The 72,089-nt window shown below is 40.6% G+C and overlaps 1 long non-coding RNA gene across 1 annotated transcript; it reads left to right on the forward strand.

Annotated features, from left to right (window-relative positions):
• Nucleotides 1–30,058: 30,058 nt before the first annotated feature.
• LOC122438075 lies at nucleotides 30,059–45,051 on the forward strand. Its single transcript, XR_006268442.1, has 3 exons — nucleotides 30,059–30,069; nucleotides 44,013–44,021; nucleotides 44,937–45,051. It is a non-coding gene; the product is annotated as an uncharacterized LOC122438075 (long non-coding RNA).
• Nucleotides 45,052–72,089: the final 27,038 nt, after the last annotated feature.

Raw genomic sequence — 72,089 nt, forward strand, 5'->3', positions numbered from 1 at the left:
GACTGTGTTTGTCAGCCCCTGATGCCCAGCCTCGCCCTTGCTCAGGCCTCAGAGAGGGAGCAGGTGTGAGGCGGGCACCCTGCCCCTCAGGGCATATTTGGATGGAGGGAAGGAAGGTGGGCACACGCCCTGAGTGCCCGCCCTCAGCAGAAGTGCTGGGTGTGGGCTCCTCGGGTGCAAAGGAGAGAAGGTGTGGATGCTCACATTTCTTCCATCCACAGCCCTGATTGCGTTCTAGGGCTCAGAGGGCTTCGTCTCTGTCCCACAGGCCGTGACACCTGCAGCAGCCAGGCGGCTGTTTATTGGAAGGAAGGAAGCAAGACTGTTCAGTCAGGAGGAGAAAAGACTTGAGGACAGCTTGTGAGATGGAGGAGGCATGTGAGAGTCATCTTCAAGAGACTAGGTTTATTCTCCACAGTTCCAGGAGAGAACTCCAGGGTGGACCTGTGCCCAAGCCACCATGGCCCCCAGTCCATGTGGCAGAGGCCTTTCCATCAGAGCTGTTTCGAGAAGGAAAGAGCTGCCAGTCCCCGGAAGGCTTTAGCCGGAGACTGGGGGCCCACCTCGTGGAGAAGTTGGGGAGGTATTTTGAAAACCAATTGGGTGACTGGGCAAGAAATGCACAGAGATTCCTTTCTCCCTCAAAAATCTAAGAGAACACAACCTGAATCTGAGAGCATGTTGGAGAGGAAAAAGAATTAGTTCTCTTTTTCTTAAAGTGGGTTTTGTGGGGGTTTCATGAATGTATTAAGGATGATCATAAACCAAAGAAACCCCTCTAAACCAAAAGCATGCCCATTGCCCAAGTCAGCTGGCAGGAGTCTGGAGACAGAATCCCAGAATCGCAGAACAGCCGATACATAGCATGGGAACCTGGCTTTATTCACCCTTCTGAGTTGCCCGCTGTACACAGGTGTAGGTCTTGGGACAGTGTCAGGATGTTGATGGCCCAAGGAAAGAATGATGTATTTGGAAAAGGCATCTTTACCAACCCCAAACTCAGGATTAACACTGAGAAAATGTCAGAAATATTCAAATGTAAAAGAAGAGAGAGTGATTGAAGGGATTCCAGCTGTAACTCAGAGGGCTGGCATTCCCCAGGTCTGTGTCACACCCAGGTGCAAGTGTTCCACAGGGCAGACCTATACTGTGACCACCCACATCTGCTCAGCATCCCGCGGCCCCCTCAGGGTGGGAGGTGGGGTGGAAGGAGGAGGCACTCTGTTCTTGGTGGAGACTTTAACTTTCACTCAACAGTATTTGAGTTGTTGAAAGCAGCTCCTGTAAACTCTTGGTTTCCCTTCCCTGCTCTCTTTTTCTTCTTTTTATTTCCATGGTGCTTTATTGATCCTTTGTCACCACTTCCCCATGGGGTGAGGGCAGTCATGGAGCAGGCAGCAAAAGTGAATGAGTAATATTTCATTGTATATGTACCACAACTTCTTTATCCATTCATCTGTCAGTGGAGACACAGACTTAGAGAACAGACTTGTGGACACTGTGGGAGAAGGAGAGGATGGGAGGAATTAAGGAAGTAGCATGGAAACATATAAACTATCATGTGTGAAATACATAGCCAGTGGGAATTTGCTGTATGATGCAGGGAGCTCACACCTGGTGCTCTGTGACAACCTAGAGGGGTGGGATGGGATGGGAGATGGGAGGGAGGTCCAAGAGGGAGGGGACAGATGTATACCTGTGGCTGATTCATGCTGATATATGGTGGAAGCCAACACAATACTGTAAAGCAATTATCCTCCAGTTAAAAATAAATAATTTTTTTAAAAAGTGAGTGAGGGGAGAGAGAAGAAGTGAAAACAGTTTCTGCCTCCCCTCTTCTGTCTGTACCACTGAATCCTACTGTCCCGGTGATGGTAAGCCTCACAACGCCACATGAAGCCAGAGACGTGCCCTCATGATGCAAACATTGCAAGCTGCCTCCAGACCCAATGAGCTTCTGCTTGATTGTGTTAAGCAGGCACACACACACACACACACACACAGAGCTTTTATTCAGGTTAGAAAGAATGACACCATTCTCATTTGAACCAAATACTGGAAGACATATTTCTGGCTCGAAAATTACTGCTTAATTTTGTAGGCTTTGTGATTAGAAAAACACCAGGTCTAGAGGGCTTAGATGCCAGAGAAGGGCATGAGAAGGAAGGAAGGTGTAAGCCAGGAGGAACCCTTGACAAACAATTTCAATGGAGCTTTGTATTTTCAAAGCAGTTTTAAATCATGAAGTGGCCCACCCAGTGATCCCGGGAAAGTAGGTCAGCACAATATTTTCACAGGTGAGGAAACTGAGATACAGTGATTGGGGGTTCGCCCCACACGTACGACTCGGGTAGGAACACAAATTTCCGGATTTCCATCCGGACACACTCAAGTAGGCTGCCTTCTTCCCAGAAAGAAAATACAGGCAGTTAGCGGCTTCTATTTTATATTTTTATATGCTAACTAGGGTAACGCTTGGTTGCTGCAGACCGAGAAGTCTTACGAAGGAACACCGAATGGTAGAGTTGGAAGCTTGCAGGTCTTTCCCAACCTAACCAGCAGTTCAGACGCTCTGTTCTGGGCATACGGTAGCCAGAGACACTGCTGCAGAATCAAACTGGGAGGCCTGGGTTCGAAGAGTGAGTGGCCTGACTTTGCAAGAATCATTTAAAATCTGAGCCTTGCTTTTTCATCCTCAAAATGAAGACAACATTTTTGGAAAGTTTTGCATGTGAAAATGCAGAAAGACAGAAAATGGTTAAATCGCCCATATTTTGTGCTTTCTGAAAGTGAAAATGTTAGTCACTCAGTCATATCCAACTCTTTGGGACCCCATGGACTGCAGCCTGCCAGGCTCCTCTGTCCATGTAGTTCTCCAGGCCAGAGTACTGGAGTGGGTTGCCATGCCCTTCTCCGGGGGATCTTCCTGACCCAGGGATCAAACCCAGTCCCTACATCGGCAGGTGGGTCACTTACCATCTGAGCCATGAAGGAAGGCCTGTGCTTTTCTGAAGAGCAAATGGCAGTGTCTCCTTCTCCTCCCCTTCAGGATCACCCCAGAGCTTGAGGCACAGTTTCTAGGCCCATACCCAGACATAATACGTATTTACTTAAATGTATGTAAAAGCCACACATTACAGTTTTTAATGAAAATGGAATCATGCTGTACATGTTGTTCTGTAATTGATTCCTTTACTCAAAAGTGTGCCATCATCCCACTTCATAGCGATCCTATTTTAATGGTTGCAAAATGCTCCATTGGCTGGATGTTACAAATTTGTTTAGCGATTCCTTTTTCTATAGTCTTTTGTAAAACGCAAGGGAAATAATACATGAGAAGTGCTTTGTAAGGCTTGGTTTAAATATAGTGGATTCTTTTCATTATTGACCAAATATAAATTACCTAACTATACTGGTTTTAACCTCTAAACTCTCAATGTATTTAACACTCGGTAGATATACAGAGAAAGAAGTATTATGCCTCCTGCAAGGCAGTCACCATTATCATTTGAAAACTGATTTATTGCATGGATTTAGAAGGAACTGTTGATAGCTGAATATACAAGGCAACATATAATGGGTTCTCTCAAAGGGGAAAACTCATTTTTATCCAATGAGTAACCTCTAATTATGCAGCTGATAATTTATATTCTAAGGTAGATTATTTAAATCCCATATCTTGTTCTTATAAGTAAATCAGCATTGAAGGTTAAAAACTATAAAGTCAAGTGTGGGGAAAAAAGGTGTATTGATGTAATCTGATACACAGAATAAAGATGAGCTTCTGTTTCTTTGTTTTGTATATGTGTCTATTATGTTTGTCTTAAATTGTCCCTGAACTAGCAGTGGAGTAATAGCAGGTCTTTTTTGTCAAAGGACAGAATTGGAATTTTTACTAAGAAAGCAGAAACTGAATATTCTATCTCTGATATGCTATCCACAAATTAAAAATAAAATGGAGCAGTAATATTCTTAAAAGCAAGCCTGCTTTTAAGAGGAACATGTGAGTCTTGGCTTTAATTTTCCAAGTTCCTTATATGTGTTAATTAACGTAGATTAACTGGACCATTCTCCACTTCACTTTGTCTGTGCAACACAAGAGATGGTACAAAACAGAACTGCCTTACTTTCATGTCTTAGGCACTCCCCTGGTGGCTCAGATGGTAAAGAAACCTGCCTGCAATGTGGGACACCTGGGTTTGATCCCTGGGTTGGAAGGATCCCCTGGAGAAGGGAGTGGCACCCCACTCCAGAATCCTTGTCTGGAGAATCCCCATGGACAGAGGAGCTTGGTGGGCTACAGTCCATGGGATTGCAAAGAATCAGACATGACTGATAGGCTAACACACTTTCATGTCTGAGGGTAAGCAGTGACATTTAATGGGACCTTCTCCAAAAGACAGAGTTGGGATATACGGCTTGTAATCCCCCTCAAAACCAATGCAATCGTTTTTCTTGTCCAAGGACAGAGGTTCAAGGGCAAGTAGTCCTGGCTACTTGCCACTCCAGTAAAAGTTCAAAACCACAGGCTGCCCCTTAGATCTCTGAGGCCACACTCCCCAAGTACTTGGAAGGGGTGTTACTAACACTGCAGCTGAGCCTTGACCCTGACCAGTAGGCCAGTGGGTGTGAGACAGCCATCAGCTCAGGGTGACTATCTTCTCAACCTTTATTCCTCCATGTCTTCATGGCAGATATTGTTCACAAGCACAGCCCACAGTCACAGAGACACACAGACTGCGGGAAATGGCACCTTTGCTCTGTCACCCAGGGAAGAAAACACATCAGAATGCAATTGAGGGAACATGACATTAACCTGGAAATAATCCTTAATCCTTCTGATGCAAAACTCTGACACTTTGTTCACAAGTGATTGTGACCCACCAGTGTAGGCCAATGGGACATCTCAGGACCACTGGACAAGGTCAGCGTACACTGGTCTCTTTCACGTCTGAATTCTCTGACTCTGTGAAAGAGACAAAGATCCCAGTCACAACCAGGCAGCAATCCCTCATGGGCTTTTGATCGGTCAGAGTGATTTTGTACAGAAACACCCAGAAAGCTGGCAGGGGACCAGTCTTTCTCACATGTAAGAGACAACATTTCCTAACATGTGACCTGGAGAGAATTCTCCTCTGTCCCTTCACCCATTTCACAAACGCTGAAAGACTTCTGCCTCAAGCTGCATGTGAATGAGATGGTTACAGATAACAGGTAGAAACCCAGTTCCACATCACATAAGAATGCATCTGCAGAAAGGTCCACAGAGGACGAGACCCAGGGAAGCCAAGAAAGCCAAATATCACATATTTAACTATCAAGTGATAGTTAAATATCTGATATCTCCTGATATCTCCCCCATCCCGTCTCTTATTTTAGTTCTAAGTCACTGATTAAAGGTTGTTTACAGATAGCCTCTTCTATTTAAATCCATCCAGAGAAGGTGGTATGGCACATGGAACTCTGCTCAATATTACATGGCAGCCTGGATGGGAGGGGGTTTGGGGAAGAGTGGGTACATGTATATGATGTATATGTATGGCTGAGTCCCTTTTGCTTCACTGTGAAACTATCGACACATGGTTTGTGTATCGGCTATACTCTCATACAGGGGCCTCCCGGGTGGCTCACAGTGAAGGATCTGCCTGCAATACAGAAGACACAGGTTCAACCCCTGGGTTGGGAAGATCCCCTGGAGGAGAAAATGGCAATCCACTCCAGTATTATGGCTTGGAAAATTCCATGGACGGAGGAGTCTGGTGGGCTACAGTCCATGAGGCTGCAAGGAGTCGGACATGACCAAAGTGACTAACACGTCACTTTCTTTTGCCCCAAAACAAAATAAAAAGTAAAAATAAATAAATATATATATATGGGGGGGGGGAGTGTATCTCTGAAGGTTCTCAGGCTGCTCTCACCCTGGGGAAAGGGAAGAGGGGGTCTCTTTGCACAGAACTCCCCCCTTGCCTGTGGGCATGCATGCTCAGTCACTTCAGCCATGTCCGACTCTTTATGACTCCATGGACTGTAGCCTACCAGGTTCCCCTGTCCATGGGATTCTCCCGGCAAGAATACTGGAAGTGGGTTGCTGTGCCCTCCTTCAGGGGATCTTTCTGACCCAGGGATCAAACCCAGGTCTCCTGCATTGCAAACAGATTCTTGACCACTGAGCCACAGGGGAAGCCCCAGGCTCCTGTCACCCAACCTCAAATCTGTCTTTTCAGGATTGGTAAACGTTTCCATGTCTCCTGCTGGATGCTGATCTCACGTGCACTCAAGTGTTCAGAGGCGGAAGGGACATGTCACTAAACGCTGCTGCCTGCTGAGCTCTTGATTTGCTCAGATAGGAGCCCCACGCAATGGCCTGCTGAGCTAATCTCCACAGCGGAGAAACTTACCTTCACCTTCGTTACTCTCATTCTGGAAGGCGCTCTCTATTCAGCCTTGTGTTTGTGAAACATGAAAGTACATGCTGTAAAAATGTTCTGCATATAAATGAAATAATGCAAAGCAATTATTATGCTTGTTAAGAAGGCAACAATATGATTATGACATGAAAAGTGCTAATAGTGAGGAAAATATGTTTTGACTTGTTCAAAATGACTTGCCTCTTTCTTAAATGCGCTGTGTGCAACTAAAACGCGGGAAGATGCCGCGTTGAAGGAGCATATAAGAAGCAGAAAGCGAAACACAATTGAGACAAAAGCCAGACCCCCAAAAGTCAAGTTTACTGTGTTATCTATGCTGACTGACTGTCAATACTGTTCAAATTAGCAGGTTAATTGCCAGATCTCCAGTTTACTTCAGGCTGTGAAGATGGAGTGTGTGTGTCAAAATTAGATGCTTCATAAATGGCTCTTTTGATAGTATCTTCAACTTCATTGCCTTTCCTAAGTAGGGCTATTAAAGTAGCTTCTACAGGGACAGCAATCTTTCCAACTAAAGGAAAATAGCTTAAATGCTTAATGGGTCCAATTCTCTGGAGAAGCCCCAGGGCAAGGATGCTGGGTGTGAGTATTCAGCAAGTAGTCCCTACAGGAACCTGGGGTGGGGTAGAGCAGGGGGTCAGTGAGTAGACTGAGCTCCTCTGCTCCCAACCTCAGGGTGCTCTGGAAGAGTAATGGAGACCATGAATAGTCAGCCTCAGCCATAAAGAGCTCTCAGCCCAGCAGGCCAATTCAAGATCTTCCTCTTCTCGTATCTCCATTCTATTCAATCTCCAGGCTGTCTCCCTGCCACACACCTCCCCCTCTCAGCCCCTGTCTTTCCATCCCACTCCCAGAGAAACATTGAGGGAATCACCCAGGAGGCCTTCCTCTTCTCCCTCCGTGCTTACATACCACTGCCCATCCGCACACATTCTCTCTACCTTCCACTGTCTAGGGTCCACCCCTATACCTGGCCTTCAGATCCCATCCCTTCATGATCCTCAGGGGCTTCAGACCACTCTCCAGTGCAGCTTCCCTTCTCTCCTTTATAGTCAACTGGCCTCTTTTAACCAGAGAGTCTCCACTGACATTAAACATTGAAAATGTCATCTGACCAGAGTGGGCTTGCTGGGTTAAATACAGGGTGAACAAATGGGCCTCCCATTTGTTAGTGGTAAAGAATCTGCCTGCCAATGCAGGAGACTAAGAGACGTGGGTTCAGTCCCTGGGTCAGGAAGATCCCCTGGAGGAGGAAATGGCAACCCACTCCAGTGCTCTTGCCTGGAGAATCCCATGGACAGAGGAGCCTGGCGGGCTACAGTCCATGGGGTCACTAAGAGTCAAACACGACTGAAGCAACTTAGCACGAACAACAAGTAATCTTTTAGTATAAGTATGTCCCCAATATTGCACTGGAAATACTTGTATTGAAAAGTATTTGTTGCTTATCTGCAGTTCAAATTTGGCTGGGCATCCTTCATCTGTGTGTGTTTGTGTGTGTGTGATATCTAGCAGCCATGCAGCAGAGAGGTCTTTCTTGATCATTCATTGTATAAAATAATATTCCCCCTATGGATAGTTTTGATCCCCTTTCTTCACTTTTTTTGTCTTCACACACCATCATCACTGGGCATGTTATGCATTTATATGTTTAGTGATTGTCTCTGTCCCTTCTCACTAGAAAGTAGATTCCACTGGAACAAGGTTTCTTAAGTCTTTGCTATGTCCCTGTTGCCTACATAGGGCTGAGTACAAGGTAACTGATAGATATGTGTTGAACAAATATATGCTTGAGTCTCTCTCTTTTTAAAACAATGTCACACAACCCCATAGTCCTCCTAGATCTACTCCTCCATCTCCCCCCTCCACTTCAGAAACCGATTTTGTAACAGATCTTAACACTCATCGTCCCTGTGAGTTCATCCTAGTTCCGCTTCTTCCCACTCCAGCCTGGCTCCATGCTTACTATTCCATCAAAGCAGCTCGAAAGTCATGGGTTAATTTCACATTGTTAAATCACATGGATATCTTTTGCCCCCAGCTAATCTCTCAGCAAAAGTTGATGCTGTTGATCACTGCCTGCTTCATGAAATAAGCCCCTTATTTCACTGGCATTGCACCCTCTGGGTTTTCCTTCCACCTCCATAATCACTTCCACTGCCAGTTTTTCCTTCTCAACCCGGCTATTAAAGTTTGATGTTAGTCCTGGGCCCTCTTCTGTTTCCCGTTTATGTACTCTCCTCCAGGTAAACTCTCTGTGTCTTCAACCACCATTTATTTGCTGATGACTCCCAAATCTGGGCTTCCCTGATAGCTTAGCTGGTGAAGAGTCCGCCTGCAATGCAGGAGACCCAGGTTTGATTCCTGAGTTGGGAAGATCCCCTGGAGAAGGGATAGTCTACCCACTTCCGTATTCTTGGCCTTCCCTTGTGGCTCAGCTGGTGAAGAATCTGCCTGCAATGCGGGAGGCCTGGGTTCAACCCCTGTGTTGGGAAGATCCCCTGGAGAAGGAAAAGACTACCCACTCCAGTATTCTGGCCTGGAGAATTCCATGGACTTTATAGTCCATGGGTTGCAAAGAGTCAGATATGACTAAAATCTGTACATCCAGCCTGAAGCTGTCCTCTTAGGTCCAGACCTATATGCCTATTTGGTATGTCCACTGGATGTCTCAAAGTTATCTCAGGCTCAATTATTTAAGACTAATTTAATGCATCTTCTGCTTACCTAGGGCTTCCCAGGTGGCATTAAATTTAGGGCTGAAAGGTCCTTCACACACATTTGGTCTAATCTTTTCCTTCCAAATAAGGACGGGAAATAAAGTTCCAGAAAGGAGCATGGAATGACTAGAACCACACAGCTCTTTAACAGCAGAGCTAGAAGATAAATGCCTGAATCTGAAGTCATACCTATTGACCCAACTGAAGAGTGAATAACTGATGAGAAATAAAGTGACCTGAGAATTACCATAGCTCTAAAGACATGGAGGACGGATCAGAATGAGGCTGAGGCAAATGAAAGGAGTTGAACCAACCCACCAATTAACCAGCCAACATTCCCACAGGAGAACTAGTGAGCCTTCAGACACTAGAAGCAGGAACTTTGTCAATGAGCTTTTCAACTAGATTGAAATAACTTCTGGAAAAACAGTCAGTGCATGTGAATTGGACCAGGGTGGGGGTGGTGAACCAATTGCTCAGAATGTAACAAAACAAGTGGGTCCTGACCAAACTTACCAAGTGGGAATCCACCTTCTATTGAGTCAGCCATATAAGCCAACTGTTGTACGTGGTGAGTTGCTCAGTCGTGTTGACTCTTTGCGACCCCAGGGACTGTAGACCACCAGGCTTGTCTGTCCATGGGGATTCTCCAGGCAAGAATACTAGAGTGGATTGCCATGCCCTCCTCCAGGGGATCTTCCCAACCCAGGGATCGAACCTGAGTCTCCTGAATTGCAGGTGGGTTCTTTACCATCTGAGCCACCGGGGAAGCCCAAGCCAAATGTTACCACCTGAGATTTTCACAAAGAAGCCTTTCCAGCTGCTATGAGTCCCTGAAGAAATAAAAAATTTTCAACTTGATGTCCACTGAAAGTTACAAAGTTAGGGTCACAGATTCGAGGCACCACTGCTTCCTGACAAGTAGGTAAAGCAATCATCAGAAAGATCCTTGTCCACTGCCTTTCAAAGGAAATCCCAAACTACTGAGCACAATTCATACTCGGAAATTAAACTTACCATTCAATGGCCAAGGGAAGCTTTCTGGAGGACACTGCTACTGAGATCAAGAGAGGCTGAGTAAACACCCTGTGTGTGCTCACCACCACAGGCACTGAAGTGTAAATGAGTGTGAATGTTGCCTTTTGGTGTCCAAAGACCTGACAAGATTCTTTTCCAAATGGGATTGAAATTATTAGTAAATCTGTTGAGCTGAGAGACACTCTTTATCAGCTGTAAGTATTTTTAATTGGTTTCCAGGGAACACCTGTGTTAGGGTTATACGCATCAAAGGTGATAAACAACTTAATTATCCTCTTAGAACCATTAGGAAAAAGTATCACTGTTGGTGAGCTTCCTTTCATGCCTCCTTTTGAAATAGCATCTTGCTACTATTGTGGGGCTATTTGTAGTTTGTTTCTCAGAGCTTTGATCCTTCCTTCATAAAAAGAAAAGGCAGTTAGAAGTCGATTAATGAAGTTAATAACATTTATACTGTTCAGATAGATCTTAAGTTACCACTGGGCAGAGCTTCTTCTTGGAGAAGCAGCAAGTTAATCAGAAGACTTTGTGAGGAGGGATGAGGCATGAAAGCCTAAGGGGAGCTGGAAAGGCCTGGAGATGGGACCCATTCTTTATCATGATGGTTTCCATGAAAGAGGGAGTTGGCAACTGGGAGGTTTTTAAAAGGAGGGAAGGGAAGAGTTTCACATTTTGTATATTTCCAATCACTATTCTGGGGGCTTCCCTGGTGGCTCAGACTGTAAAGAATCTGCCTACAATGTAGGAAACCACGGTTCAATCCCTGGATCAGGAAGATCCCCTAGAGGAGGAAATAGCAACCCACTCCAGTATTCTTGTCTGGAGAATCCCATGGACAGAGGAGCCTGGTGGGCTACAGTGCATGGGGTTGCAAAGAGTTGGACACCACTGAGTGTCTAACACTTTCACTTTCACTGATCACTGCCTTTAAATTTTATTCATGAAGAAAAATGGAAACACAAAAGTAGAATACATAGTTGTTAGTAAACCGGACTCTATTCAATGTACTGTCTTCCCTCAGGTTCCATCTTTGGAGTAGGAAGTTTTTTTCACTTTCTAGACTCCACTCAAATACAATGTTCCTGGGAGGACTTCTTGTTTTTTTTAAATTTTGACTGTAACAGAGAACAATAACATTTCTGTAGAGAACAAAGAACAAGCAGGAAGTGGGATTTGAATAGAGGCCAAAGATGGATTTTCCCAAATTCAGTTTTGCTCAGGACTGAGTTGCTTAGCATTATGGTCTTGCCTCTTTTTTTTTTTTTTAATTTTTTTTTTTTGTTGAAGGATAATTGCTTTACAGAATTTTGTTCTTTTCTGTCAAACCTCAACATGAATCAGCCATAGCTATACATATATCTTCTTCTGAAACTCCCTCCCATCTCCCTCCCCATCCCACCCCTCTATGTTGATATAGAGCCCCTGTTTGAGTTTCCTGAGCCATATAACAAATTCCCGTTGATTATCTATTTTACATGTGGTAATGTAAGTTTCCATGTTACTCTTTCCATACATCGACCCTCTCCTCCCCTCTCCCCATATCTATGACTATTCTCTATGTCTGTTTCTCCATTGCTGTCCTGTAAATAAATTCTTCACTACCATTTTCCTAGAGTCCTTACATATGCATTAGAATACAATATTAATTTTTCTCTTTCTGACTTACTTCACTTTTGTATAATAGGTTCCAGGTTCATTCACCTCATTAGAACTGACTCAGATGTGTTCCTTTTTATGGCTGAGTAATATTCCATTGTGTATACATATCACTACTTCTTCATTCATTCATCTGTCGATGGACATCTAGGTTGCTTCCATGTTCTAGCTGTTGTAAATAGTGCTGCCATGAACAGTGGAATCCATGTGTCTTTTTCAATTTTGATTTCCTCGGGGTATATACCTAGGAGTGGGATTGCTGGGTCATATGGTGGTTTTATTCCTCTTTTTTTTTTTAAGGAATCTCCATACCATCTTCCATAGAGGCTGTATCAATTTACATTCTAACCAACAGCACAAGAGCATTATTTTTTCTCCACACCCTCTCCAGCATTTGTTGTTTGTAGACTTTTTGATGAGGGCCATTCTGACCGGTGTGAGGTGATATCTCATTGTAGTTTTTATTTGCATTTCTCTAATAATGAGCGATGTTGAGCATCTTTTCATGTGTTTATTAGCATATGTATGTCTTCATTGGAGAAATGTCTGTTTAGGTCCTTTTACCACTTTTTGATTGGGTTGTTTGTTTTTCTGGTATTGAGTTTTATGAACTGCTTATATATTTTGGAGACTAATCCTTTATCAGTTGTTTCATTTGCTATTAGTTTCCTTTGCTGTGCAAAAGCTTTCAAGTTTAATCAGGTCCCACTTGTCTACTCTTGTCTTTACTTCCATTACTCTAGGAGCTGGGTCATAGAGGATCTTGCTTTGATTTATGTCATTGAGTGTTTTCCTCTAAGAGTTTTATAGTTTCTGGTCTTACATTTAGGTCCTTGATCCATTTTGAGTTTATCTTTGTGTATGGTGTTAGGACGTGTTCTAATGTCATTCTTTTACATGTAGCTGTCCAGTTTTCCCAGTACCATTTATTGAAGAGGCTGTCCTTGCCCCATTGTATATTCTTTCTGCCTTTGTAAAAAATAAGGTACCCATAGGTGCATGGGTTTATTTCTGGGCTTTCTATCTTGTTCCATTGTTCTGTATTTCTGTTTTTGTGCCATTACCATACTGTCTTGATGACTGTAGCTTTGTAGTATAATCTGAAGTCAGGAAGGTTGATTTCTCTGACTCCAGTCATCTTTCTCAAGACTGTTTTGGCTATTCAGGGTCTTTTGTGTTTCCATATGAATTGTGAATTTTTTTTTATCTAGTTCTGTGAAAAATGTCATTGGTAATTTGATAGGGATCACGTTGAGTCTGTAGATTGCATTTGGTAGTATAGTCATTTTCACAATATTGATTCTTCCTACTCAGGAACAAGGAATATCTCTCCATCTGTTTATGATGCCTTTGATTTCTTTCATTAGTAAAGTCAAGTCACTCAGTCATGTTCGACTCTTTATGACCCCATGGACTATAGCCTACCAGGCTCCTCAGTCCATGGAATTTTCCAGGCAAGAGTACTGGAGTGGATCACCGTTTCCTTCTTTCATTAGTGTCTTATAATTTTCTGTGTACAGTTCTTTAGTCTCCTTAGGCAAGTTTACTTCTATATATTTAATTCTTTTTGTTGCAATGGTGAATGGGATTGATTCCTTAATTTCTCTTTTTGATCTTTCATTGTTACTATATAGAAATGCAAGTGATTTCTGTGTATTGATTTTGTATCCTGCAACTTTGTTAAATTCAGTGAGTAGGTCTAGTAATTTTCTGATACTATCATTAGGGTTTTCTATGTACAGTATCATGTCATCTGCAAACAGTGAGCACTTTACTTCTTCTTTTCCGATCTGGATTCCTTTTATTTATTTTTCTTCTCTGATTGCTGTAGCTAGAACTTCCAAAAAGAGTTGAATAATAGTGGTGAGAGTGGACACCCTTGTCTTGATCCTGATATTAGGGGGAATGCATTCAGATTTTCACCATTGAGAATAATGTTTGCTGTAGGCTTGCCATATATGCCTTTACCATGTTGAGGTAGGTTCATTCTATGCCCATTTTTTAAAAGAATTTTAATCATAAATGGGTGCTAAATTTTGTCAAAAGCTTTTTCTGCATCTATTGAGATGATCATATGTTTTTTAATCTTTCAATTTGTTGATATGGTGTATCACATTGATTGATTGATTTGCATATATTGAAGAATTCTTGCATTCCTGGAATAAACCCAACTTGATCATGGTGTATGAGCTTTTTGATGTGTTGCTGAATTCTGTTTGCTAAAATTTTGTTGAGGATTTTTGCACCTGTGTTAATCAGTGATTTTGGCCTGTAGTTTTCTTTTTTTGTGTTGTCTTTGGTTTTGGTATCAGGGTGATGGTGGCCTTGTAGAATAAGTTTGGAGGTGTTCCTTCCTCTGCAATTTTTTGAAAGAGTTTTAGAAGGATAGGCATTAGCTCTTCTCTAAATATTTGATAGAATTGTCCTGTGAAGCAATCTAATCCTGGGCTTCTGTTTTGGGGGAGATTTTTGATCACAGCTTCCATTTCAGTGCTTTTAATTGGGTTGTTCATAATTTCTACTTCTTCGTGGTTCAGTCATGGAAGATTGAACTTTTCTAAGAATCTCTGCCATTTCTTCCAGAGTATCCATTTTATTGCCGTATAGTTTTTCATAATAGTCTCTTATAATTCTTTGTATTTCTTCACTGTCTATTGTAACCTCTCCTTTTTCATTTCTAATTTTGTTGATTTGATTCTTCTCTCTTTTTTTCTTGATGAGTCTGACTAAAGGCTTGTCAATTTTGTTTGTCTTCTCAAAGAACTAGCCTTTAGCTTTATTAATCTTTACTATTGTTTGTTTCATTTCTTTTTCATTTGTTTCTTCTCAGATGTTTATGATTTCTTTCCTTATAGTAATTTTGGCCTTTTTTTTTTTTTAATCTTCTTTTTCCAGTTGTTTTAGGTGTAAATTTAGGCTGTCTATTTGATGTTTTTCTTGTTTCTTGAGGTAGGATTGTATTGCTATAAACTTCCCTTTTAGGACTGCTTTTGCTGCATCCCATAGGTTTTGAGTTGTTGTGTTTTCATTGTCACTTGTTTCTAGAAATTTTTTGATTTCCCTTTTGATTTCTTCAGTAACCTGTTGGTTATTTAGAAACATGTTGTTTAATCTCCATGTGTTTGTGTTTCTTACAGTTTTTTTCTGGTAATTGGTATCTAGTCTCATAGCATTGTGGTTGGAGAAGATGTTTGACATCACTTCAATTTTCTTAAATTTACTGAGGTTTGATTTGTGACCCAAGATGTGGTCTATCCTGGAGAATTCTCCATGTGCATTTGAGAAGGTGTATTCTTCTGTATTTAGGTGGAGTGTCCTGAAGATATCAATGAGATCCATCTCATCTGTATCATTTAAGACTTGTGTTTCCTTATTAATTTTCTGCTTTGATGATCTGTCAATTGGTTTGAGTAGGGTGTTAAAGTCTCCTACTATTGTGTTGCTGTCAATTTCTCCTTTTGTCTGTTAGTGTTTGTCTTATGTATTGAGGTGCTCCTATGTTGGTGCATAGATGTTTACAATTGTTATGTCTTCCTCTTGGATTGAGCCCTTGATCATTATGTAGTGTCCTTCCTTATCTCTTGTAATCTTTATTTTAAGGTCCATTTTGTCTGATATGAGGATTGCTACTCCAGCTTTCTTTTGCTTCCCATTTGCATGGAATATATTTTTCCACCCTGTCACTTTCAGTCTATATATGTCTTTAGGTCTGAAGTGGGTTTCTTATAGACAGCATATATATGGGTCATGCTTTTGTATCCATTCAGCCAGTCTGTGTCTTTTGGCTGGAGCATTTAATCCATTTACATTTGAAGTCATTATTGATATACATATTTGTATTGCCATTTTCTTAATTGTTTGAGGTTGATTTTGTTGCTCTTTTTTCTTCTCTTGTATTTCTTGACTATATAAGTCCCTTTAATGTTTGTCTCTTTTGGTGGTACTGAATTCTCTTAACTTTTGCTTGTCTGAAAAGATTTTTTCTGCCTCAGTTTGAGATCCTTACCAGGTACAGTAATCTTGGTTTTAGTTTTCTCCCTTTCAACTCTTAATATATCCAGCCATTCCCTTCTGGCCTGCAGAGTTTCTGCTGAAAGATCAGCATTAAGCATAAGGGGTTTCCCTTCTATGTAACTTGTTGCTTCTCCCTTGCTGCTTTTAATATTCTTTCTTTGTGTTTAGTCTTTGTTAGTTTGATAAATATGTATCTTGGTATATTTCTCCTTGGGTTTGTCCTGGGGAAATTTTCAACTATAATCTTTTCAAAAATTTTCTCATACCCTTTCTTTTTCTCTTCTTTTTCTGGGACCCCTATAATTCAAATGTTGGTCATTTGATATTGTCCCAGAGGTCTCTGAGACTATTTTCAGTTCTTTTCATTCTTTTTGCTTTATTCTGCTCTTCAGAAGTTATTTCCACCATTTTATATTCCAGCTCACCAATTCACTCTTCTGCTTCAGATATTCTGCTGTTGATTCATTCTAGAGCATTTTCAATTTCAGTAATTGTGTTGTTTGTCTCTGTATGTTTATCCTTTAATTCTTCTAGGTCTTTGTTAATTGAATCTTGCATTTTCTCCATTTTGTTTTCAAGGTTTTGATTATCTTTACTGTCATTATTCTGAATTCTTTTTCAGATAGTTTGCCTGAATGTGTTTCTAGTTAGCTCCTTCATTTGTGTAGTATTTCTCTGTCTTTTCATTATTTTTTTTAAAGTTATTGTGTTTGAGGTCTCCTTTTCCAGGCTTCAAGGTTGAATTATTTCTTCCTTTTGGTTTCTTCCCTCCTAAGGTTGGTCCAGTGGTTTGTATAAGCTTCATATAGGGTGAGATCTGTGCTGAGTTTTTGTTTGTTTGTTTTTTCTCTGATGGGCAAGGCTGAGTGAGGTGGTAATCCTGTCTGCTCATGATTGGGTTTGCATTTTTGTTTTGTTTGTTGTTTAGATGAGGCATTCTGCACAGGGTGCTACTGGTGGTTTGGGTGATGCTGGGTCTTGTATTCAAGTGACTTCCTTTGTGTGAGTTCTCACTATATGATACTCCCTAGGGTTAGTTCTCTGGTAGTCTAGGGTCTTGGAGTCAGTGCTCCCTTTCTAAAGGCTCAGAGCTTGATCTTTGGCCAGGAACAAAGATTCCACAAGTGGTTTTTCATGGCATTAAGTGAGATTAAAACAAATATCCAAAAATGAGAAACCAAGGAAGAACCCCAGGCAAATGGCAGTTATAAAATCTGGCAAATAATAATTAAAATAACAGAAAATGCACATATACATATACACCCATGAGCAAAGTCAAAACAGTCCAACCAAAATAAAGTACAGTAGATTGACCTAGCAAACAAAGGAAATCAAAAATTATATTTACCAGTTAAGAACAAAACTAACTAAAGGACAAACTAGAAAACACACTAAAGCAAGGTGCCAAGTGGGGAATAAAGCAATGAAAGCAAAACTAACAAATATGTTGAGAGGAAAGGAAGGAAAGAAAAGAAAGAATAGATATGCAAGGTTAGATAGAGGTAGATGAAGAAGATTTATATGCATTAAAGGTTAACTGCAAGGGGAAAAGAACAGTAGGAAAGGAAAACAAAGGAATAAACGTAGGAAAAATATAATAGTCTTAAAAAATTAAAAATTAAAATTATAAAAAAGAGAAAAGAAAAAAAAAGGAAGAAGGAAAAAAAAGTAAAAAAAAAAAAAAGAAAAGAAAACTCCACAGAACTGCAAAGCCCAATGTAGAGGCAGTGGTTTACAACAACAGTAAAAAGTGTGACTGAATATACACATATACATATACACCTATAGCAAAATCAAAACAGTCCAACAAAAATAAAGCAGAATAGATTGACCTGGCAAACAAAGGAGACCTTAAATGATATCTACCAGAACAAAACTAACTAAAACACAAGCTGGAAAACAAAACTAAAGCAAGGTGCCAATTGGGGACTAAAGCAATGAAAATAAAACTAACAAATATTTTGAGAGGAAAGGAAAGAAAGAAAATAAAGAAAAAATAGATATACAACGTTAAATAGAGGTAGACAAAGAAGATTTATATACATTAAAGATTAACTGCAAGGGGAAAGAAATGGTAGGAAAAGCAAAGGAATAAATATAGAAAAAGTAATAATAGGTTTAAAAAATTAAAATTAAAAGAAAGAAACGAAAATTCCACAGAACTACAAAAGCCCAACGTAGAGACAGAGGTTTATAAAAACAATAAAAAATGTGACTGAGAAAGGAAATGGGAAAAAAAGCTCAAAAGCTTAATTAGATTTCATAGTGCCAATAAAATTGACAATTACAACAGAAAGGGGAAAAGGAGAAAAAAAGAAAAGAAATCCAAAAGAATCTACAGAAGAAATCAAAACATCATAATAATAATGTTTTTCTTGAGTCTCTGCTGTCAGAGTCCTTTCCCTCGCTGGGAGTCACAGTCCTCCTCGCCCCCCTAGGATGCCCAGCGCTGTGCTGGTCTCTGGCCCTGCCGTGGGGGCAGCTCAGAGTCTGATCTGGTCCCACTCCTGTGTGTCCTCGCCCCACTAGGATGCCCAATGCTGTGCCGATCTCTGGCCCTACCGTGGGGGCAGCTCAGAGTCTGATCTGGTCCCACTCCTGTGTGTCCTCGCCTCCAAGTCCACAGCTGTCAGAGCTAGTGCGCTTTCTTCTGGGGGAGCCTCAGTGACCTTTCATATATCCCACAGACGCAGAGTCTGCCCAGTTGATCGCGTGGATTTAGTCTGCAGCTTGTGCAGCTGGTGGGGAGGTTTGGGGTCTTCTCCCTTAGTCACACCACCCCTGGGTTTCACTTGTGGTTTTATTCCCACCTCTGCATGCGGGCCGTCCCCTGGGGTTTGCCCCTGAGGCTGCCCTGGAGGACTTGGGTCTGCCCCTCTGAGGGCCCGGTGCGGAGGCGGGGCGGCTGCTTGGGTCGCAGGGGTTCCGGCAGCACAGGTCCTCAGGGGAGCCGGCGGCTGGGGCAGCAGGAAATATAGTGCTCTAGAAGGGCATGGCCACCAGTGCTGGCCAATAGGCTCCAGTGTTCTTGCCTGGAGAACCCCCCTCCTCCCTGACAGAAATAGTCTACAGGGTTGCAAAGCGCTGGACACTACAGATGCGACCCAGCGCTCATGGACGCAAGGCAGCCCTGCCCCCGTGCGAGTTGATCGTGGAGGTGGTGCAGCTGCTTGGCTTCCCGGGACCCTGGCGGCGCCACGTCTGCAGGGACACGGACTGCCTCTGCCGCAGGAGTTATGACGCTCTCAGAGCCTTTTCACAAGCCTCTTGTACCTGGTGATCAGAAGGCCTCTTTGGCCAGTCTTTCTCCATAGCTCTGCCCATTTAGGCACTTAGAGGGCTCCCTTGCCTGGGGTCCTTCTCTGTTGTTTGGCGTGTCAAGCACATAGAGTGGCCCCCTGGCTGTGGATAGGTGTGTCAGGCACTTAAAGGGGCGCACTGGTTGGGGTCCTACTCTGTAGTTCAGTGGTGAGGCGTTTGATGGGCCAGCCTCTCTATTGTTCAGCTGCTGATGCTGGCATGTGGGGAGAGAGAGGCTATGGGGATGACTCCACCCATTATGCATGACTCACTCACATTATTGCCTTGCTTCCATGGCTGCTGGGCTTTCCTCTACAGGCATTTCCCACCACAATCTCCTCTCTCACATCCCCTCGATCCATCTCTCTGCAGTCAACAGTAGCCCTCGCCCTGGGATTGCCCCACAATCCCTAAACTCCAGCTCCCAGCTGCTGTGCCTTCTAGGAAACCTGAGTCCCTGTCCAGGGTGTGTATGGCTGCAGCAAGGACTGTCTGATTCTCATTCCATTTAGGCTGCCACAGATCAGCTGTTTCACTGTCAGGATTAAATGTTTGTTCTCTGACTCAGACAATTGCCCCAGTGTGGGGATCGGACCCCTGTTTTATTTCCTCACCCACCAAGCGCATGTCCAGTCCCACTAACACTCCTGTTTTTCCCCCAATTCCTTCATTCTACTGAGTTTCGCGTGGTTCTATAATTCTTTTCTGCTGGTCAGGTCCTCCTATTCACTCTCGGCTGGTGTTCTGCATGCACGTCTGTGTCTGAAGGTGTATTCCTGATGTATCCGTGGAGAGAGAGGTACTCCACGTCCACCTTCTCCTCCGCCATCGTGTTTTCTCTTTCTTGTGTTTTTATAGCCCCAGAATATCAAAGCTAAGGGTTATTGACAGAACTGGAATTAGTCCTGGGCTGATACCTTATTCTCTGAGTATAGGTAGAGGAAGCTGATGCCTGGAAATGCAGGCCTGACATAGCTTGCCTTTTTTTCTTATTTCTCTGTTACGTGGAAAATTTTTTCTGGCTCTCACCTTCCCTCTTTGAACTGGGTTTATGTGGTTAGACTTATCTGTCTTTTTACCTGGCAGAAAATGAATGAGAAACACTCCATTTTGAGTGTCTCAAAAAGTGATGCCATAGAGAATCAGAGGAATATACTATGATCATTTTTAGACACTTCATACTTTTAAAAATGTTAACCGAGATGAAAAGCAGAGTTGGGAAGGGGCCTCAGGGAAGCTATTCTTGTCTCATTTTACAAACAAAGAAACTGAGGCCCATCTGGAAACAGCTATGAGCCCAAGGCTCCTGGAGAACTACCCCATTGCCTTCCCTCTTAATTCTGCTGAGGGAAATCTTGCACCATGGTAGGGACTAGAATCATATTAAATAATTGTCTCCATGTGATGTCTTTGATATTGAATAGAGTTAAAACGAAGCACAGTGCCACCATCTTTTCAACCCTGCCCCACACTGGCAATCTACCAACTAGGCCAAAAATTAACTTCTCAAAGTCATTTTGAAGCATGGAATATTATATCATAATAAAAATGTCAGTTGGATGTTAAAAATAAGTGCTTTGGAAAAAAAGTATTTTCAAATACCTGGCTTGATTGCTTTGGATTTAAACTGAGAGGCAAGCAACTGAATAGTCTCTTCTTGTGACTTGATTCAAAAGAAGCGGGACCTTCTTTTAGCACTAATGGGTCTGTTAACCTTGGGTTGAGACTGGGAGGGTTTCCCAGGTTGCTCAGTAGTAAAGAATCAGCCTGACAATGCAGGAGACGTGACTTCAATCCTTGATCCAGGTAGATCCCCTGGAGAAGGAAATGGAAACTCACTCCAGTATTCTTGTCTGGAAAACTCCATGGACAGAGGAGCCTGGAGGGCTACAGTCCATGAGGGTCACAGAGAGTCAGACACAACTTAGCAACTAAACAGCAACGACAACCAGATGGGGAACTTCAGCAGGGCTCATCTCCTTCACATCATTCTCCTCCACCAACAGCTTCCCCTCTCCAGGTCAGCTTTAAATTATTTCTGAACATTGATGGGAATTGTTTGTCGAAGAACAAAAGGTCCAGCTATATCCATTTATGTAATACAAGCTTTAAGGAAAGAGACAGTCTATTCCAATCATATTTGGTATGTGGTATATTTCGCCTCCAGAAAGGCATTTTAAAAATCCTGGTTATCTCAGACAAAATTGCCTCAGTCTGCAGTAGGTCAGTTAGGAATTTCCATGTCCCCTGAAGACCCTAACACCACTGATCTATTTCCTACATATTTCCACCACAGCCCTATTTCTGAAATCTTTCTAGAGGGGGCAGATAAGTGAGATCCTTCCTCTGGAGTTCAGTTTCACACCAGAGAAAGATAGATATCTTCCTGCTGTTATTATTATTATTGTCAACAGGGAAAGTGCAAAGACTGCGGGTATAACAGCATTTAACAAGCAAGCGGTCCACGGCCACCATACGTGACTCCTCAGCAATTTCTGTCCGCTCGTGACAGAGAGTTGGTCATCGACAAAGTCACAGTATTATGGGAGCTCAGCACCCACACTTCTGGTTTGCAGTAGAAACAATGGCATAGAAAACACAATGGTTTTTAGAGACTAAAACCCATATGTCAGAATTCTGCATTAAGCTTTCCTCAGGCTCTTTTTGGACCCTAACTACAACAGAGAGATGTAATGCAAGGTGCCCAGTACCTGTGGCTGTCTGTGACCTGGCAGATGTCCTTAAGGGAGACTTTGTGCCCTTGAAATATTTGCCCTGATTTATTTATTAAATTGTTTTTTTAAAAACAATTCTATCTACTATGATTAACACTGCTAGAATTACTAGAAAGACAGTTGTCATCCCAGTACTGTTCTTCTCCGCCAGGCTTGGGTTAGGGCTTCAGAATGAACCTCAATACTTGTTAAAGGCAGAGCTGCAATCCAGGTGATTTCTGTCTAGGGAGATTTTTCATCTTTATATCTTATTTCTCTAGTAACCCCTTAGCATTTTTCATCCCTGAATGGCCAATGGCAACCTCACTGTAGCATCTGATCAGTGTCTGACCTCTCTAAACACTTCCTCTCACACATGTCAACACACCTCCTTGGCTAAAACTCTATTATCTTCCCAGATCATCTATCTTAACAAAACTTTAGCATGCTGTGTTCCTTTTCTTCAAGATCTTGTAGGAAACCATTAAGAGCTCTAAAACACCAGCACATAATAAGGTTACATGGGCAATAATGTAAGCCCTTAAGAGTAGTTGCTTTAGAGTCAAACCATGATACTTAAAACACTGCATTGTAAATATAAATGGCCCAAAGAAAAGCTACTATTATGTACTGTTATTCACCAACAGCAGCAGCAGCAACTATTAATGGCATGATGATCACTCTCCCCAATATTATAAGTTTTCTTCAGACTTTCAATGATTTTATCCATTAAAGTATATGTGTGCTAAGTAGATTCAGAAGTGTCCAACTCTTTGCGACCCCATGGACTGTAGTCCACCAGGCTCCTCTGCTCATGAGATTCTCCATGTAAGAATACTGGAGTGGGTTGCCATGCCCTCCTCCTGGGATTTTCCTGACCCAAAGATCTCTTGGGTATTAAGGGATGTAAGATCTCTTACATCTCCTGCATTGGTAGGCGGGTTGTTTACCATGAGTGCTACTTGGGAAGCCCCATCCATTAAAGTAACAAATGTGAAAGTTTCTGCCTACTAGCTGGCCAACTGGGGCATGGTCTTGCTGAGATGTTTTCGATCCTTCTAATTCTTCTGTTCTGCACTGACGGCACCCAGCCCTGATCAGCGGCAGGGCTCGGACAGCACACAGCAGAGAACGAAATGGCCAGGAAGGGTGGGCTCAAATGTAGCCACTCCAAGTCCCCTCACTTCCTCCCCTCTCAGGAGCCACGTGGCCGGTGCAGCCCTGAAGTCCTCGCGTTCCAAAGGTGAGGTTCATGAAGCATCTTTAAGCTCAGTGTAGGATGAACAGATAAGAAGACAAGGATATTCCTTCCTCTAATTTAAGCCCAGCAGTCTTAATATTCCCCTTGACAGGGTTTAAGACAAATGAAGAATCCTTTGTAATGCGTATGGAAGAAATAGGCAAATTCACACCCTTCCCTTAATCCTCAAGAGAGGCACAGGAATTGGCATCTCCTGAACCACTTGTAAATGAGACTAATGCAGTGGTGATAACATTCCAGAGTGGGCCACGGAGCCCCGCTGGTTCAATGGAGGGCGGGCCTTTCCTATCTCTGGTGACCTTAGTCTGTCTGTAAGGATGTAGCAGTGAGCGATGTGCCCAGCACTAATGCCTTCTCGACTTTGGCTATCACGTTGTGCTGGCTCTAAAACAGAACATATTTCTCAAGTGAGTTAATGCCCACTTACAACTTTGTTGTAATGTGTAATTATCATAAATTACATTTAATTGTTTAATTACTAGACCAAAGGATAGATAAAGACTTGTTGCAAGCAAAATGTAAGACCAATGTAGAAAGACATATGCATCGTACATGCATATGTACTGTGCATGTTTGTCCATGCCTAAAAGTATTTCATACGAACATTTATGTGTAAATCTATACTTGCAGAGGCTTTAGACATATCCAGTGGTCACGAGTCCGATCATCATACATGTAGACTGCAGGAGAGATGCAGCATTGAGGAAGAAATGGTTCGGTTGGCCCAAGGGGTGAATTCTCAGTGCACAGTTTGCTTTAGTAACAGTGTTGCTGAGGACTATTACTGTAGACACTGCAGAGAAGGGCTGATTCTGTCCTTTTGCTCTCCTCTTTGAGAAAATAATTCACACTGCACTGAAAGCCTATAGTGATTGGGTTGCATGCGTGTATTCTCAGTTGCTTCAGTCCTGTCTGACTCTTTGTGACCCTATGAACTGTAGCCTGTCAGGCTCCTCTGCTCATGAGATTTTCCCAGTGAGAATACTGGTGCAGGTTGCCACACCATCCTCCAGGGGAATCTTCCCAACCGGGGGACTGAACCCACATCTCCTGTGTCTCCTGCATTGTAGGCAGATATTCTACCACTGAGCCACCAGGGAAACAGGGCACCAATTCAAGAGAGAGAGAAGGTGTGCCAACTGAATATGATCTCTTAGCTGGAGTCTTACCCAGAAGAAGGAATATTCACTTAAAAATTCTCTGTGATTTGTGCTGAGCAGTACCTACAAGTCTGAAAGAATGTTGACCTCTTTCTTTCACAAGAGGAAAAGATGAGGAGATCTGAGAAATTCAAAGCAATTCTAGGTTGTGCTCTTCTCACAACCAAATGTTTTCAGAGACGCTGTTCCTTGTCAGTCATTTCTCAAACACATTCACTGAGGCCACTGGGAAGTTATTTTCCGCTTATAGCACCTAATAGTAAGAGTGATAACTCCTGTTAACCGAGCACTTACTATGTGCCAGGTGTGAAGCTAAGTGTTTTACCAGTGTTTATCTATGTATTTATTTCTTACAATGATCCTACTAGGTGTATCCTACTTCTATCTGCATTTTATAGATGAGGAAATTAAGACTTGGAGAGCATAAGTAATGAGCCCATCACCACACAACCAGCAAGTGGCAGAAGCAGACCCTGAACCCAGGCAGTCAGGCCCCAGATCCCATCACTTTAACCAACCACTTATATACTAGTACATCTTTTACTGGTTTGGGGCTGATGCTGAAGTTTTCGAAAACTCATAGTTAGAAAAACTGGATTGGTTCTCACCAATTTTGAGTGTCCTCCTTTGCCAATGGGAAGTCTTGGAAAATATTTACCAAGAAAATGAAAACAAAAGCAGCAGAGGTTCTGGTGAACCAATGTCTCACTGTGACTCAATCCTTAGGAACAAGTCAAAACTCCTATATTCGCCTACTTGGCACTAACTACTGTAGCAGAAGTGGGAGGTTTAGTGGAGGTTGACTGTGGGATAACTGTGTTTAGCAGTTCCCACTGCTGGGGTTCATTAACCACAGAGTAGATGAATGATGTCAAAGAAATGGTTAAGTCATCCAGGGAAGAACAGGCTAATGACACTAGTCTCATCACATCCCCAAGCCGAAAGGTAAATTACATATTCCCCTCAGAGGATGCTTTTAGTGCTGCCACAAAACTATTTGAGTTGTTAGAAAAAAAATAGGTGAATCTTTATATTTTTCTTGGCTGCTTAGTACTATCATATGTGTATTCCATATTCTTAGAAAAGTCTTTAGATGTCATGAAGTCCACAAGAGGATTTTACAATAATCATCTTGTACAAATTCCTCTCTAATTGCCTTCCAAATGTATGAGGTGCTCTACTCATTTGACAACTGGATCAATTCCTGGATCAGGGATCAAACTTGTGTCTTCTGCATTGGCAGGCAGATTCTTTACAACTAAACCACCAGGAAAGCCCTATTTGATTTTATTTTATCAGTCATCACAATGATCTTGAAAGGCCGAACAGTTATTTCTATCTTCCAGGGACATTTTCAGATAAGTCAAGGATTTTGCTAAAGGACACACAGCTTATGAGGTGCAGAGTCAGATTTTGACCCATTAAGTATGTAACTCTAAAACTCAAAGTCCTTCCTCTCCACCTTTATGTCTAGATCAGTGATAACAAATGAGTTCTCAGAAAGAAGGCAATTCCCATGCTTGTATCATTCTGATAACCCCCTTTGCACTATTAGTGGTTGGTTTTCACTTTAAGATTTAGTTTTTCTTTTTAGTATGTAAATTAGTACACAGTGCACTTCTACACAGGTAAATATTGTAGGAATGTTAAAGGGAATGGCAGGGGTTCATCACTTTGAAAGGGGTGATGGAGGAAAGCAGAGTATTCTCTTTTATTGAATCAACATCTAAGAAGTGAATACACAGATTAAGTAAAAAGTCAGCTCATTAAAACGCTTTCTCCTTCAGGAAATAATTTTCTTCTAAATAAATTCAGCACATTAAAAATATTAGAGAATAAGAAAAATGTCAAACCCTATCACAAAATTTTAAGTTTGATTATGTCAGTGAATAGATTAAATGGCAGCAGAGGAGAAAGAAACATAATCCATAAAGGAAGTGACAAAGGTTAAAGCAGTCAACAGTAATTAAATGACCAAAAGCTGAGTGGAAATTGATCTGTGTTAGCTGGAGGCCATTCCTGTCTTTTAGAATGTTATGCATCAGGAAAGAGAGAAAAGGAAGGCTTTCGCTATTTTGATATAGAAATATGTCAGTTCTGAGCCAAGGTCACTAAATCAAGACAGCAGTAGATTTTGAGTAAACATTCTAATATTCCAGACCTGCTGGCAGGTACTGAAATAGGTAAGATCCTTTAATAAGGCTGTGTGGGGCTGAGTTACAAGAGCTGCGTTGGTTTGCGGCTGTTTACCCTTGTGGAAGCTAAAGGCAGATGACTCAGTCCAATGCAGATACAGGCGACAGCAGCAGCTCGCGTTTTTAGCTGACCTGGCATCTGATGGACAGTCCTCTGTCCCCAGGGAAATATCTGCTCAACAGGGAATCAGATGACAGCAGCAGGCTGGAGGAACTTGCCCTCCACCTCACATTCTGCTATGGTGTTGCCGCTAGATGTTAAACTTTATCTAACATATCTAATAGGACACGAAACTGCATGATGCTTTTCATTTTTAATATGAATGTGCATGTTAGTTGCTCAGTTGTGTTCAACTCTTTACAACCCCATGAACTGCAGTCCACCAGGTTCCTCTGTTCATGTGACTTCCCAGGCAAGAATACTGGAGTGGGTTGCCATGCCGTCCTCGAGGGGATCTTCCCAACCCAGGGATTGAACCCGGGTCTCCCATACTGCATGCAGATTCTTTACCATCTGATATCCCAGGGAAACCTTATTATGAATGCTAACATTACAGATGATCAATCATTATTATTAATGATGATGACTACCATTTATTCAGTGCCTTCTATGTTCTCTAGTCTACTCTGCCCTAGTTCTTTTATGTAGATATTGCTGTCTCTAGAACTCTGGAAGGTTCAGTTCAGTTCAGTTCAGTCACTCAGTCGTGTCTGACTCTTTGCGACCCCATGAACCACAGTACGCCACGCCTCCCTGTCCATCGCCAGCTCTGAGTTTACCCAAACCCACGTCCATTGAGTCCGTGATGCCATCCAGCCATCTCATCCTCTTTGTCTCCTTCTCCTCCTGCCTTCAATCTTTCCCAGCATCAGGGTCTTTTCTAATGAGTCAGCTCTTCCCATTAGGTGGCCAAAGTATTGGAGTCTCAGCTTCAACATCAGTCCTTCCAATGAACACCAAGGACTGATCTCCTTTAGGATGGACTGGTTGGATCTCCTTGCAGTCCACAGGACTCTCAAGAATCTTCTCCAACACCACTGTGCAAAGCATCAATTCTTTGGCGCTCAGCTTTCTTTATAGTCCAACTCTCACACCCATACATAACTACTGGAAAAACCACAGCCTTGACTAGACAGACCTTTGTTGGCAAAGTAATGTCTCTATTTTTTAATATGCTGTCTAGGTTGGTCATAACTTTCCTTCCAAGGAGTAAGCGTCTTTTAATTTCATGGCTGCAGTCACCATCTGCAGTAATTTTGGAGCCCCCCAAAATAAAGGCAGCCATTGTTTCCACTGTTTCCCCATCTATTTGCCATAAAGTGATGGAACAAGATGCCATGATCTTAGTTTTCTGAATGTTGAGCTTTAAGTCAACTTTTTCACTCTCCTCTTTCACTTCCATCAAGAGGCTCTTTAGTTCTTCTTCACTCAGGAAGGTAAGTATTACTATTATCACTTTCTATGTAAGGAAACTGAGGCTCAGAGGGAATAAGTGACTTGCTGAAAATGAAGGCTGAGATAGTAAATCAGTGTAGGCTCCTCTCTACTTTTTACATTTTACAACATGGCTGCTGATTCACTCCCAGGAATCCAGATTAGAAAGGGCAGACTTTAATAAAATCCTTCCTATCACCCAGAGGCACGTTATAGAGTAGAATTAATGCACATTTTTAGAGTGGTAAGTAAATATGATTAAGGCCGCTGCCATATAGCATGGTTGAATCAATAACAACAACAACAACAAATAGAAATTGATTCACCATCATATTTGGGTCATATTCTCTATCAAGTTATGTAAAAGGCAGTCTCTTCAGCAAATAGTGCTGGGAAAGCTGGATACCCACATGTAAAACAATGAAGTTAGAACATTCCCTCATACCATACACAAAAATAAACTCAAAATGACTTAAAGACTTAAATATAAGACATGACACCATAAAGCTAGGGAACATAGGCAAAACATATGTTCTCACAGAAAAGAACATAGGCAAAACATTCTCTGACATAAATTGTACCCATGTTTTCTTGGGTCAGTTTCCCAAGACAAAAGAAATAAAAGCAAAAATAAACAAATGGAACCTAATCAAACTTATAAGCTTTTGCACAGCAAAGGAAACCATAAACAAAATGAAAAAACAACCTACCAAATGGGCAAAAATATTTGAAAATGATGCAAGCAACAAGGGTGTAATTTCCAAAATACATAAACAAACAACCTATATAGCTCAATATCATAAAAACAAACACCCCAGTCAAAAAATAAGCATAAGACCTAAATAGACACTTCTCCAAAGAAGACATACAGATGGTCAATAGGCACATGAAAAGATGTTCCACATTGCTAATTATTAGAAAAACATAGATCAAAACTATAATAAGGTACCACCTCACACAAGTCAGAATGGCCCAGTCAAGATGACCACAATAAAAAGCCTGCAAATAACAAATGTTGGAGAGGGTGTGAAAAAAAGGGAATCCTCCTACATTATTGGTGGGAATGTAAATTGGTGCAGTGTGGAGGTTCCTTTAAAAGCTAAAATTAAAAAGTTACCATATGATCCAGTAATCCCACTCATGGGCATATATTCAGAAAAGACGAAAAGCCTAATTTGAAAAGATACATGCACCCCAATGTTCATAGCAATACTATTCACAACGGCCAAGACGTTGAAGCAACCAAAATGTCCATCAACAGATGAGTGGATAAAGACATTGTGGTGTACATATCTATATCTATATACACAATGGAATATTACTCAGACATTAAAAATAATGCCATTTGAAGCAACATGGATGCAAGTAGAGATTATCATACTAAGGGAAATAAGACAGAAAGACAGAGAACGACAAATGTCGTATATCACTTACATGTGAAATCTGAAACATACGATACAAATCAACTTATTTACAAAACAGAAAAAGACTCATAGACATAGAAAACAAATTTATGGGTATCAAAGGGGAGAAGGTGGGGGGAAGGATAAATTAGGAGTTTGAGATTAATAGATATATATGACTTTGTATAAAATAGATAAACAACAAGGTCCTATTGTATAGCACAGAGAACTATATTCAATACCTTGTAACAACCTATAATGGAAAAAGTTCTGATAACTGAATTTCTTCGCATACACTGGAAACTAACACAACATTGTAAACCTATACTTTAAATAAACACTTAAGCGCTTTCAATAGGCAACACATAATGGTTTCTAAATAAGTTAATCTTATATTTTATTTGCTCTCATTGATTGTAACTCTCTATTGTCACCAAGATAAGAATTTCCTTATCTCAGAAGACCTGAGACTTTTTAGGTGTGTTTTCAGGTACTACTTCAAGAGAGAGATAAAGGGTTTGTTGTTACTATTACTAAAACTCTATTCAACGTTTAGTATCGCAGAGTGTGTAAATGAACTTCTTATTAAAGATTTAGAAACAATGAGTGAAGGTTAATTTATATCATGTGTGTATTTAACGCTCTGAGATTGTAGAATAACAGTAAACAAATTAGCGAAAGCAGGGGCAGAGAAGAAAGAAGACCCTTTCTTTTTACTCCCCACATGCAGTCAAGGGAATATACTGTAATATTCCCATGACCTAGAACTTACCGTGAGTGGGGAGGGCAGTAGTATGACACGGGCATGATATAATTTTACCATGAGTTTTTTCAAGGCTGGGACTGTCCAGTATTACAGGTGCTCAAAGCTCTTATTAATCAAGGCTCATTCCTTTCTCACCCCCAATATTTGCGCCACACCACCCTCATGGTTGGGCTTGCCAAGTGGCGCTAGTGGTAAGGAACATGTCTGCCAATGCAAGAGACGTAAGAGACACAGGTTCAATCCCTGGGTTGGGAAGATCCCCTAGAGAAGGACATGGCAACCCACTCCAGTATTCTTGCCTTGGAAATCCCATGGACAGAGGAGCCTGATAGGCTACCGTCCATGGGGTTGCAGAATCAGACACAACTGAAATGACAGCACAACCTCATGGTAAACTGTCAACCAAGGCCACCATTAATTAGTATTATCGAGGGAACCAGGCATCTTCACCTTCCCCCCCTGCCCACATCCCACCTGTGACTCGCCGAAGAATACCAGTGCAGGTGTGAGGCTCCTGCAAGCAGGTTTGTGATGCACAGGCAGTAACGCACGTGAGCAAAGGCGAGTGCACGCTCCCCCCTCCCCCGACTGCGGACTGCTCTGGAAAGGCACTTGTGCGATCCGTCTCTCTGGAGAGCAGTGGTGATCTGAAGCAATGCTTCCTCCTCTTAAAAGAACACTTTTTATTCACAGTGGAATACTCTTGAATTTTGCAGATCGTCAAACACACACAAAAAGTTTTTTTTTTAATAGTTGAGGAAATAAGCCTAAAGAAGATGTGTACCTAATCCTATTAGCTGACTTAATATAGAATTATTAAAAGCCTTGATATACAGGATTTAACACAATCTTTCTAGCAGGGTGTGATGTAATCTGTTTTTGTTCCTCAGCTAGCAGATGGCTTACCTTTAAGTAATTTCCAATATGTTAAGAGATCAAAAGCCAGCCTCTCGCCACCGAGGCAGTAATCGTTCTTCTCTGCTGGGGGTTGCTGGGTCCTGTGGTAGGGATATGCAAAGGCTTCTGGCATTTCCAAAGATAGAAAGGCGACATTTCTTCAGACTTTGAAGTTAATAATCCTTCAGAAGTCAAAAAACTGAGGGATTTTTCAAAACCCTTTTAATGTTCTATATGCCATGTGAGAAAGTAAATATCTGTAAGAAATCACGGAGGGCTGGTGCAGAGCTTGGAGGAGCGCTCAGCAACCTCCCATGTCACAGACTGGCAGGATCTCTTGCCGCTGAGGGTATGAATAGGTTGTGCCTCCATTAAGTAGAGCTCTTTGGAGTGTGCAGGTCTTGTGTTGAATGTTTTGACAATGATGCTAGGAATAAACATGGAGTGTGTTGCCTGTGTTGTCGCTGTGAACCCAAGCAGTGGCATCATGACAGGCCCATCGCCACTGTCAAGATAAAACTCTTTCTTCTTTTTTTTTCTTTTATTTATTTATTTTTTATTTTTTTTTTTCATTTATTTTTATTAGTTGGAGGCTAATTACTTTACAATATTGTAGTGGTTTTTGCCATACATTGACATGAATCAGCCATGGATTTACATGTGTTCCCCATGATAAAACTCTAAGAAGAGGGTGCTTCCTCACTCATGGTCTAAGTTGTTGAAAACTATCTATTGGTGAGATGATGGAGTATACTTGCATTCAAGATTCTGTTTGATCTTTACTACTAGAGAGAAAAAATGTTTTATATCTCAATTGTTTAATACGCTCCTAATGCACCCAGAACCTACAGTCACTCTTTGTAAGATACAATTCAGATTTTTTGACGTGCTGAGTGATAGAACCCTGCTGAATTTTGAATTCAGACAAACCTTAGTGTCTCAAGATTTGATACCACCTTTGCTTAAGGCTCTTGCTTTTGAAGAAGAGAGGTTTCATTTTATTCCTTGGACCAGTTATTTTCAGGCTACTTAAAATAAGGGAAGAGTCTCAGTAGGAAAATATATTCCTAGGTCTACAAGAGACCGAGGGTCACTCTGGCCCTTAGAGTTAAAACGAATTGTTCTAACATAAACGGCAGGCACCTCTACTATCACCCCTATATTTTCACTGTTTGGGCACTCGCATTTGATGCCTAGAGTGTTAGCAGGCAATGGATGGAGAATTGAGCTCCTAATAGCCATCAAGAGAAATAGAAGGAGAAAATAAGAAATAGAACTCCAGAGGCAAATGCATGAAATTCAGGCAGCAATTTTCATTTGGAAGGGAAGTATGGGCAAATGGCCTGGGACAAAAAAAATTATGAGATGAGAATTTGAAATATCATAATAACATACCACCCTAACACAGAAAATCATGCATGAATAGAATAGCAATTTTCCCACAACAGATTCACCAACTGTTTGGAGCTTGACGTAATATCTGCTCTCTGTTTTAACCAAGTGCCAACAATGAGCAAAGTCCTCAAAAGATCCTATCCCAACTTTCCTACAAGGTACTTTCCTTTACAGATTTTTCTGTTAATTTTGTTGTTTTTGTTCAGTCATTTCTGACTCTTCGCAACCCCGTGGACAGTCTTCCCTGTTCTTCACTATCTCCCGGAGTTTGGTCAAACTCATGTCCCTAGTGGCTCAGATGATAAAGAACCTGCCTGCAATGTGGGAGACCTGGGTTCAGTTCCTGGGTTGGGAAGCTCCCCTGGAGGAGGGCATGGCAGCCACTCCAGTGTTCTTGCCTGGAGAATCCCATGGACAGAGGAGCCTGGTGGGCTGCAGTCCACGGGGCGGCAAAGAGTCAGACACGACTGAGTGACTAAGCAGCAGCGGCATGTACACGGATTCGGTGATGTCATCCAAGCATCCCATCCTCTGCCGTCCCCTCCTTTCCCTCAGTCTTTCCCAGCATCGGGGACTTTTCCCCTGTGTTGGCTCTTCGCATCAGGTAGCCAAATTATTGGAGCTTCAACTTCAGCATCAATCCTTCCAAAGAATATTGAGGGTTGATTTCCTTTACGATTGACTGGTTTGATCTCCTTGCAGTCTAAGGGACTCTCAAGAGTTTTCTCCAGCGCCATAGTTTGAAAGCATCAATTCTTTGACGCTCAGCCTTCTTTATAGTCCAACTCTCAACATCCATACATGACTACTGGGAAAACTATAGCTTTGACTATATGGAATTTAGTCCGCAAAGTGATGTCACCGCTTTTCAATATGTTGTCTAGGTTCGTGATAGCTTTTCTTCCAAGAAGCAAGTGTCTTTTAATTTCATGGCTGCAGTCACCATCTGCAGTGATTTTGGAGCCCAAGAAAATAAAGTCTGTCACTGCTTCCATTTTATTTTCCGTGTTACTTTAAGTAGCCTGTTATAACTGTTGCAAGGAATGAAATGAAACCTCTCCATATCAAAGGCAAGAGCTGGTAAGAGCTGGGTGAATGATTTATAATGATTCTCACTCAAATCTTCCTGGTTGTGCACTGAGTTCATTCCATCTTTCCAAACCGATTTCAACACAACTGTTTTCCATTCTCCCTGGAGTCTCTTTTCTTATCCTTGAAACACCATTGTTATGTCTCTGGTTTCTTCCCTCCAGGATGAAAGGACCCATGGTTTCTTTAACCTGGCTTTCTGTGAGGCCTCTTGTTTCCTCATGGGTCTCCTCTGGGTTTGCTACCCTCTGCATTGTGAAGAAGGGAACAGGATGTGGTAATTCAGTTAGAAGGCTGAGACTGGCAGGCCACGGGTTTGTTCTTTCTTCAGTCATGTAATCAAGACAGCCTGAGTTTGAATGAAATGCCTAAATCCCAATCATGAATGCTGGAGGATTCTGGAAAGAGGTGCAATTTGGGAAGTCAGGGTTTCTGTTTGAATGTTAGTCTATCAGCTTGGATAATAATTTCCCATCTTCTGAGACAAGAGAGGTAAAGCAGGCAACTCTCTTTGAACTGGGTCAGTGAGACTGGGGTAGGAGAGGATGGGTAACAAAAAATTCAAGCACAGAAATGAAACTAGAAAAAAAAAAAGAAAGGAAACTAGAATTATGATTCAATTATTCAACATTGTCCTGAGTGTCATTAAGGAGCAGTGTGATCCACAACATGCTCAACCCCGAGTACTGCTTAAACAAAGAGTTGCTTAGTTCCTCTCCCCACCCCAGAAGAGAGGATTTAAGGCTTAATGTTCCAGGACTTCCTTTTGGAAGAAAGAAATGAGTCAGAGGATGAATGAGAGGACTCTGTTCCTCCTGCCTCCATTCCTCGAAGCCAGAGCCGCTCTGTTAACCCCTGTGTCTATCTTCAGGAAGTCAGCGATTAGCAATAAGGAGTCATGCCAGGCAGCTCAGCCGTCAAGACTTCACCTTCAATACAGGAGACCCGGGTTTGATCCCTGGGGTGAGAAGATCCCCTGAAGGAGGAAATGGCAACCCACTCCAGTATTCTTGCCTGGAAAATCGCATGAACAGAAGAGCTTGGTGGGCTACAGTCCATGGGGTTGCAAAAAGTCGGACACAAGCTGGGCGACTGAGCGCACATACGAGCCAACGCAAAATTATTCATCTCCCTCCTCTGTGGGTAAATGTCCCACATCCCGGCTGTACCTGGATCACTTAACCCAAGGGTCCACAAACAGACACTGCATAATGTCTAACTGATTGTCTAAGTCATGTGCTGTATGATCAGGCATCTAATTCTGAAACACGGTAGAATTTTAGGTCATGAATCAATGTGACGCTTGGTTCATAGAGAAACTGTGATCATTCTCAGAGAGTTTGGATTCCTTGAAAGGAAAAGACCGCTTAAATTAAAAGGCTAGCTCTGTCCCTGGCTTCTCGGAATAACAAATTCTCTCTAAAGCTGGGGTGAAGAGACATATCCTCTCCAAGTGATGTTAGCCTGCAGAGTATTGACAACTGCCAACCTCCTTCCCCAACCACCTCGTATCACAGGCTTGGGAACGGGTTAATTTTCTACACTCTGGACTCAGACTGCGCATTCCTATTCTTCTTTCTTTGCTAAAATTACAGGGAAAAAGCACTACCTGTAGCGAAAGCAGAATCACGGTGCCAGAAAGGACTTTTGGAGGTCAATAAATTCCACTCTCTGCCTTTCTGCGGGATGGTGCCCCTTTTCACCAGGTGAGCGCCCCAGGGATTCTGAGGTAGTACAGGATGAATGCAGGCTATCCATGCCTTCAGTACACAGTCAAATACCCGGCCCAGCAGTGAAGGCACAGCGCTTTCTGTATTCCCACTGTGCCCTGCGTCAAAAAAGACTTTTCACTTCATATATCATTCACCACTTGCTACAGGGATTTCACAAAGCCGGTACATACCCTTTACACAAAGAAAAGCAGAAAAAGAATAGGTCTGGGAAAGGAAAAACCAACAATAACCTAAGGTATGTCTGCCAAGTGTAGTATTATCAATGGGGAAACGAAACAGGCACGATGCAGTTGGGGATGTTAATTACACAAATGGGGCTGCTCATTCCGTTCACATGTTTGAAGAAATCTAGAGAATCTCAAACACGGTTAGACAGTCGCCTTTTCTTACTGGGCTCTAGTGCCATGAGGAGCAAGGCAGAAGATGATGGAAATTGGAAGCTATTTTTCCCCTTGAGAGATCTGGGAAACAGATGCTGAGTTAGTCCCAACCATCTGGCTCACAAAGCCCCAGGGTCCCAGAGGAGGGTGCCACCTGGAGATGAGAGAGATACTGTCAGTGGTGGGTATGCCATCCCAGTGGGTGAAGGGAGAGGCCCTGAAGCACGCAGAAGGAAAGGATACCTTCTCCTGAGTTCCTTAAATATCTGAACCCAGATTTTCCTCCACAAATAAGTGAAAGGACAGCATGTTTCTAGCTAATTGTTCAGGGAGTTTTCTTTTGCCACAAGATGAGTCCTTCTGAGTGTCATGAGTATTTTCTGAGTAATTAGCACTTCTATGAAACAGTAATTGGGATTCCTCCCTTCCCCCCGATTCTGTATTATGTATTATATTCTTCTCGGGCTTCCCAGTAGCTTGATGAGCTGATCTGCATGGAAGAAATTGAGCCACAGTGAGTTAGTCAGAAGAATGAATCAGAGACAGGGTTATTCGTTTCCAAGAAAAATTACGTTAGGAAAACCGACGGAAAGTTCATTTTCATTGTTTTTTCCTCTTGAAAAAAAAAAAGTTTCTTTTTAATTGTTGATTTTCGAAGCTTGCTGAAAAAGGTCCTGAAACTATAAGCCTATGCTTTGATATTCCTGAGTCATCTTAGGCACTAACAATTCATTCCATTCTCTCTACTCACACCCACCCTGTGTCCTTTACCCCAAGCCTTCATGAAGAAATTAGGGGCAGGCTGTTTTGCATGTCTTGGTACTGGACCTAGGAGCACACCAAGTCCGTATCCACTGACCTATAGACAGAGCGCGGGGTGAGCTTTCAAGTTACTAAAATCCAGGTGCTGAATATACAGGGTCCCAGGACATGCCACCCTTAGCCCTGTCCTTAGCCCGGCAGGCCCAGACATCACACCGCACACAGAGCGCCCAGGTGATTGTACATAACTGCCATTTCCTCATCAGGTCCTGCCTCTTTCTTGACTCCTTGCTTTCCTGATCCCTACCTTGTTCATCATTTCCCTGGTTTCCCACATCTTTCCTGATACTGAGTTTGGGGGCATCTATTCTCACTCCTCTTTCCTGATTACCAGGAGGTAATCCAGAGGTTCTCCTACCCCAGCTCCCAGGGGAGTGAGCCTGACCCACTTCCCTGACTTTGGAATGCCACAGTGCCCAGAGAGCTCTCTCCATTAGATCAGCCCTGTGGGATCCCATTGGCTCTGATCCCACTTGGTCAGAAAATGAGTTGGGGTTTTTCTCACTGAACAGTTAGAAGAATCGAATGGAAACCTCCCAGAGAATTCTGAGTTTAGCTTCCTTTCCTCACACAAGAGGCTGGTCCTGTAAGAATGATAAGAGGCCTAGAAGATCATTAGGGGAGAACCAAGCTCACTATTTCATTCATTTACTCAGTCACTTGTTAATTCAATGAACATTTGTTAAGTTTCCACTATGTGTCAAGCATTGTGCTAGACTTACTAAGATGTTATTAGTCCCCCATGTTTGTGTTGCTCAAGAGGATGTGGGTAACACCTATCCCATATAAACAGGCTTAGTGCCTGTATAGTGTTGCAATTTTATTTGGCTGACCAACAATCTAAGTGTATAACTGTTGCCATGACCCAGATGCCAGCAATATATTGCTCAAAATGTCACAATGACAGGCTGCTTATAAACAGTGTTACGTGTAAATGCTGGTCAGAATGTGTGGTGTCATGACAATGTCCAGTTCTACTTCTCTTTGCGGTTACTTCTAATGATTATTCAGGGATGTGCCTGCTTCACCAGACATCGCTGGAAGAGCCCAGCAGGACTGATGTGTGCCTTTATCATCATTCAGCTTGCGGATTCTTATACTCACTTTGTGTTTGATTGGCTTATCTGCCTCTTGCCTGGAAACTTAGTCGAGAGGAAATCCAAGATCACCAGGTAGTGGAACAGATGTTCAAATCTCTCAGTACAAGTGGCTGGCTTTGTTTTCCTTTGTTTTATTAAAGAAAAAAAAAAGAAAGCAAGACATCGTGGCAACTGGGTAGTTAGTCTATAATAGGACCCACATGTTGGGATCCTTGTACTGAGACTCCTAAGAAGAAACAGAGGCATCACAGGAAGGAATAAAGATCCATGACAAGAGGAGAGTAATACAGTGTGCTCACATAAAAATGGGTTTTGAGTATGTCTGCCTGGTAGCTTGGAAAGGTGACAAATAGTGTAAGGCATCGAAATGAATAGAATTCTAATGATTTCACCGTGGAAACACTACAATGGTTTATTTTCAATGGTACTGCAGGTAGAGACCAACTTAATGGCACTTGTTCATAAAAGCGATGTAGACAGCATAGTTTGGCAAGTGAAGAGAGAAATCCTTTAGATAAAAAAAAATTTATAGGGTTTTTAATGGGTAGCTTCACTCAATCAGCCATTATTCCCTCAGAGGTCTTTAATAACTCTGGTATTTTTAACAAAAAACTTTCCTTAACAGAGATATGGTTACTTTAAAAAGACATTTTAATACTAGCCTGAAAGATAAAGAGAAGCTATTGAAAATCAATTGAAGAGCCATGGGTATGTTGCCTTCCTGTGATTGCTAAAGATTTGGAAGAATTTCTACCTAAATTGTACTAAATTTGTAAAGATTTCCATAATAGTTTTTGGATTCAAACCAGCTTTTGCTCAAAGCATCGAAACAGCATAAAGGGGGTATGCAGTCAAGGGCATAATTAGGACAGTAGTTTTTTAACTTTAGAGAAGAGAATCACTGACTACATTTTCCCTCACATATGTCACCAGGGAAAATGCTGGCTCCTTGGTAGGTGAATGGATAGCTGCCCAACTTCCTGGAATATGAGATGAGAGAAATACCACTGAAACCCAAGTGCCCCACTAGTGGCCTCACCAGTGCTCCCAATCTAGGCCAGTTGAAGTAGAGGTTTGTAATGTGGACCATGTTCTATCATTTGACTTAAGACGAATACATGCATGGCCGGTGGGAATGTAAAGTAGCTCCTTCACTCTGGAAATCTGTTTGGCGGTATCTGTTAGGTGGTGTCAATGGTAAAGAATCCACCTGCCAATGCAGGAGACACAAGAGATGATGGTTCAATACCTGGTCTGGGAAGATTTCCTGGAGGAGGAAAATGGCAATCCACTCCAGAATTCTGGCCTGGAAAATCACATGGGCAGAGGAGCCTGGCAGGCTATAGTCCATGGCGTCACAAAGAGTTGAATATGAGTTAGCGAGTGAACAACAAAAAGAGAAGAAAATATCTCACTTATAATACCATAAAAAGTACAAAACACTTAAGAACATACCTATAAGAGATTTTCAGGACATATCTGGAAACAAGCATGTTTGAGTAAATAAACATATATATATAATGTCCGTAGGTAAGAAAACTGCAGGTCAATAGCTCAGTCGTGCCCGCAGAAACTTGACTGCACATGTGAACCACCCTCCTCGGTCCCCCTCACATGGAAGAGCAACACCAGCTCTGGAGATGAGAGGAGATCAGATTCAACTGTAGAAGAATCTCACATTCAGCAGAGAATTGGAGGCAGAACTGGTAAAATATTAGCATTACCCAACATTCTACGCGATAAGACAGAAAAAGAAAGTGAAATTCTCTGATCTGTATCTGTGTTTTAATGTGTATCATTTTTACCTCATTATGTTTTTTTAAAAAGAATCAAAATATGATACTGCCCAGAAAGGGAAAATGGCTCTAATTTTAGCGGAATGTCATGACCTACTAGATAGCAAGTCAGTCATGAAACTCTAGTGGTTAAAACAGTGTGGCAACATCACAGGAATAAACAGATGGATGGCATCAACAGAGGGTTAAGAAACAAATCCACATAAACTAGAGATTGCATTTAACACATCTTAGTGGGCCATTCATTTATTTATTTTGTCATCAATTTAACTATATTTAAGAAAATAGGAACAAATTATAAGGTGTCAACCATACTACTTCTATTCTTGCTTTGTCCCCAAATATATGGTTGGAAGAATGGATTCAGTTGTAAAAGAAATACGCTAACTGCCACATTGCCTGATTTAATCTAATGTTCATGCTGGCATCAACAAGAAACTTATACTTTTATTCTCTATATTCTAATTTTTCTACATAAAAATTAGACTTAGCTAATAGAAAGATAACAGAAGTTAACCTTGTGACACTTTATTCTCACCAAATTCACAAAAATTGAAAGTCTGACAATAGTAAATATAGGTGATGATATGGGGCAATAACAACCCTCACACACTCCCTGTGGGAGTGTAAATTGATACAATTACTTTGAAATTATCTAGTTACATTAAAAATATGCATATCCTGTGACCCAACAATCCCATTCCTAAGTATATACTATTTTGTACAGGTATGCCAGGAAATATATACAAGAATGTCCATCACAACATTAGTTCCAAATAGAATGTAGGTAGAACTACCTACATTCCTGTCAACAACAGAGAGATAAATGAACTGGAAGATAGCATATAATGGAAGATCATGCGGCAATGAAAGTAAATGAATCTCAGCCATACACAGCTATATCATATCAAGTGATAGAAGCCAGACACAAAAGAACGCATACACTATGAATCCTTCTATGTAAAATTCAAAAACAGGCATTATTACTCTCCAGTGTTTAGAGGTACATAATCTGATAAGTGCGTTTGCAAGCAAAGTTGCTTCAGTTGGTTCCAACTCTTTGTGACCCTGTGGACTGTAGCCCGGCAGGCTTCTCTGCCCATGGGATTCTCCAGACAAGAATCCTGGAGTGGGTTGCCTGACCCAGGGATCGAACCCACCTCTCTTATGTCTCCTGCATTGGCAGGCGGGTTGTTTACCACTAGCACCATCTGGGAAGCCACATAATCAGAAGGCAAAAGTAAGCGAAGGGGTGGTGACTAGAAAAGTCAAGAAAGTGCTAACTTTTGAAGGAAGGAAGGGGATTGGGGCTGGGGAGGAGCACATGGGAGCTTCGGGGGTCCTGGCAATGGTTGGTCCCTTGACCTGGTTCACGGTAAAGACAGGTGACACGTATTAAACACATCTTTAGATGTTAGCACCTTTCCACAGATGTGTTCCGTTTCACTGTTCTTTACATGGTTAAAAAATAAGTCCAACGTTTTGGGTACTTTTTCTTGTGGGGCCAAGAACATCTGCCTCTGGACCATGACTTCCTCACCCTGTGGTTTGGCTTTCCTGAGGCCCAGAACGCCTCCTGATTCAATTCACTGCATGAAGCATACTGTGGTGGGAAATAAAGAACTCGTGGTCCGGAGATGCTCCGAATTTCACATGAAGCCGAGCTAGCTCAGCAGTCTCTATTTTGAATTTATTTCTCCTCATGGGATATATCATGAGTCTGTAACTGACTTTTTAAAAAACTATACTTTTAAAATTAATCCAGACTGTTTTAAAGTATATTTTTGATCTTGTGAAATACTGAGTGCTATCAATTAGCTATTCTGAATGACATCTGTTTGCTTTCATTTAGTAACGTGATATACCTTGTATGTCCACTTTGGGGATTTTTTTTATTCCTGTATTCACCACTATTGCAAAATCAATCAAATGTGAACAAAAGCAAAGGCAACTTGAATGACCCAAAAATTGAGATTTGAGCTGCCAAAACAAGCAGTAAAACAGTTTTTACTAGTTCGAGTGATTGTCAGAAAGATAACAGCTACAAACTTTATTTCAAGTAAATTTCTGAAAGATCTGGAAATGTGATTATTGGAATGTAGAGTGTACAGAACTTTATGTTCCCTGATTATTCACAGATGCAAATTACCATGCTTTGGAAGCATACTAAGATACTGGAAAGATGCTCTGGTTAGTAATATGCTGCCTTTGTTACTTTCGGGTCAGTCTGCTTTTTCTTCCCAAAGGAAGAGCCTTACTGTTTGTATTCTTTCATAGATGGGAAGTGATTGGGTAAGAATAAAATACACCAAAACTGTTAATCATACTTTCTACCAAAAATGGAATTTTTGTAGGGACATAGGTAAAAAGAAGGCACTTCTCTCTTTTGGAATTGTTTTGATTAAAAAATAAGGCACTTCTCTCTTTTGGAATTGTTTTGATTAAAATAATATTTCATAATTGTACTTAATTAAATTAGTATTTAAATTTCATATTAAAATCAAGATAAATGAAATTGATCAGCTATCCCCACTGCATCTCCTTTGCATGGCTTGCTTCATTTTATTCTTCCTGTATCATTTTAAAAGTCATCTCCCTTTGTCTCTCTGAAGTAGGCTTTTCCTATTTTTCTCCTGCAGGGTACCCTTTTCTACTTTGTAACATTTATCACATTTTAAGCATATGTTTATTTGATTGTTTATATTGTCATCTCCGTGTCCCATGGACTCAACTGTCCAACAGGGTACCACAGTGTTTATTTTATTCACCTTACAATCACCTGTGCCGAGAACATTGCCAGTCCTGTAGTCACTCAACTATTTGGTGAATGGATGAATGAATGAGTGAAAAAATAATCAGATTGAAACTACTAGATAAAAACTACTATCTTGTTCTCTTGCATATACTATGAAGTTGGAATCCCAGGCGTGAATTTGTTCTTGCATTATTTTGCTGGACACTGGCTTATAGTACTAAAGGGAGCTCAACACTGGAAATCAACATCGTGGACTTCATCTGGCTGTCGTACAAACCCACTGTGCTAAAGCAGCTTTCACCTTAGGTCCGAGACCCTTTCTCCTCTCCTAGCTCCATCCTCTTACACACTAACACTCAACTCACCACCTCCTTCCTCCCCACAGAGGCAACATGATGAAGATAAATAGGCATTTTACAGACAGGTAAGCTCATGATAACAGATCCCTGTTATTTACACCAGCAAAGCCATTTACCCAGTGTCAGGACCTGCCTGTGCCCACCAGGGTCGGATTCTGCCAGCCCTTGATCTTAAACGGGTAGGGTGCGTTAGGGCTCTGAGAACAACTGCCCCAGACTACTGGGGATCAGATTACAGAATCTCATTAACTCATTCTCCTTGCCTGCTTCAAACCTTTTGTTAGGACAAAGACCTATTATTCCAACCTGCCTGGTATCAAGAGGGCCAGAGGCTGAGAGTTTTGTTTCAACTACTTCTGGTCAGTATGATGTTAAAGTGTAGCCTAAGGAAAAGCAATTAACAATCACGTTCACTGCAAATGTTGCTTATAAAATATAGAATTGTTTCATATATCTCCATGCAACTATTTCTTGTTTGAAACTTCCTAGTTACCTAGTTTAAATCTTGGTTAATTTTGCAATAATCTGTTCAGTTCAGTTCAGTTCAGTCGCTCAGTCATGTGGGGCATCTTTTTATCTTTGCAACCCCATGAACTGCAGCATGCCAGCCCTCCCTGTCCATCACAACTCCCGGAATCCACCCAAACCCATGTCCATTGAGTTGGTGATGCCATCCAACCATCTCATCCTCTGTTGTCCCCTTCTCCTCCTGCCCTCAATCTTTCCCAGCATCAGGGTCTTTACAAATGAGTCAGCTCTCAGCATGAGGTTGCCAAAGTATTAGAATTTCAGCTTCAACATCAGTCCTTCCAATGAACACCCAGGTCTGATCTCCTTTAGGATGGACTGGTTGGATCTCCTTGCAGTCCAAGTATGGCGAAATTAATAAACTCCTAAGCTTTCCCAGTAGCTCAGCAGTAAAGAATCTGCCTGCAATGCAGGAGATGCAGGAGATGAGGGTTTGATCCCTGGGTTGGGAAGATCCCCTGGAAGAGGACATGCAACCCACTCCAGTATTCTTGCCTGCAGAATCCCTTGGACAGAAGCGCCTGGTGGGCTATGGTACACAGGGTCTCAAATAGTCAAACGTGACTGAAGCAACCGAGCATGCACGCAAGGAGATTTTACTATTCTATGTTGCTTTAATTTTTTTTTAAAGTTTGGTTTGGTAACTTATCTGAGGAATGAAAATGGTATGAGCATTATTCAAGGCATGTGTGTTTACTTGGGGTTCATTCAGCACAACAGGCTTAGTTAGCTCAGAGAGTGGGTCAGGATTTTAGTTCTTCAAAGTATGAACCGCAGGAGTACACCGGTCTTCTGCAAGAAAAATCTGCTGTGGACAAGTGAGGATGATTGGAGAAGGGGAAAATGTGTGTCAAGGCCTTGAGGAAGACAGAATGTGGAGGGACTGAGAAATAAAAAGATGCCATGTGCTGAAGGATGAAGTACAGAGAGAAGAGGAGGCAGAAGAGGAGCAAGGCAGGCAGAGGCCAGAGTACGCGAGGCTTTGTAGATTGTATTCAGGACGTTGACCTTGACGCCAACGTGAAGGAAGGAATTCCGATGGCTTTCACCACACTATATGGTAAGAAGGTAACTCAGGTCATGGGAATGGATGAGTCGGCCTGGCAAGAGAACATGCAGTGAAAAAAAAGAAAGAGGGCCTGAAACTGAGCTCGAACAAGCTCCAACATTTAGTGGTTGGAGGAGGAGAACTGGCACAGAAGCTGCACAAGAGCAGCCAGAGAGGCATTTCATAAGGAAAACATGAAATATGGTGGCGGGTGGTGGCAAGGGAAGAGGAGGTTTCGAGATGGAGGAGCGGTCAGTGTGGAGGGGTGGGGATACACCGCTGCGTATCAAACAAGAGGAGGACTGGAAATCGACAGATGGACTTAGCAACGTGATGGTCACACGTAAGTCTATAGAGAGTCATTTTGTTAGATGGCTCTTTGTTAAGATTGATGGAACAAAAGGCCAAAATAAAATGTGTCTTCAGAGGAGTTAGTGGAATGTGAGGAAATGGAGAGAGTGGGTATAGAGTTTTGATGAATTTCATTTGAAGAGAAAAGGCAGGGTTGGTAGGTGAAAAGGAAAGCAACCTTAAATGAGGCTTATTTTCTTATTATTGAGTAGGAGGGGCCAGCAGGTATTTACCATTTAAATATTGACGAGAATAGTCCAGTTGACAGGGAGGGGTTGAAAAAACAGAAACGAAAAGGATTTGTGGGTTATACATCTAAGGATGCATACTGCTGCTGTAGGAGGCTGTTAACTTGGACTCCCCCTGCATCTTTCTTCTTGGTTCTCAGCAGATCCTACAGAGAAAGAGTCCCTCCAATGCCTAAACCACTGATCTGAAGACACGGTCCTGGGTCAGAGCTCCAGACTCTTCACTTGCCCAGGATGAGAAGTGAAAGGAATAAACACTAAGCTCACAAAATTTCAGCACTGCCCAATGGCTGAAAATATTTGCCTTATATTATAGGAAAGGCCTGTGACCATCTCAGACTCCAGGGGTCTCCAGCCTCCTAGATCTAAGGCCTGATGATCTGAGGTGGAGCTGATGTACTCATAATAGAGATAAAGTGCACAATAAGTGTGATGCACTTGAATCATTCTGACACCATCCCCCGGTTCATCTGTGGAAAAATTTTCCTGCACAAAACTAGTCCCTGGTGCCAGAAAGGTTGGGGACCGCGATTAATACTCCGTCTTCAAAGTAAGAGCCCTCAGCTTCAAGGACAACCTACAGTCATGAGCCAATTGCACACACTCTTGAGATTCCATCCCAAACCAGGGTCCTCCCTGCATGCACTTCATGGGTTTTCCCCTCAGGCCTCCCTGTAGCTAGGTTTCCATTAAGTTCAGTATGGCTGTCACTCCCTACAAAAATCTAGTCCCATCTGTTTTATGTTTCTTTCTGGACTTTATAATGCCCTAACTTACTTCTTTGGAGAAAATATTGAAAGCTGAAAGTAGTAGATATAGATTTGTGCTCAGGAAACACACTGTCAGCACAGAGGTATGGCATAATTTTTACCAAAAGTTCAATATTACCTTAATGTGTATTCAGGGAAAAAGCCATAAATATAATGTTCATTCTAAATAGGATCATAAAACAATGGAATATTTTCATAGCTTTTTATCCAGACATTGGTTTAAGGCAGTTTTACACTCTATTAATTCTGATTTTTCTATGATTACTATTGGGGTTTCATAATGAAGAGAAGGAAGAAGGGAGGAAGGAAGGATGGTGGGAAAGAGGGCAGGAAGAGAGAATGAATGAAGAATTATGTTTTATTTTTCTTCCTAACCAGTTAATAAGCGCCCAGGCATCTGGTTTAAAAGTTCAGAATCCTGTGATATTTCTTTTGATTTCATCTCTGTTCACCTCATGTTAAGAGGTAGCACAACACAGTAATAAGATCAGGGGAAGATAGATAAATTTGGGCTCAAATACCAGCTCCACTATTCATCATCTATGAGATCTTGGGCAGTTTTCTAATTCTTTGAGCCCCAGAAATGTTTCATAATATGAAACTTGCTGGGTCACTGTGAGGATTATAAAAGATTGAGTGTGCAGAGTAAATTACATGTCAACAAGTGGCAGCCATCATTGCGCGAGGGACTGAGACCTAACACACGCATGCTGGTCTATTTCTTTCATGAGTGAAGGATCTAACTCGGGTAAGAGCCACCTGTTGCAGACGGCTTCATTCACAATCAATGAAGTCATTCACACTCAAGTTGGGGCTCTCATCATGGAGGGGTCCAGCGCCCCTTGGTCTGATGACGTCAGTATTATAGTCGACCGTGAAGTATGCTTTCTTCAAGTAAGACTAGACTGTGAGGTCTTTGGTGGAGTGGGGTGGGCTGGAAGGGTATGGTGAGTGAAAATGAATGCTTGCTTTGATGAATATGCTTGCTTCTTAGGACCAGAGGAAATCAGCCACAGTTCTTGCTGGTAGGGAAATTGAATCAAGGTACTGTCTATCTCTTCCACACATAAATCCAGAGCACATTACTTCCCCCCTGGAATCTGCAAAGCCTGAGAAGCTTGAGTCAGAACACTGGAAAGAACAGAAGGGAGGAAACTCCAGTGAGGAGCCATAAAGATTCCTGAAGAGTGGGTGTGGTGGGTGTGGACACTGAACTGGAGGTCTAGAAGAATGAGCTATAGGATGACATAAGAGGAGATGGGGGAGAGTGAAAGAGAGTTGGAAAAGGAGGATAATCCATGTGGAGTACACCTTCAGTCCAAATGTCTGAGTCTGTAAGCACCCTGTACCACCTTCTGTGGTAGGAGGGAAAACAGAAATTTTGGTGTTTTCAGGTGATACTGCTCAGGGAGACCTTCCTGACATTTCCTAAAGGGAATGTGTGTACCTCCTTTGAATTCTGGCCCTGACTTTGGTCTGGGGAAGAGTCGCCAGGTGAGGAGTGCATGGAACAGAAAGGGTCATGATTTCCCAACCACCTTGTAAGGCCTTTTCTGGCCACCCTACCCAACACCCACTGATCACCACCATTCCCACACACCACTGATCACCAGAGAGGGACCCCCAGCCAGCTGTGGCTGAGACTACTCATAAAGTAAGAGGAATTTCCTCCCTCAACCACTGTGAGAGAGAAAGAGATGGAGCTCTATCAGACCAGGGTTATATGTAGAGCTCTTCTTTGATGTTCTTAGTGAATTCCTGTCCAACATCACAGCTATGCTGTTTGGCATGACCCTCTTCCTCCTGCCAACTCCCAGGAACATTCCTTCTTCTTTAATCCCAAACCTTGCAAAGCCTTCTCATTCTCCTGCCTGATTCCTACTTTCTCCAGTATCATTAACCTGGTATCCAATCTGCATTTAATTACATTTCAACTAAACACACACATGCCTAATGCATATCTATTTCCTCTCATCCTTCCATTGGGAAGAGATTTTGAGGTCAGTAATGATTTATGGTATGTATGTGTTTATGTATCTATATATTGTTAAATATATATTATCCTTACAGAAATAGAGACTAGAGTAGCAAGAACTAAACTGCAGCAGTGGGTATTGAGAAAGTGAAGGTGCGTGGAGAGAAAAGAGACTTTTAGACAGCTACTGTGTTGATGTAGAGGCTTTGAAGTGATGGATGGATAGAGAGAAGTTTTACATTATTTTGCTATGTGATATACTCTTTAAACCCCACGCCACTCCTTCAAGAGTGCCTTCAGAAGTCATCCACATAACTCTTCTAGGTCTCCTAGAATTGTCTTTGGGTATTTATTCAGTCATATAGAGAGCAGAATCAGACCTCAAAGGGATTCTTCTGTATTGGGGTTAAAATTAGATATAAGCCAGGATAGCTGGGTCAGAGGTCAAAATAATTCAGAGCAAAAGCCTGGAAAAGAATGATTAAAGAGGCTTGGCACCATCAGATGGCCATGCCATATGCAGGTTAAGGATGCTGACTACTGAATGGGGGTTCTGGAGCTACAGCTTGCTATAAATCCCTCAAACTGCTAGCACCAATCCTAGATTCATTTTAATAATCCAGCGTCTGGATCAGAGCTTTACCAGGACTGATCCTAAATCATAATCAGGAGTGTGAGGCCAAAATTTTCAGCTTTTATCAAACATCCCACTTGGTGGCCTTTCTCAGACTCAGCAAATGCAGAACTGAACCCAGCATCTTCACCTTTCCAAACCCCCTGTAGTTACCCAAGCAACCAGGAAAGCAACAAGGATTCTTCCTCTCCCTCACTTTCTACAACCAGTTGGACGATCCTTACAGTTGTTTCTACTTCCTAAATCTCACTCTATTTTGTTCTTTCCTCTTGAGTGTTATCTCCTCTGTTTTAGATTCCCATTACTAGCTTCCCACCCAATTTCTCAGCTCTAACCTCCTTCATCTTCATTTAATCATCTATACTGTCAACAGAATGATCTTTCTGAAACAATCTGATGGCCCCTGTTTGTCCACAGGATACCATATAAACCTGTCAGCAAGCTTCATAACTGACTTTATTGATAGTGTACAGACATCCCCCTCTGGCCTCATGTGTGACCTCATACTCCATGTTTTTTTCACATCTCCAAGCTGTGACTTTTACCCAGAATATCCTGTGTTCACCTTGTCTGCCTGCAAAATTTGGCTCAAATATTAGTTTCTCTGAATCCTTCCTTGATTCTTCTCAACTAAAGTCATTTTCTTTCTTCATAATCCCACAGCATCTTGACTGTGAGGTCTGTGTCATATTTTTCACCATGTCCTAGCACCTAAATAGTACTAACAACACAGAAGATTGTCACCATTCATTGAGTGATTCGACCTGATGCTCTATGTGAGATACCATGACCTTGTTTCTACATGCTAACCAGTAAGTTATTAAGATACTTAAAAACTAAACAAAGAGCAAGCTAGAAATAGAAAGATGCTTTCTTGTTCTGACTAAAAGCAAAAAGCATACACTGTACTTAATGGTAAAATACTGGATGCTTCCCTCTGAGTTCAAGCATAAGACAAGGATGTACACTATTCACCATTTCTCTTAAACATTTTAGTGGAGGACTGGTCAGGGAAATAGGGAAAGAAAAAGAAATAATAGTATACATAAAATATATTAATCTGTATGTTAGAGGTTAGTATCCTTTACAGACAAATACATAAATAAATATATATATTATATATATATGTACAATGAAGTTATCTTCACATATTAACTTCATTATTCCTTTGAACTGGGCTTGTACCTATAGTTTAAGGTCCAGCCAGTCACTTTATTCTCTTTATTCAAGACTGCTCTTCATAGTCTCCAGTATAGAATATGGTAGAATGTCAGACATAGCACAGCTGGGTTGAATCCTGACGGAAAAAGCTTAATCAACCTGTGACTGGTAAAAAAAACCTGCTTTTTTTACTTCACGCAATTTCTTTCAAAGAAAAGTGAATTTTTCCATTTTTTCAATTGAGATATAATGTATGTACCGTAAAGCTTACCTTTTAAAGTGTACAGTACAATTGATTTAAATATATCTACAAGGCTGTGAAACCAACATCACTATCTCATCCCAGAACATTTCATCACCTCAAAAACAAACACTGCACCACTGGCAGTCACCTCATCCTCCACTCACCCATCCAGCCCCTGAATTTGCCTATTCTAAACATCTCAAATAAATGAAATCATACAATTTGTGGCCTTTTGCCAAAGACAACTGGTTTTAAAGAAAAACCAGTAACATTGTCAAGTAGAGTTCATAACAGATACAGAAGTGAAAGGAATGACCATAAGAGCATAAAGATCTAGGGCAGGGGCTGGGGCAGGCAGAATGCAGCCCACAGCCTCTGAGACCTGGGAATATGTTACATTACACGGGAAGCTGAATTAAGGCCGATAATTGAAACAGGAAGATTATCTTGGGCTATGTGAATGGACTCAGTTCTAATCATATAAACTCTTGAAACAGGAAGAGTGAAGCAGAAGAGTGGGTCAGAGAGATGTGAAGGGAAAAGGACCGCTACTCACCACTGGTTCCTGGCTTTAAAGACAGAGGAAGATGGTTACAAGCCAGGGAACGTCATAGCCTCCGGAAACAGAGCAGTCCTCAGTTTACAGCCAGTAAGAAATGAGAATCCTGATCCTACAGCCTCAAGAAGCTGAATGTGCCAACAACCCAAATGAATGGGAAACGGAGCCTTCAGAGAGGAATTGAGGCCTGCCAATGCTTTGGTTTTCGCTCCATGAGGTCCATGTCAGCATTGTGGCTTACAGAACTAGAAGATAACACATTTGCAGTGTGTTAGCCTCTAAATCGGAGAAGGCAGTGGCACCCCACTCCAGTCCTCTTGCCTGGAAAATTCCATGGATGGAGGAGCCTGGTAGGCTGCAGTCCATGGGGTCGCGAAGAGTTGGACACGACTGAGCGACTTCACTTTCACTTTTCACTTTCACACATTGGAGAAGGAAATGGCAACCCACTCCAGTGTTCTTGCCTGGGGAATCCCAGGGACGGGGGAGTCTGGTGGGCTGCCGTCTATGGGATCACACGGAGTCGGACACGACTGAAGTGATTTAGCAGCAGCAGCAGCAGCAGCCTCTAAATATGTGGTGATTTTTTTAAGGCAGCAATAGAAAACTCATATTAAGTGTTGATGAGAAGATGCAGCAACCAGAAGTCTCAGGGATTCCGGTGGGAGTGTAACATGGTACAACCACTTTAGAAAACAGTGTGACAATTTCTTATACAGTTAAACATAAACTTACCATGGTAACTCAACAAAGCTACTCTTAGGCATTTACCCAGAAAATAAGCTATATGTTCACAGAAAGATCTTTACATGAATATTCACAGAAGTTTTATTCATAATAACCCCAAATTGAATGCAACTTAAATATCTATCAACAGATGAGTGGGTGAATTTATACATTGTGGTACACTCATGCAATGGAATATTATTTAACAATAAAAAGGAAGAACTATTGACACACAAAAAAACGTGGATGAATCTCAAAAACATTTATCTGAGCAAAAGACGACAGACAAGAGTACCCACTGGGTTTGATTTTTCCCCCACTTGTATGAAGCTATAGAATAAGCAAAACTAAACTGTAGTGATGAAATTTTATTATTTACTGTATGTAAATTATATTTCTGAACTCCCATATTCATTTCTCTGAAGTAATAGGGTAAACCAAGTCAGAGGTTCCTGGCTGCACAGCAGAATCACTTGGGAAGCTTTTAAAAAGCCCTGATATTCAGAAAAAAGTACTAATAATCGGTTTACATGCCCCAAAATTGTCATTCTAATTGTCCTTGGTTTGGGGCTTAAGCACTGTCATTTTCTTCAGAAACTTTTTAGCTATTTCTAATATGCACTGTGATAATCATAGCTTTAATGAAAGTTATTGAGGGAAAAGTCTGCAGTTTTGTCTCCATGGAAATTGGCCTCTGGTCTCTAGGAATAGCACCATTGATAATTGGACTATGGCTTGGAAATTTTGAAAATGTTGGAAGAGTTGCCTAGAAAGATATAATAGGTGATACAGAGTTTGCCATAGTATTAGATGGAAGTCTTCTTCTATTAAGAATAAATATTCAATAGCCAGTCTCAGTTTTCTTCACCTTTATCCCAAATGCAGTAATGTTCCCTTTGAGGACATCCCAGGTGGCTCAGTGGGTAAAGAATCTGCCTGCAAGGCAGGAGACACAGGAGACATGGGTCTGATCCCTGTGTTAAGAAGATCCCCTGGAGGAGGGCTTGCAACCCACTCCAGTATTCTTGCCTGGAGAACCCCATGGACAGAGGAGCCTGGCAGGCCACAGTCTGTGGGGTCACAAAGAGTCAGACATGACTGAAGTGACTGAGCATGCAAACAAATAGATGTAAAAGATACATTGTCTGACTTATAGAAACCACCTTCTGAGAAAAAATAATCAGAATATACTTAAATATTTTAAAATTTTGAATTCATTTTGAATTTGTACTAGTTCAAATTTCCATTTTTATGTAACAGACCTAACTGGCTAAAAAGCTGGCTATTTCTTTCTTAATGGCCTATCCAAGCGGCAAGAGGCAATTTGCTTCAGCTTCTAGACTCTTAAAATGATTGAAGCATCTACAGAAGAACCTTCTCTGCCAGTTCTCAGTGAATCACCAGGAAGACTCATGAGTTTAATGTTTTGAAACTAGTCAACAATTCAATCCAAGTTGGTAATTTAAAGGATTATTTTTCTTTGTGGATTATCCAGATGCCATCTCCCTTATTTCTTTGGTTGGTTGATCGCCATTTGTCTGCTTCTCCACTGGAAGAGAGGCTTGGATACTTGAGGGAAACCAGATCATAGTTAAATAAATCTGTTCATTTGTGGGAAGAAGTAAAAACTGTTTCTTAAACAGTTCTTAAACAGTGGTTTTAGAACTATTCTAAAATCACTGATGACAAGCTCTCTACATCTTGACACTTTTGACGTGAGTGATGTGTGTGTGTGTGTGTGTGTGTGTGTGTGTGTGTGTGTTGAGGTGGGCGTGGGGAGAGAGATGGTTACAATAAACAGGTTTAGCAGTTCAAACCTGAAACATAGGACTAATTCTATTTTTAAAAGCTGGTGTTTGCTGAAGTAGTCTTTTTATTATTATTCAACCTGCTACCTCTTAGTCATGGAGTAGCTATGAGCACAAGTCAATGTCATTCTTTTAAAAATTATCCCAGTGGGGGCAATAGGGGCCTTAGGAAAGAAATCCCACACTTGTACAATAACATATGGCCTAACAAATTCACAATTGAGTGACTTTTCTTGCAGCTGTGGTTCAAATTATAGGCATTTCAGATGCTTGATGGTGACTTTAATTTACTGTGAGGAAGTGTACGCTGAGCATCTGGAAGGACATGATTTTGCTTTAATCATTTTGATTTAGGTGACAGTAATTACAAGTATCATCATGGTCTATGGAAAAAACATTGATTTTACTGTTAGTTGCCAGGGCTTGTTTCCAGCTTCTACCTGGGGTCTCTTTTTTTCTTGGACCAAGTCCGGTTAAATCAGCCTTCTGAAAGTTTCTTTGCTATTTAAATGCCTGGCATGAGCATGGGTTCATAACAATGGAACAGATTTGTGGATCTGTTTAGCCATACTGATAACAGGTTAAAAGATTAAGAGCAGTGGTATTTAATGGAAATTTAAAAAGCAGTGTTCATCTGACTTAGCAAGTTTATGGCTAAACAGATGTAGCAACTTGAAAGATCTTGGGGTAACACACTGGTTCTGACTCTGCCAGTAGTTTCGTGAAAAGCCCCACTAGGGGTCCTGCCAAGAAGGCCTTAAGTGTGGAATGAGGTAAATGCCTTGCTCTCAGCTCTTCAACCTATTTTCTGTAAGGCATAAAATAGTAAGGTTAGAATAATCATTTAACTCTAAATCCAAAGAAGAGATTTAAACTCAAGGTCAAAATATCTCAGCCAACCAGAGGCTTTTCAAACTAGAGGAAAGATCTAGGAGGTATGACTACACATACTTCAATATGGAGACATAATTAAGCATGCATGGCATGTGATAGATACTCAGTAAGTATTTACTAAGTGGATAACATGAGAACCCCAACCCATCAAAACTTCCTTAGAAACTTTGTCTAACAGTTCTAGCATTTAAACCTATCTTACAAATATGAGCAAGTCAATGGTTTAAAAATATAGGTAGAGTCCCCCAAAGATACTTCTCTACTGAAAAGACCCAACTCTGTTACTGGTTCTGCCAGTATCATACCTGTGGGCTCTCTGAGTCTCATATTTTTTAATCTGTAGAATGAAGACCATAACATAGTTTTTTTCCGCACCCCCAGATTGTGGTAAAGGTCAAAGGATCAAATAGCAATGCTTCATAAACTGAAGGATGTTGGAAAATTCAGTGTTTTCTCTATTATTCTATTTCTGTTTTCTCATAAAAGATTCTTTACCAGTTGAGCTGCCAGCGAATCCCCGGTGGCTCAGATGGTAAAGAACTCGCCGGCTGTGCAGGAGACACGGGTTTGATTCCTGGGTTAGGAAGATCCTGGAAAAGGAAATGGCAACCCACTCCAGTATTCTTGCCTGGAGAATCCCATGGCAAGAGAAGCCTGGGGGCTACTGGCTATGGGGTTGCAAAGAGTCAGATATGACTGAGCAACTAACTTTCACTTGCACTTTTCATAAAAGATGCCCCCTTTGTCTGTGCTCCCCTCCCACATACCTACTGACGAAGGTACTTGAGATCCACACATTGCATTTCTTCTGGACTTTACAAGTGACAGTGCTTTCAGCCATGGGATCGTTTAGGAAGTCTGTACTTGATTATTTCAGGAATGATTAGGCCCAGTCCTGTTCAGTTGGATTTGTTCTCTCTTGGGTTATCTGCTTTGAAGCAATTTGTCTTTTTATTTGCAAGGGGAGATAGCAGAAACTAAAGGACACCAACATTGTATTTCCTTAGAATAAGGGACATGAGAGACTTCAGCCTAGATCCTGCTGTTATCTAAGCAAACAAAGGCAAGTTTAGTGGTTCTGAGACTACAACTGCAAACAGCGAAACTGGGCAATCCTTGGGTCCCTGTCCAATGCTTTTCATTATTCTAGTGTAATTAATTTGACTAATAAAAATGCTTTGAACTTAGAAGGGTTAAAGGCCTTAGTTAAAATGGGGATGATCAATTTCCCCACCCTTCCAATCCTCTTTTTTGCCTTGGCATTTGACAAGCAGCATGCATATGTGCACACACAGTCGCTTCACCCATGTTGAAGTCTTTGTGACCCCATGGACTGTAGCCCGCCAGGCTCATAGAATTCTCCAGGCAAGAATACTGGAGTGGGTTGCCATGCCCTCCTCCAGGGGATCTTCCTGACCCAGGGATCAAGCCAATGTCTCTGTCTCCTGCTTTGGCAGCCGGGTTCTTTACCACTAACACCACCCGGGAAGCCCTTGAGAAGCAGGGTTAGCTGAGAATTCCCAGAGCCTACAGTGAAGACATTTAGTGCTATGGACTCCTTGCAAATTCTTGGTTCTGTCCTTCAGATTCATTCTTGTAGAATCCATAAAAGACAGATTTTTATGAAGAAAAACTCTTATATTTTAGGTGCTTTTAATATCTTGATTATTTAAAAAATTAACAATTTTAATATACTCAAATTAGAGTATATTCTGGATTGATAAATTATGGAATACTTAAGGGGATTTCTGTCATAGGAATTTGAACTTCATAGTCCTCAGATAAAGAATTCATGGTGGCAGTCTCTCGATATAAATTCCCTATTCAGTTGGATTCCCAATCACAGTAATTCCATTCACCTTGCCAATGTGTGGTTTAGAAAAAGAACATGACTTAATCTTAACCAATGATCTATGAGGAGAGGTCTGTTAAGAGAAGCGAGGGTTTCCAGGAAAGACTTCTTTGCTCCTAAAAAAAATCATGAGGAAGCTGTACACCCTTTATGTCCTGTGGACAGGGTTATGTCCAGATGCCATGCTCAGAGCGGCTGCAACCATCTTGACATTCACCCTAGGGATGAACACAACCGGAAGCTCTACAGAGCTAGGGAGATATCAGAGCAGAGAAAAGGCTCTGAGAAACTGCATTCCTGGGAAATAATAAGTTATTTAAACCTCCTTCAATAGGGTTTTCCTATGAAGCTGTAGTTGAAATCGCCTTAACTGAAAATTTAGGTGACAGAAGCCCTAACTTTATCATTGATAATCCTTGCTTACATGCTCATCTCTCTGAAATTGTTTCAAAACACGTAGTTTCAAACAGAATCCAACAACATATTAAAAAAATCATACACCACGACCAAGTGGGCTTTATCCCAGGAATGCAAGGATTCTTCAATATCCGCAAATCAATCAATGTAATACACCACATTAACAAATTGAAAGATAAAAACCATATGATTATCTCAATAGATGCAGAGAAAGCCTTTGACAAAATTCAACACTCATTTATGATTAAAACTCTCCAAAAAGCAGGAATAGAAGGAACATACCTCAACATAATAAAAGCTATATATGACAAACCCACAGCAAGCATCACCCTCAATGGTGAAAAATTGAAAGCATTTCCCCTGAAATCAGGAACAAGACAAGGGTGCCCACTCTCACCACTACTGTTCAATATAGTGTTGGAAGTTTTGGCCACAGCAATCAGAGCAGAAAAAGAAGTAAAAGGAATCCAGATAGGAAAAGAAGAAGTGAAACTCTCACTGTTTGCAGATGACATGATCCTCTACATAGAAAACCCTAAAGACTCTACCAGAAAATTACTAGAGCTAATCAATGAATATAGTAAAGTTGCAGGATATAAAATTAACACACAGAAATCCCTTGCATTCCTATATACTAACAATGAAAAAACAGAAAGAGAAATTAAGGAAACAATACCATTCACCATTGCAACAAAAAGAATAAAATACTTAGGAGTATATCTACCTAAAGAAACAAAAGACCTATACATAGAAAACTATAAAACACTGATGAAAGAAATCAAAGAGGACACAAACAGATGGAGAAAACAGTACCGTTGTTCATGGATTGGAAGAATCAATATTGTCAGAAGTGGCTATTCTAACCCCAAGCAATCTAATAGATTCAATGCATCCCTTCAAGCTACCAACGGTTTATTGTTTCAACAGAACTAGACCAAAGAATTTTCACATTTGTATGGAAATCAAACCTCGAATAGCCAAAGTAATCTTGAAAAGAAGATGGACTGGAGGATCAACCTGCTGACTTAGCTCTACTACAGAAGCCACAGTCATTAAGACAGGTGGTACTGGCACACAAGACAGAAATATAGACAATGGAACAGAATAGAAAGCCAGAGATAAATCCATGGAACCTAATGGACGACCTTCATTTGACAAAGGAGGCAATGGATATACAATGGAAAAAAGACGCCTCTTTTAACAAGTGGTGTGGGAAAACTGGTCAACTCACTTGCAACAGAAATGAATACCTAGAACTTTCTAACACCATACACAAAAATAAACTAAAGAATGGATTAATAGATCTAATGTAGACGCAGAAACTATATAAACTCTAGAGGAGAACATAGGCAAAACACCTCTCCGACATAAATCACAGCAAGATCCTCTATGACCACCTCCCAGAATATTGGAAATAAAAGCAAAACTAAACAAATGGGACCTAATGAAACTTAAAAGCTTTTGCACTACAAAGGAAACTATAAGTAAGGTGAAAAGACAGCCCTCAGATTGGGAGAAAATAATAGCAAATGAAGAAACGGACAAAGGATTAATCTCAAAAATATACAAGCAACTCCTGCAGCTCAATTCCAGGAAAATAAATGACCCAATCAAAAAATGGGCCAAAGAACTAAACAGACATTTCTCCAAAGAAGACATACAGATGGCTAACAAACACATGAAAAGATGCTCAACATCACTCTTTATCAGAGAAATGAGAAATGCAAATCAAAACCACAATGAGGTACCATTACACGCCAGTCAGGATGGCTGCTATCCAAAAGTCTACAAGCAATAAATGCTGGAGAGGGTGTGGAGAAAAGGGAACCCTCTTACACTGTTGGTGGGAATGCCAACTAGTACAGCCGCTATGGAGAACAGTGTGGAGATTTCTTAAAAAACTGGAAATAGAACTGCCATATGACCCAGCAATCCCCCTTCTGGGCATACACACTGAGGAAACCAGATCTGAAAGAGACACGTGCACCCCAATGTTCATCGCAGCACTGTTTATAATAGCCAGGACATGGAAGCAACCTAGATGCCCATCAGCAGATGAATGGATAAGGAAGCTGTGGTACATATACACCATGGAATATTACTCAGCCGTCAAAAGAATTCATTTGAACCAGTCCTAATGAGATGGATGAAACTGGAGCCCCTTATACAGAGTGAAGTAAGCCAGAAAGATAAAGAACATTACAGCATACTAACACATATATATGGAATTTAGAAAGATGGTAACGATAACCCTATATGCAAAAACGAAAAAGAGACACAGAAATACAGAACAGACTTTTGAACTCTGTGGGAGAAGGTAGGTGGGATGTTCAAAGAAAGCAGCATGTATACTTATCTATGGTGAAACAGATCACCTAGCCCAGGTGGGATGCATGAGACAAGTGCTCCGGCCTGGTGCACTGGGAAGACCCAGAGGAATCGGGTGGAGAGGGAGATGGGAGGGGGGATCGGGATGGGGAATAAGTGTAAATCTATGGCTGATTCATATCAATGTATGACAAAACCCACTGAAATGTTGTGAAGTAATTAGCCTCCAACTAATAAAAAAATTTTAAAAAAAAGAAAAAAAAAAAGAAAAAGAAAAAAAAAAAAAAAACTAACACGTAGTTTGCTGATACATGGCCAACCCCTACAAATTTGCCTGGAAGGAAATATGGATCTCAGAGCAAAGAAATAATAATTTTTATAAAAGTTGTTCTTGAAGAATCTACTCTGCTTACTTTAGATGGGTTGGTTAAAGGATAAAATTAACCAGATGAAAGTGGAGGGAAATCAATCAAGTCTACTGAGTGCCCAGCCCCCTACCAGGAATTTAGGTAGGTAAATTATTTGTATTATTTTCATGAGGAAGACTGTTTGTACTCAATTATCTATCTCTAAAGGAAGTATTTTTAATTCCCAGCCTGATAACTCTTACTTAATAACTCTTACTGTTAATACTTACTGCAGGGAATGTGCTTGATGAATTTGTGTTGACTTTTCTTTGCTAGCCAACGTGAAGGCAGCCAGACAATGCCAAAATCAGCACTAAAACTATTTCTCATGAGTAACAGAAATAATATTCTTTTCCTTTATAGAACCTTTAATCCAAGAATCTTGAGCCTATATAAACATTTGTTCAACAATATACCCAGAATCTCAGTATTTGGTTGTTGGGAAAATTCAACTAGATTGAAGAATATGGAAATAAAAATAGAACCCAGAATCTTGACTCATAATGGTCTTTGAATACTATTGTTCCCATCTAACCATTCAAGAAAAATAAAAAATTACAGAGGTTTCAGCAGGATAAACAACTAAGCTTTTCCAACCCCAACTGATGATTCATCATTTCTCTTGCCTTTTAAGATTATATTTAATTTTTTCATTTTTATTACATTTTATTTGAGACAGTGGGAGCTCTGAATGCCAAAGGATGGGGAAATTGAGTTGATTATGACTATCTCAATATCTTGGATCTACAAAAAAAAAAAATTGGCAATATTTGAGGAATAAGTTTTCTTTGTATATTTACAGAGCCTCCTGTTGGACTAAAGTACTATCAAAACAACCTTTCTCTTGGTTCTCAATTCTCTGTCTAAATTGAAAGTGGGAAGAAAGTCATGGAATCAAATTTTGGAGGACTAAACATGATGACACATAAAGTTTCCAATATTCTGAGGTTCAGCAGATTATAAAGAGAACTTTGAATTCCACTATTTAGGATTTAGGATAAGTCAGCAGAAAGTAAGTAGGAATTTAAGAAAATTTATAGTGAAACTAAGATTTCATGACTTTATATTTCATAGACAACAAACTCTCATTGAACACAAATAAAAATAGTCTGATCATAAATTAATCATTTCCAAATAAAAGTAGACCCACCAGGGTCTCAAACTGACAATGTTTTGATTAATTCATTGTTGGTTGACTGATGATTATTCTATCTTGAGCCACAAAGGGTTTGAACTGAAGTATCTTCTTAGAAAGTAATAGTATTGCATTTAAAAAGCAATTTTATTCCATATATATGTGTTAGTATGCTGTAATGATCTTTATCTTTCTGGCTTACTTCACTCTGTATAATGGGCTCCAGTTTCATCCATCTCATTAGAACTGATTCAAATGAATTCTTTTTAACAGCTGAGTAATATTCCATGGTGTATATGTACCACAGCTTCCTTATCCATTCGTCTGCTGATGGGCATCTAGGTTGCTTCCATGTCCTGGCTATTATAAACAGTGCTGCGATGAACATTGGGGTGCACGTGTCTCTTTCAGATCTGGTTTCCTCAGTGTGTATGCCCAAGAGTGGGATTGCTGGGTCATATGGCAGTTCTATTTCCAGTTTTTTAAGAAATCTCCACACTGTTCTCCATAGTGGCTGTACTAGTTTGCATTCCCACCAACAGTGTAAGAGGGTTCCCTTTTCTCCACACCCTCTCCAGCATTTATTGCTTGTAGACTTTTGGATAGCAGCCATCCTGACTGGCGTGTAATGGTACCTCATTGTGGTTTTGATTTGCATTTAGAAAGATGGTAATGATAACCCTATATGCAAAACAGAAAAAGAGACACAATGTACAGAACAGACTTTTGGACTCTGTGTGAGAAGGTGAGGGTGGGATGTTTCGAGAGAACAGCATGTATATTATCTATGGTGAAACAGACCACCGGCCCAGGTGGGATGCATGAGACAGGTGCTCGGGCCAGGTGCACTGGGAGGACCCAGGGGAATCGGGGGGGGGGGGGGGGGGGGGGGGGGGGGGGGGGGGGGGGGGGGGGGGGGGGGGGGGGGGGGGATTGGGATGGGGAATCCATGTAACTCCATGGCTGATTCATGTCAATGTATGACAAAACCCACTGCAATGTTGCGAAGTAATTAGCCTCCAACTAATAAAAATAATTGGGAAAAAAAATGAAAAAAAAAAGCAATTTTATTTAACTCATTCTGTTTGTGTATCTCTCCATTTAGGTCTGTGTTGGCCAGGGGCCTGATTCTGTCCTGCACACAACTAGTCAGTTCTCAGAAAGCAGCTTGACAGTGAAGACCCTACTAAGATATTCCCACATGTCCCTGAAGCTGAGTTTACAGGGGGAGAAAAAAATGCAGATTTTCCTTTAGTTTACATTTTATGCCTTCCACCAAATTTTATTCTCAATCATCCTTGCCAGGGACCTACACTACAGCTGTGACGTCATAAGCTGCATAAATAGACACATTAAAGCTGAAGTTTAACATGGAAACCCAAGTACCACAGGAAACAGATCTACATTTAATATATGTTACCACTTACATTTCAGTGGAATGTCAAATTGTGTGTATTATTGGGTGTATATGTTTGTCCTTTTTTTTTTAAGATTAGGCAAGATCTGTTCATCGGTCCATCTCTTACCTTTAAACTTGCTCTGAAATAACAACTGATGGGTAATTTCTAATTTTCAAAGAACTTTATTATTACTTAGTACATTAACAACTCATCTCACAACTGCCATATGAGAAAATTTGGTTAAGCGTTATTATCCTCATCATTGTCAATTTCTCTAAGTCACTCAACTGAATTGGTATTAGAATCTATAATCAGAATCTATCCCTGGTTTTTCATCCACCAATCTTCCCTCTACACCAGAGCTGTTTTCTTACATGTTCTTTTCTTACAAAGCTGTTTTCTTTCTTATTCCTAAAATATGTGTGCATTAGCCTTTCTAACCCAACTCATTTCTATTAAAATATTATTACTATCTTCATATTTATTTTCCTGTACTGTTTCAATAAGAACTGAATCATAAGCTAAATCCCCATTTCTCAGTATAACTTCTCTTTAGTAATGCTATAAATTATTCAACATATTTATCCTGTATCCCAACTTCATTGTGGAGTGTATCTTCCCCACACTTAACTATTTTATATTTATTACTTTTTGGCCCAGAATATGATTAATTCATTGTAAATATATCATGCTCCTTTGAAAAGATTGTGAATTATACAGTTGTTCAACATGGTATTCCAAAATTTTTAATTACCAAATGATGGTTGATAGTGTCAATCAGTCTATATCTTTGCTGTGTTCTTGTGTTATTGGTTCTCAAACTGTGGTACAGGTGGGCCATCAAGGACTCTCTAAATATCCATTTAATAACTACAACTAATCTTTAAAGTACTAATACTTACCAAACTTTAACGTGGGATCAAAAATGAATACATACCACTACCTGAGAGAATTATGAAAATACTACTCCTTTTATGTTTCATATATGCATAAGGCTAGATTTCATTCATATGTAATAAATTAAATGACATACTGTAACAGATAGAATGGAAGAGCATATGTAAGAACATAGCTGTCCTTTATTAAATTATATTTATAATAAACAGATTATTTTTTAAATGTAACAAAAAATCAAGATATAAACTACTACATTGGACCAAGTCTACATGATAACATTATAAATTTTTTCTGAAATTCCTATAAGCTATCCCATTTAAGGGGGGTTGTGGATAATAAGAAATATTCACACTCTACTTAGCTGTTTGAAATGGTTGAGCCAACTTTACTGCTGTTCCATGCAAGAAATCCAAACACCAACAAACCAGGTTCTCTATAAGTCTCTTCATTATTATGCTCTCTACTACAACAAAGTACTTTATCTGGCATCAAAATTTTATTAATACTCTTCACACTGCTCTTGAAAGAAACAAATGCTTCTTTGTGCATGAGTTTTCCATATGGGATGCAACATATGCCATTAGGAGACTAATATATTGATGCAAGTAAAAAAAAATTAATTCCAGAACCTAGTTACAGATAAAAGATGCCATTTCCTTATTTTTGAAATGCAACTTGTATAAAATGTCACACTGGGCTTTATTTGTGGAGGGAAAGCATGCTGCAACTTCATAACCAACAGTTTTTCTAACTTGACATTTTGTTCATTGCAAAAATGCTGAACAGAATTCTGGGCAACTTCTTTCCACTGCTTCTGGCTAGTCCAGTCAGTACATCTTAATGTTACCATTGAAAATGAATGAACCACCCAAGGTTTTAGCAACTTGATTCCAAAAATCTCTGTAATGTTTTGGTAAAAACGCAAGGAGCCAAAGTTTGAAATTTCCTGGATCAGAAAGAATACCCTTTCCCAGGAGGACTTGAAGTACTTCCTTTTTCTGATTGAGTTGTTATTCTACAAACCCTCCTTGAAAATCCCAGTACCCCTGCCAAAAATTGGAGAATAAAAGGAAGACACTGTAAACCCTTCTTAATTGTTATCCATAAAAATTGTCATAAGTACATATTTCATTGAGTAATTATTTGCTGGAACACCTGATCCAATAGAAGAGACATTTTTACACATAAGATGATTTCACTCTCAATCATCATCTCTAAGCCAGTCTACTTCCACAGTTTAGACTGAAGCTGAAGTAAAACTTTTTTCCAAGTAACTGGATAAAATGCAAAAATTAAAGCAAGTTATAATGGTTATGCAGGGCACAATCTGAATGAATTCAAGACTTGTATGTGTTTATTTTTATTGAATTGGTGGGTAACGGTTTATGAGGTTAGACTTAGCTCTGGATATTTCCATGGACACTGACAGAAACAGCATACTGCCCCTAAAATTCTGATATGACATTCATTCTTTGAAAATAGCACACACTTTTTCCATCACCTTGCAGCCCAGCACCTGATGTATATAGTGCAATTCACAGATAATAAATGGAGGAATAAAAAAGGAATAACTAGTGTTGACTTTTTGGTAAATGAAGCCTTTCTTCTCTTGGAAGACATAACTGTTCATTTTCATACAGAGTGCTCAGAAAGAAAAATAGAAATTAATGGAAAATATTACTTCTTTAACCCCATTTTTTTAAAAAAAAACCTAGACTCTAATACCTCTCTGGAGTTTAAAAATCGGTCCTGAAATACCTTTGTCCCCAGCATTTTGGAATTAAAGCAGGAGAATCCATGGACAGAGAATCTACTGTCCATGGGGTTGCAAGAGCCTGACACAACTTAGCAACTACACCACCACCACCATACTAGCATGAGGGATCTAGGATCTTTTTTCCTCTCTACTAACCTTAATTGTCATCTACTTAGTAAAATTCTAAATCCATAACCTTTTACTCCTAGTATGTATCATTCCTTCTATAGGAATTATCCTGAGGAAATAATGTCTATAGATTTTGGCTATAATAGTGTTATTTATAATAGCCCCAAACTTAAGGCATAATGAAGATGAGAGAAGTTGCTCAGTCATGTCCGACTCTTTGCGACCCCATGGACTGTAGCCCACCAGGTTCCTCGGTCCATGGGATTTTCCAGGCATGAATACTGGAGTGGGTTGCCATTTCCTTCTCCAGGGGATCTTACCAACCCAGGAATCGAACCCAAATCTCCCGCATTGTAGGCAGACGCTTGACCGTCCAAGCTACCAGGGATAAGGCATAATAAAGGTCCACAAATGTGATATGGAAGATAATCAAAGATTTACAGCAGTCAGATAAATGCTTAATCAAGAAACCCTCTGAACCCCAATAGGAGACCTTGTGGTGTTTTAACTTATTGTCATCCCACCCAACCCCCTCTAGTATAATGACAATCTTAAGGGCAACAGCCTACATCTCTTGTATGGATTCCTGGTGCTGGTGAAAACAAAGAGAACTTTATTCCCAAAGAATCTATTCCTTTCTATGCAAATAGATTCAGTTCTCCAATTAAAAGACATTGGCAGAAAGAGTTTTTTAAAAAATGATTCAACTATCATATATCTATAACGGACTCACTCACTTCAGATTCAAAGACACAAACAGGTTGAAAGTAAAAGGATGGAAAAAATATATTCCATGCAAATAGTAACCAAATGAGAGCTGGAGTTGCTATATAAGTATTGGATACAATAGATTTTAGGTCAAAATTATTATAAGAAACAAAGAAGGACATTGTATATTGGCAAAAGTGTCAATGCGTCAAGAAGATATAAAAATTATAAACATGTGCATACCTGAAGACAGAGCCCCAAGATGAAGCAAAACTTGACAGACTTGAAGGGAGAAATAAGAAGTTCCATAAATAGTTGGAGACCATTATATCCTACTTTGAGTAATGGATCAAACTACTAGACAGAAGATCGATAAGAAGACAGAGGACTGGAGTGATACTGCAGACTAACTAGACCTCAGACACACACACAGGACATTCTACCCAACAACAAGAGGACACATACTATTGTCAGATGCACTTGAAACATTTTCCAGGGTAGACCATATATGAGGCCACAAAATTGGTCTCAGCAAATTTTAAATGATTGAAATTATACAAAGTACCATCTTCAGATGACATGGAATGAAACTACAAATCAATAACAGAAGAAAAACTATAATTCATAAATATGTGGAAATTAAACAACACATTCTTGAATAACCAATGGGTCAAAGAAGAAATTACATGAGAAATAAAATACTAATTGAATGAAAATGAATCCAAGGACTCTGAAGGATGAAATGGAATCACTAAAACTAATGTAAAAATATACATATTCACATGGGAAGATGATCATATTATAGCAATTTTTAAAAAGAAGAAGGTCAGCTGAAAAAATGTAGACAGGTATAGAAGGATCCCATTAAAATACCTCATACACACACACTCACACAGCAGAAAAGTATCTGATCAGATCATGGAAAATGTCCACTATGATGACCTTTAGTTGGTCACTTTTGATATTATGTTTATCTTTCTGTTTATCTGTATTTTCTAATTTTCCCTAATGAATATGTATTGAGTGAATTTTAATAAAAATTTAACAAAAAGTAAAACTAAATGAAAAATAAATGCTAAGATGAAGAAATAATTGCACATGTGGTTTTTGGACAGAATTATTTCTTTAGTTACTATCCTTTAAAACATAAACTCACTGAAACCAGCAAATGAAGAAAAGGAAATAGAGATGATTTAAAACCAGCAAAATATTCACAGGCATAAAATTATTACATGATGCAGACTTTTGAAGAATTTTATAATCTGAATATTTAGCTACTGCCGTGATCTCTCTTTGATATGATTTACAGTTGGGTAACTCTGGCTTCAGGGAGAAAGTAAACACACCCTTGCATTAAGAAGCACTATTTCAGGTGAATCATTATTTCACAGCTACCAGTATTTGAAGCAGGCATTTCAAGATGATTGATCCTCTGGGGGAAAGAAAGGAATTTCCCCTTTTTGACAATCTGGGGCTCTTTAGGACTCTCAGCAGTGTTTGCCTTGTTTCACATTGTTGGAAATCCCACCTGGCATTAGATTAGATTCAAAGATAAAAATGTTGTGGGAATAAAACATTCAAATACCTTTTCTTCCTCTGGAGCCTTGTCTTTATTCTAATATGAGAAAAACTTTTATCATCTCCAAGTCATGTGTAAATTTGTTAAGGAAAAACTCAAGTCATAAATGTAAATCAAATCATAAAATATGGACTCAACTGGCAACGGAAAAGCAAGAAGAGGCTCCTTTTGTCTCTGTTTCTGACCAAAATGGATTATCTTTATGAAAGAATTAAGCTTGAGGACTATTCTGCCCCATCACAGAACAAACAGGGAAACTGACAGTCCTTTTTTTTTTTTTTTTTTTTTTACTATTTTTCTATAATATAAAATGTTATTCAATGGGAAAATTTGTTAAGATTCCAAATTTTAAAAGGCACAAGGATAAATAAAGATTAATTTATGTTTGCAAAACATTCAAAATTTCTCAAAAGAAATCCAGTTCCACATGACCCCTGACATGACTTAGCCTTGCATCCTGTTTCTCACTAGCTTTGTTCTCAGAGAAAAGGACCTCGTCTTTTTCCCTTACCCACGATGCTACCTTTTCTAGTTTTAGCTAAGTGATAGACCTTCCCCATTATTGTACGTGAAGGACGCTGTCCTCTCCGGCCACAAGCAGGAGCTTCTTAATGTGTGTTAACTGTATTTTATACTTATTTTAAGACCAACAGTAAAATGAAATTGCATAAATGAAGGAGGGGGAAAAATGACAATTTATAATGTCTCAGAGCTACTTAGAGAGAAATTACAGATTTCCTCCTAGATATGGGTCCCTGAAAATCAAGACCAAAATGATCTGACTTTCTCTTTTGTCGACTTAAATTGATGGAAAAGGAGCTTCCCAACTGACATTTTTTGCTTGTTTTTCACCACTGTCATTAGATTATATATACTTTCACAGGCAGAAACCTTTCCTCAAACATATTCCAGTGCCCTATGTGTATTAGACTCAATGAATTTTGTGAATTTGTGTTTCTAATGATTCCTTGAGAGTTTGGAATCCAAGGAGGCGCTGGGAGGAAGATCCAGCCACGAGACCAGCACAGGCTCCTCTCTAGTTGCCAATGTAATGCCAGCTGAAGAGGTCAGTAGCAAAATCAGAGAGCCCACTCCCTGAGATGAGGCTGGCGTTTTATCCCCCTACAGACCCACAGCTCTTCAATACTCAATCCACTAGCGTTTGCCTATGTCAGTTTCTACCACTACCAAAACAAGACAGTTTTGATTGATTTCTATTATCTTTCTTAGAAATCATAAGTGATCACTTAATTTTTGTTCTTCATATTTTAAAATTTTTTTTTACGTTTTTTAATTGAAGGATAATTGCTTTACAGAATTTTGTGGTTTTCTGTCATACATCACCAAGAATCAGCCATAGGTATACCCATGTCCCCTCCCTCCCAGAGCTCCCTCCCAGCTCCCTCCCCACCCCCCAACCCTTCACCCTGTCGCAGAGCCCCTGTTTGAGTTCCCTGAGTCATATAGCAAATTCCCATTGGCTATCCGTTTTACACGCAGTATAGTAAATTTCTATGTTCCTCTCTCCATACATCCCCCTTCTCCCTCCTATCCTCCCACCTTGTCCATAGGTCTGTTCTCTAGGTCTGTTTCTACATTGCCACCCTGAAAATAAATTCATCAGTGCCATCTCTTCAGATTCCATAAATACGTGTCAGTATATGATATCTATATTTCTCTTTCTGACTTACTTCACTCTGTATAATGGACTCTAGTTTCAGCCATCTCATTAGACCAGAATCAAATGCATTCCTTTTTATGGCTGAGCAGTATTCCATTGCAGAGAAGGCAATGGCAACCCACTCCAGTACTCTTGCCTGGAAAATCCCATGGACGGAGGAGCCTAGTAGGCTGCAGTCCATGGGGTCGCTAAGAGTCGGACATGACTGAGCGACTTCACTTTCACTTTTCACTTTCATGCACTGGAGAAGGAAATGGCAACCCACTCCAGTATTCTTGCCTGGAGAATCCCAGGGACGGGGGAGCCTGGTGGGCTCCCATCTATGGGGTTGCATAGAGTCAGACATGACTGAAGTGACTTAGCAGCAGCAGTATTCCATTGTACGTATGTACCACAGTTTCTTTATCCATTCATCTGTCAATGGACATCTAGGTTGCTTCCATGTTCTAGCTATTAAAAACACAGCTGCAGTGAACATTGTGGGTATATGTGTCTTTTTCAGTTTTGATTTCCTTAGGGTATATGCCTAGAAGTGGGATTGCTGGCTCATATGGTGGTTTTAGTCCTAGGTTTTTAAGGACTCTCCATACCACTTACATGGTGGCTGGATCAGTTTACATTCCACCAGCAATGCAAGAGCGTTCCCTTTTCTCCACATCCTCTCCAGCATTTATTGTTTGTAGACTTTTTGATGATGGCCATTCTGACTGGTGTGAGGTGGTGCCTCATTGTAGTTTTGATTTGCATTTCTGCAGCCATGAAATTAAAAGACACTTACTCCTTGGAAGGAAAGTTATGACCAACCTAGATAGCATACTAAAAAGCAGAGACATTACTTTGCCAACAAGGATCTGCCTGGTCAAGGCTATGGTTTTTCCAGTGGTCATGTATGGATGTGAGAGTTGGACTGTGAAGAAAGCTGAGCACCAAAAAATTGATGCTTTTGAACTATGGTGTTGGAGAAGACTCTTGAGAGTCCCTTGGACTGCAGGGAGATCCAACCAGTCCATCCTAAAGGAGATCAGTCCTGTTGTTCATTGGAAGGACTGATGCTCAAGCTGAAACTCCAATACTTTGGCCACCTCATGCGAAGAGTTGACTCATTGGAGAAGACCCTGATGCTGGGAGAGATTGGGGGCAGGAGGAGAAGTGGACGACAGAGGATGAGATGGCTGGATGGCATCACCAATTCGATGGGCATGGGCTTGGGTAGACTCCAGGAGTTGGTGATGGACAGGGAGGCCTGGCGTGCTGTGATTCACAGGGTCACAAAGAGTCGGACATGACTGAGCGACTGAACCAAACTGAACTGAACTGAATAATGAGTGATGTTGACCATCTTTTCATGTACTTGTTAGCCATCTATATGCCTTCTTTGGAGAAATGTCTCTTCAGGTCTCTTTCCCACTTTTTGACTGGGTTGTTTGCTTTTTTGATATTGAGTTGTATAAGCTCTTTTTGTATATTTTGAAATTTAATTCTTTATCAGTTGTTTCCCTTGCTGTTATTTTCTCCAATTCTGAGGGTTGTCTTTTCACCTTGTTAGTAGTTTCCTTTGCTGTGCAAATGCTTTCAAGTTTAATTAGGCCCCACTTGTTTATTTTGTTTTTATTTCCATTACTCTAGGAGGTGGGTCGTAGAATATCTTGCTTAGATTTATGTCATTGAGTGTTCTGCCCATGTTCTCCTCTAAGAGTTTAATAGTTTCACATCTACATTAGTGGTCTTAAATTTAGGTCTTTAATCCATTTTGAGTTTATCTTTGTGTATGGCATTAGATAGTGATCTAATTACATTCTTTTGCACATAGCTGTACAGTTTTCCCAGCACCACTTATTGAAGAGGCTGTTTTTGCCCCATTGTATATTCTTGCCTCCTTTGTCAAAAATAAGGTACACATAGGTGCATGGGTTTATCTCTGGGTTCTCTATCTTGTTCCATTGGTCTATATTTCTGTTTTTGTGCCAGTACCATACTATCTTGATGACTGTAGCTTTGTAGTATAGTTTTTCTCAAGACTGCTTTCAATACTCGCGGTTTTTTGTGTTTCCATATGAATTGTGAAGTTTTTTGTTCTAGTTCTGTGAAAAAAGCCATTGGTATTTGATAGTTAAGTTCAGTTCAGTCACTCAGCCATGTCTGACTCTTTGTGACCCCATGAACCACAGCATGCCAGGCCTCCTTTTCTATCACCAACTCCTGGAGTCCACCCAAACCCATGTCCATTGTGTCAGCAATGCCATCCATCCATCTCATCCTCTGTCATCCCCTTCTCCTCCTGCCCTCAGTCTTTCCCCTAGTGATAGCATTAAATCTGTAGATTGCATTTGGTAGTATAGTCATTTTCACAATATTGATTCTTCCCACCCAGGAACATGGAATATCTCTCCATCTGTTTATGTTGTCTTTGATTTCTTTCATCAGTATCTTATAGTTTTCCGTATACAGGTCTTTTGTTTCCTTAGGTTTACACCTAGATATTTTATTCTTTTTGTTTCAATGGTGACTGGGATTGATTCCTTAATTTCTCTTTCTGATTTTTCATTGTTAGCATATAAGACTGCAAGTGATTTCTGTGTAGTGACCTTGTATCCCGCGACTTTGCTGAATTTGCTGATTGGCTCTAGTAATTTTCTGATACTATCTTTAGGGTTTTCTATGCATAGTATCATGTCATCTGCAAACAGTGAGAGCTTTACTTCATTTCTGATCTGGATTCCTTTTATTTCCCCTCTAATTGCTATAGCTAGGACTTTCCAAAACTATGTTGAATAATAGTGGTGAGAGTGGACACTCTTGTCTTATTCCTGATCTTAGAGGGAAAGCTTTTAGTTTTTCACTGTTGAGAATAATGTTTGCTGTGGACTTTTCATATATGGCCTTTACTATATTGAGTTAGGTTCCTTCTATGCCCATTTCTTAAAGAGTTTTTATCATAAATGGATGTTGGATTTTGTCAAAGGCTTTTTCTGCATCTTTTGAGATGATCATATGGTTTTTATCTTTCAGTTTGTTGATATGGTGTATCATGTTGATTGATTTGCATATACTGAAGAATCCTTGCATTCCTGGAATAAACCCAACTTGCTCATGGTGTATGAGCTTCTTAATGAGTTGTTGGTTTCTGTTTGCTAGAATTTTGTTGAGGATTTTTGCATCTATGTTTATCAATGATATTGGCCTGTAATTTTCTTTTTTCATGTTGTCTTTTCCTGGTTTTGGTATCAGGGTGATTGTGGCCTCATAGAATGAGTTTGGAAGTGTTCCTTCCTCTGCAATTTTCTGGAAGAGTTTCAGAAAAATAGGCATTAGCTCTTCTCTGAATGCTTGATAGAATTCTTCTGTGAAGCCATCTGGCCCTGGGCTTTTGTTTGGGGAGATTTTTTTTTTTTTCATTATTGCAGTAAGTTTTATTAAACAATGTCTCAGATAAATATCATGCAAATAAGTTATCTTAAAAAATTTTTTTTTAATTTGGCTGCACTGGGTCTTAGTTGCAGTACTTGGGGTCTTTGTCACAGCAGGGGAGATTTTTGATCACTGTTTCAATTTCAGTGTTTGTAATTGGGTTGTTCATGATTTCTATTTCTTCCTGGTTAAGTTTGGGAGGCTGATCTTTTCTAAGTATCTGTCTATTTCCTCTAGGTTGTCTGTTTTATTAGCATATAGTTGCTCATAATATTCTCTTATGAATCTCTGTATTTCTGTGTTGTCTGTTGTAACCTCTCCTTTTTCATGTCTAATTTTATTGATTTGATTTTTCTCCCTTATTTTCTTGATGAGTCTGACTAGTGGTTTGTCAATTTTGTTAATCTTGTCAAAGAACCATCTTTTAGTTTTATTAATCTTTGTTATTGTTTTCTTCATTTCTTTTTCATTTCTTTCTGCTCTGATTCTTATGATCTCCTTCCTTCTGCTGACTTTGGGGGTTTTTTGTTCTTCTTTTTCCAGCTGCTTTAGATGTAGAGTTAGGCTGTCTATTCGATGCTTTTCTTGCTTCTTGAGCTATGACTGTATGGCTATAAACCTCCCTCTTAGAACTGCTTTTGCTGAGTCCCATAGGTTTTGGGTCATCGTGTTTTCATTGTCATTTGCTTCTAGCAATCTTTTGATTTTTTTTTTTTTATTTCTTCAGTAACCTCTTTGTTATTTAGTAATGTATTGCTTAATCTCCATGAGTTTGTGTTTTTTTTGCTGTTTTGTCCCTGTAGTTGATATTTAGTCTCATAGCACTGTAGTCAGAGAAGATGCTTGATATGATTTCAATTTTCTTAAATTTACTGAGGCTTGACTTGTGACCCAAGATGTGGTTTATCCTGGAGAATGTTCCATTTGCACTTGAGAAGAAAGTGTATTCTTCTACATTTGGATGGAAAGTCCTGAAGATATCAATTAGGTCCACTTGGTCTAATGTTTCATTTAAGGTTTGTGTTTCCTT

The sequence above is a fragment of the Cervus canadensis genome, chromosome 3, assembly GCF_019320065.1.
Source record: "Cervus canadensis isolate Bull #8, Minnesota chromosome 3, ASM1932006v1, whole genome shotgun sequence".
Classification (NCBI taxonomy): domain Eukaryota; kingdom Metazoa; phylum Chordata; class Mammalia; order Artiodactyla; family Cervidae; genus Cervus; species Cervus canadensis.